The sequence below is a fragment of the Coregonus clupeaformis genome, chromosome 8 (assembly GCF_020615455.1).
Source record: "Coregonus clupeaformis isolate EN_2021a chromosome 8, ASM2061545v1, whole genome shotgun sequence".
Classification (NCBI taxonomy): domain Eukaryota; kingdom Metazoa; phylum Chordata; class Actinopteri; order Salmoniformes; family Salmonidae; genus Coregonus; species Coregonus clupeaformis.
In genome coordinates, this window is record NC_059199.1 from 51,151,089 (window position 1) to 51,212,036 (window position 60,948).

The following is a 60,948-nucleotide window of genomic DNA, read 5'->3' on the forward strand; positions in this document are numbered from 1 at the left end:
GTGTTGTATTGGATTTGCCCCAAACAGAACGCTTTGTATTCAGGACAAAAAGTTAATTGCTTTGCCACATTTCTTGCAGTATTACTTTAATGCCTTGTTGTACAGGCTTTCTTATTTTCCTCTGTCAATTAGGTTAGTATTGTGGAGTAACTACAATGTTGTTGATCCATCCTCAGTTTTCTGACTCAAGACATTTCAGCTTTTCATTTTTAATTCATTTAAACATTTTGAAAAAAAAAATCCACTTGGACATTATGGGATATTGTGTGTAGGCCATCTCAATTTAATCTATTTCAAATTCAGGGTGTAATACAACAAAATGTTGAAAAAGTCAAGGGGTTCGAATACTTTCTGAAAGCACTGTAACAGGAGCCAGTTTGTGTTTCAGTTGGTTAAGATTTTTTTTTTTACAATGGATTGGATTTTTGAAGCATTTTTGCAGACCTCAAAGTGCTTTACATAATACTGGGGAAACTCACCTCATCCACCACCAATGTGTAGCACCCACCTGAATGAGTCTAAATAACCCTACTTTTTAATATACAGTGAACTACTGCAATGTGGTCTGACCACCAGTCTGGTATAGCTGGTCACCTTGTGAGTATGAAAATAGATTCATGTTAACAAAAGCCTTATAATCCCTTTGTGACAGTGACACCGTTCTGTTTGAACAAAGCCCAGTCGTTGATAATCTCACTCAATGTCATTATTCAACACTGTTCCAATTAACCTAGTGACAGAAGAGACAGAAGAGACCACATACATGAATGGAGAACAGTATCCTTCACTGTGACCTAAGGCTGCATCCAAAATGACACTAAGTAGTGCACTATACAGTGAATAGGTTGCCCTTTTGGACACAACACTAGTTATCATGGATACATGGAGCTGAATCTGTTTCAATTCCCACATGTCATATGAAAAACCCCCAGGATAAATACAGACATGCATTATCCTAACATCAGTGGTTTGACATTTGAGAGTCATTATTTCTAACATGGATAGAGCCTACACTTTCTAGCATCGTTTTGAACTTGGAACGCAGTACGGATAATAAGGAAGGGTCAGCCGCTCACCGATAAATCAGCCAGTGGAGGCTGGTGGGAGGAGCTATAGGAGGACAGGCTCATTGTAATGTCTGGAATGGAATTAATGGAACGTATCAAACACATCAAACATATGGAAACCACACGCTTGACTCCGTTCCATCCATTCCATTTTAGCCATTACAATGAGCCTGTCCTCCTATAGCTCCTCCCACCAGCCTCCACTGATGTCAGCTCATACCGCAGTTACACCTCCAACACCACCAAAACATCTGCTGTGAGGATGTCGGCCAACGCTGGTTAACGCTGGTTAACGCTGGTTAACGCTCAGTCTGATTGAATCCAGGCTTAAGTCTTTTTTGACAGAACAATGTTGTTTCTCTCATTTAATATGTGCTGACACACTGTAGCCTCACGTATTCAGAATTCACTCTGCTTTGCCAAACAATTACATGTATCACTGTGGGATATGTAAAAATGTCCACACACAATCAGACTATCCTTTACTCTTACTGTCTGTTCATCTATCTGCAGCAGGCTGACTTGTTGATTACACATTTTATGCACCACATAATTGCTCATCATTCAAATCCACTGACACTTTCAGTATGGTACAAAAACCAGAATATGATCCGGGCCAAGAAACACATTATCCTGTTTTATATGTTTTATGATTCATTGTTGTTGGAAAGTCTCTGTCTCTGAAAGGAGAGAGAGAGGGAGAGGAAAAAATAGGAAAAGGGGTGAAAGAGAGAGAGAGAGAGGGAGAGAGGTAGAGGGAGAAAGAAAGAGAGCGAAAGAGAGATAGCGAAAGAGAGATAGAATGAGAGGGAAAGAGAGAAAACATTATTTTGTATAATTTACATCTAATGTTTTTTCCAAAAGGTTTTCTGACACGGGACTTGATGACGGTTGGTTGTGATTCTGTAATCTCAGAGTCCCACACTGCCCTGTGTTACGTTATCAGATGGAGATAGTGACATGTTGAGTGATACCTGCTGGGGATCAAGCTGATTCTATTATCTTCATGGTGGTGACATAGAGCCTCACCACGGTCACCTGCCATGTCATGCTGTGGCATATAATAATAATAATAATAATAATAATAATAATAATAATAATAATAATAATAATAATAATAATAATATGCCATTTAGCAGACGCTTTTATCCAAAGCGACTTACAGTCATGTGTGCATACATTTTTACGTATGGGTGGTTATATCATGCCATCATATCTCTACAGCTTTTTCTATAATAAGCATAGCTCTGTCTGTTCCTCTCTGCCTCTCCACCCTGCTAACCTCCCCTTTATCTTCCGTCTCCGCCCTGTCTCTTCCTCTATCTGCATCTTTACTCCCTCTACCTCCCTCTACCTCCCTCTTACCTCTCACATCTCTCCATCTACCGCTCACATCTCTCCTTCTACCTCCCACCTCTCCCCTTCTACCTCCCACCTCTCCCCTTCTACCTCCCACCTCTCCCCTTCTACCTCCCCCTTTTCTCTTCCTTCTTTACTCCCACAGCTCCCATGGCTCTCCTCACATTCTTTCTCTACAGCAGCACACTGTAGATTCAACCCTCTGATTCAATAGCCCTCCCGCCTCTCCCTCTCACTCCTTCTCGCTCAAGTATTCTCTTTCTCTCAGTCTCCATCTCCCATTGTCTCTCCCACAGGATACACGCTTCTTCTGATTTAATAGCCCTTTCCCCTTCCTCCCCCTCCCTCCCTCTCTCTTTTTCCCTCTCTCTCTCTCTCTCCTCACTACCTCTCGTCTTCCCTCTGTTAATTAGATAAGCAGTCCCAGTTGTGAGGATGATTAATATCCATCTAAAGTGTCTTGGTGACCACAGATACCATGGCAGCACAGATAATGTAATTAATATTAGCAGCAGCGTAAATCCATCCACCATAACTTTGTCTCCAGACCCGCCACTGCTGATTGATTAATCCTGATCAATAAATCTAATATTTGTTATTTATAAATTGAACGTTTTAATAATATAAGGACGTCAGAGGACAAAAATCAGTTAACCACTTAACTGAGGAACTCAATTTAACCTTGCGCAATACCCTAGATGCAGTTGCACCCCTAAAAACGAAAAACATTTGTCATAAGAAACTAGCTCCCTGGTATACAGTAAATACCCGATTTTTGAAGCAAGATTCCAGGAAATTGGAACGGAAATGGCGCCACACCAAACTGGAAGTCTTCCGACTAGCTTGGAAAGACAGTACCGTGCAGTACCGAAGAGCCCTCACTGCTGCTCGATCATCCTACTTTTCCAACTTAATCGAGGAAAATAAGAACAATCCAAAATTTCTTTTTGATACTGTTGCAAAGCTAACTAAAAAGCAGCATTCCCAAGAGAGGATGGCTTTCACTTCAGCAGTAATAAATTCATGAACTTCTTTGAGGAAAAGATCATGACCATTAGAAAGCAAATTACGGACTCCTCTTTGAATCTGCGTATTCCTCCAGGGCTTAGCTGTCCTGGATCTGCACAGATCTGCGAGGGCCTGGGATCGGGAGAGACACTTAAGTGTTTTAGTACTATATCTCTTGACACAATGATGAAAATAATCATGGCCTCTAAACCTTCAAGCTGCATACTGGATCCTATTCCTACTAAACTGCTGAAGGAGCTGCTTCCTGTGCTTGGCCCTCCTATGTTGAACATAATAAACAGCTCTCTATCCACCGGATGTGTACCAAACTCACTAAAAGTGGCAGTGATAAAGCCTCTCTTGAAAAAGCCAAACCTTGACCCGGAAAATATAAAAAACTATCGGCCTATATCGAATCTTCCATTCCTCTCAAAAATTTTAGAAAAGCTGTTGCGCAGCAACTCACTGCCTTTCTGAAGACAAACAATGTATACGAAATGCTTCAGTCTGGTTTTAGACCCCATCATAGCACTGAGACTGCACTTGTGAAGGTGGTAAATGACCTTTTAATGGCGTCAGACCGAGGCTCTGCATCTGTCCTCGTGCTACTAGACCTTAGTGCTGCCTTTGACACCATCGATCACCACATTCTTTTGGAGAGACTGGAAACCCAAATTGGTCTACACGGACAAGTTCTGGCCTGGTTTAGATCTTACCTGTCGGAAAGATATCAGTTTGTCTCTGTGAATGGTCTGTCCTCCGACAAATCAACTGTACATTTCGGTGTTCCTCAAGGTTCCGTTTTAGGACCACTATTGTTTTCACTATATATTTTACCTCTTGGGGATGTTATTCGAAAACATAATGTTAACTTTCACTGCTATGCGGATGACACACAGCTGTACATTTCAATGAAACATGGTGAAGCCCCAAAATTGCCCTCGCTAGAAGCCTGTGTTTCAGACATAAGGAAGTGGATGGCTGAAAACTTTCTACTTTTAAACTCGGACAAAACAGAGATGCTTGTTCTAGGTCCCAAGAAACAAAGAGATCTTCTGTTAAATCTGACAATTCATCTTGATGGTTGTAAAGTCGTCTCAAATAAAACTGTGAAGGACCTCGGCGTTACTCTTGACCCTGATCTCTCTTTTGACGAACATATCAAGACTGTTTCAAGGACAGCTTTTTTCCATCTACGTAACATTGCAAAAATCAGAAATTTTCTGTCCAAAAATGATGCAGAAAAATTAATCCATGCATTTGTTACTTCTAGGTTAGACTACTGCAATGCTCTACTTTCCGGCTACCGGATAAAGCACTAAATAAACTTCAGTTAGTGCTAAATACGGCTGCTAGAATCCTGACTAGAACCAAGAAATTTGATCATATTACTCCAGTGCTAGCTTCCCTACACTGGCTTCCTGTTAAGGCAAGGGCTGATTTCAAGGTTTTACTGTTAACCTATAAAGCGTTACATGGGCTTGCTCCTACCTATCTTTCCGAGTTGGTCCTGCCGTACATACCAATACGTACGCTACGGTCACAAGACGCAGAGCCTCCTAATTGTCCCTAGAATTTCTAAGCAAACAGCGGGAGGCAGGGCTTTCTCCTATAGATCTCCATTTTTATGGAACAGTCTGCCTACCCATGTGAGAGACGCAGACTCGGTCTCAACCTTTAAGTCTTTACTGAAGACTTATCTCTTCAGTAGGTCATATGATTGAGTGTAGTCTGGCCCAGGAGTGTGAAGGTGAACGGAAAGGCTCTGGAGCAACGAACAGCCCTTGCTGTCTCTGCCGGGCCGGTTCCCTCTCTCCACTGGGGTTCTCTGCCTCTAACCCTGTTACAGGGGCTGAGTCACTGGCTTGCTGGTGCTCTTTCATGCCGTCCCTAGGAGGGGTGCGTCACTTGAGTGGGTTGAGTTACTGACGTGATCTTCCTGTCTGGGTTGGCGCCCCCCTTGGTTTGTGCTGTGGTGGAGACCTCTGTGGGCTATACTCGGCCTTGTCTCAGGATTGTAAGTTGGTGGTTGAGGATATCCCTCTAGTGGTGCGGGGGCTGTGCTTTGGCAGAGTGGGTGGGGTTATATCCTTCCTGTTTGGCCCTGTCCGGGGGTTTCTTCGGATGGGGCCACAGTGTCTCCGGACCGCTCCTGTCTCAGCCTCCAGTATTTATGCTGCAGTAGTTTATGTGTCGGGGGGCTGGGGTTAGTTGGTTATACCTGGAGTACTTCTCCTGTCTTATCCAGTGTCCTGTGTGAATTTAAGTATGCTCTCTCTAATTCTCTCGTTCTCTCTTCTCTCTGAGAACCTGAGCCCTAGGACCATACGTCAGGACTACCGGGCATGCTGACACCTTGCTGTCCCCAGTCCGCCTGGCCTTGCTGCTATTCCAGTTTCAACTGTTCTGCCTGCGGTTACGAAACCCCTACCTGTCCCAGACCTGCTGTTTTCAACTCTTAATGATCGGCTATGAAAAGCCAACTGAGAGACCTGAGCCCTAGGACCATACGTCGGGACTACCGGCCGTGGTGACTCCTTGCTGTCCCCAGTCCGCCTGGCCTTGCTGCTATTCCAGTTTCAACTGTTCTGCCTGCGGTTATGGAACCCCTACCTGTCCCAGACCTGCTGTTTTCAACTCTTAATGATCGGCTATGAAAAGCCAACTGAGATTTATTCCTGATTATTATTTGACCATGCTTGTCACTTATGAACATTTTTGAACATCTTGGTATGGTTCTGTTATAATCTCCACCCGGCACAGCCAGAAGAGGACTGGCCACCCCTCATAGCCTGGTTCCTCTCTAGGTTTCTTCCTAGGTTTTGGCCTTTCTAGGGAGTTTTTCCTAGCCACCGTGCTTCTACACCTGCATTACTAGCTGTTTGGGGTTTTAGGCTGGGTTTCTGTACAGCACTTCGAGATATTAGCTGATGTACGAAGGGCTATATAAAATAAAATTGATTGATTGATTGATTGATCTGACGACAGGCACAATGTGACGTGGCAATAGGTCAAATGTCAAAAAGAGGAGTAGATTCAGGTGTCATTAGAACACATCCAATGGGTTAGATCTCTGTAAAATGTCCACATTTTGACTGGGTGTCACGTTCGTTGAGTAAAGGATTGGACCAAGGTGCAGCGTGGTATGCATACATGTTTAATTAAGAAGTAAACACACAACAAAAGCAACGTAACGTGAAGTTCTAATGGGCTACACATAAACAAGCCAAACCAGAAACAAGATCCCACAACATAGGTAGGCAACATGGCTGCCTAAGTATGATCCCCAATCAGAGACAACGATCGACAGCTGCCTCTGATTGGGAACCACACCCGGCCAACATAGAACTAGATAAACTAGAATCTACACATAGATATTCACACCCTGACCAAACCAACTAGAGATCTCTATGTCAGGGCATGACACTGGGTCAATCCTGAAGTACTCATTGTAAAGTATGCACATCTTCATTGTATCTTTGTCTCTACATATATTCAAGACTCATGCTCTTTCAATACTATTTGTATTATGGTTTATGTATTAGAAATGTACACATCCCACTATGTGATTGATGGTGACTGTGTGACCTATTAGATAATCCATAGACTCTGTATGGCAGTGACATTATATCTATGCTTTGCGAATGACAGACACTTCTCGTGTTATTTATCTGTAAAATTAAAATGAGCAATGTTCCATTAACAACATGTTTAAATCAGAGGAGTCCATTGTGGCTGTGATAAAGGCACTTGAGTTGTCAAGCACTCATTGAGCTGTGTGGACACTGTGAACTGTGTGTTGGCAGTGTCAGTGCATCTCTCTCTTCACAGCCAACACCTTTCTGCTAAACAAGCCAACCTTTGTGATGGAAATCAGCTGGCTCCTCTATGTCTCTGCAGGGTCAGCCACCTACAGGCAACCCCCCTCTCTCTAACTCTTTCTCTCACACACTATACCCTGCCCCCTCTCTCTCCATTTCAATTTAAGGGCTTTATTAGCATGGGAAAAGTATGTTAACATTGCCAAAGCAAGTGAAGTAGATAGTAAACAAAAGTGAAATAAACAATAAATATTAACAGTAAACATTACACTCACAGAAGTTCCAAAATAATAAAGACATTTGTCTATGTACCGTGTTGTAGCGATGTGAAAATAGTTAAAGTCCAAAAGGGAAAATAAATAAACATAAATATGGGTTGTATTTACAATGGTGTTTGTTCTTCACTGGTTGCCCTTTTCTTGTGGCAACAGGTCACAAATCTTGCTGTTGTGATTTCACACTGTGGTATTTCACCCAATAGATATGGGAGTTTATCAAAATTGGATTTGTTTTCTAATTCTTTGTGGGTCTGTGTAATCTGAGGGAAATATTTATTTATTTTTATTTCTATTTTATTTAACCTTTATTTAACCAGGTAAGCCAGTTGAGAACAAGTTCTCATTTACAACTGCCACCTGGCCAAGATAAAGCAAAGTAGTGCGATAAAAACAACAACACAGAGTTACATATGGAATAAACAAAAACAAAACGTACAGTCAATAACACAATAGAAAATCTATATACAGTGTGTGCAAATGTAGTAAGTTATGGAGGTAAGGCAATAAATAGGCCATAGTGCAAAATAATTAAAATTTAATATTAACACTGGAGTGATAGATGTGCAGAAGATGATGTGCAAATAGAGATACTGGGGTGCAGATGAGCAAAATAAATAACAATGTAAATAACAATATGGGGATGAGGTAGTTGGGTGGGCTAATTACAGATGGGCTGTGTACAGGTGCAGTGGTCGGTAAGCTGCTCTGACAACTGATGCTTAAAGTTAGTGAGGGAGATAAGAGTCTCCAGCTTCAGAGATTTTTGCAGTTCGTTCCAGTCATTTGCAGCAGAGAACTGGAAGGAATGGCGGCCAAAGGAGGTGTTGGCTTTGGGGATGACCAGTGAGATATACCTGCTGGAACGCATACTACGGGTGGGTGTTGCTATGGTGACCAATGATCTAAGATAAGGTGGGGATTTGCCTAGAAGTGATTTATAGATGACCTGGAGCTAGTGGGTTTGGCAACGAATATGTAGTGAGGGCCAGCCAACGAGAGAGTACAGGTCACAATGGTGGGTAGTATATGGGGCTTTGGTGACAAAACGGATGGCACTGTGATAGACTACATCCAATTTGCTGAGTAGAGTGTTGGAAGCTATTTTGTAAATGACATCGCCGAAGTCAAGGATCGGTAGGATAGTCAGTTTTACGAGGGCATGTTTAGCAGCATGAGTGAAGGAGGCTTTGTTGCGAAATAGGAAGCCGATTCTAGATTTAACTTTGGATTGGAGATGCTTAATGTGAGTCTGGAAGGAGAGTTTACGGTCTAACCAGACACCTAGGTATTTGTAGTTTCCACATATTCTAAGTCAGACCCGCCGAGAGTAGTGATTCTAGTCGGGCGGGCGGGTGCAAGCAGAGTTCGATTGAAGAGCATACATTTAGTTTTACTAGCGTTTAAGAGCAGTTGGAGGCCATGGAAGGTTGTATAATAATATAATAATAATATGCCATTTAGCAGACGCTTTTATCCAAAGCGACTTACAGTCGTGCGTGTATACATTTTTGCGTATGGGTGGTCCCGGGGATCGAACCCACTACCTTGGCGTTACAAGCGCCGTGCTCTACCAGCTGAGCTACAGTATGGCATTGAAGCTCGTTTGGAGGTTTGTTAACACAGTATCCAGTGAAGGGCCAGATGTCTACAAATATGTGTCTCTAATCAAATCAAATCAAATCAAATTGTATTGGCCACATGCGCCGAATACAACAGGTGCAGACATTACAGTGAAATGCTTACTTACAGCCCTTAACCAACAGTGCATTTATTTTTTAATAAAAAAGTAAAATAAAACAACAAAGTGTTGAGAAAAAAAGAGCAGAAGTAAAATAAAATAACAGTAGGGAGGCTATATATACAGGGGGGTACCGGTGCAGAGTCAATGTGCGGGGGCACCGGCTAGTTGAGGTAGTTGAAGTAATATGTACATGTGGGTAGAGTTAAAGTGACTATGCATAAATAATTAACAGAGTAGCAGCAGCGTAAAAATATGTGGTGGGGGGCAGTGCAAATAGTCCGGGTAGCCATGATTAGCTGTTCAGGAGTCTTATGGCCTGGGGCTGGAAGCTGTTGAGAAGTCTTTTGGACCTAGACTTGGCACTCCGGTACCGCTTGCCGTGCGGTAGCAGAGAGAACAGTCTATGACTAGGGTGGCTGGAGTCTTTGATAATTTTGAGGGCCTTCCTCTGACACCGCCTGGTATAGAGGTCCTGGGTGGCAGAAAGCTTGTCCCCAGTGATGTACTGGGCCGTACACGCTACCCTCTGTAGTGCTTTGCGGTCGGAGGCCGAGCAGTTGCCATACCAGGCGGTGATGCAACCAGTCAGGATGCTCTCGATGGTGCAGCTGTAGAGTTTTTTGAGGATCTGAGGACCCATGACAAATCTTTTCAGTCTCCTGAGGGGGAATAGGCTTTGTCGTGCCCTCTTCATGACTGTCTTGGTGTGTTTGGACCATGATAGTTCGTTGGTGATGTGGACACCAAGGAACTTGAAGCTCTCAACATATTCCACTACAGCCCCGTCGATGAGAATGGGGGCGTGCTCAGTCCTCTTTTTTTTTCCTGTAGTCCACAATCATCTCCTTTGTCTTGGTCACGTTGAGGGAGAGGTTGTTATCCTGGCACCACACGGCCAGGTCTCTGACCTCCTCCCTATAGGCTGTCTCATCGTTGTCGGTGATCAGGCCTACCACTGTTGTGTCGTCTGCAAACTTAATGATGGTGTTGGAGTCGTGCCTGGCCATGCAGTCATGGGTGAACAGGGAGTACAGGAGGGGACTGAGCACGCACCCCTGAGGGGCCCCCGTGTTGAGGATCAGTGTGGCAGATGTGTTGTTACCTACCCTTACCACCTGGTGGCGGCCCGTCAGGAAGTCCAGGATCCAGTTGCAGAGGGAGGTGTTTAGTTCCAGGATCCTTAGCTTAGTGATGAGCTTTGAGGGCACTATGGTGTTGAATGCTGAGCTGTAGTCAATGAATAGCATTCTCACGTAGATGTTCCTCTTGTCCAGGTGGGAAAGGGCAGTGTGGAGTGCAATAGAGATTGCATCATCTGTGGATCTGTTGGGGCGGTATGCAAATTGGAGTGGGTCTAGGGTTTCTGGGATAATGGTGTTGATGTGAGCCATGACCAGCCTTTCAAAGCACTTCATGGCTACAGACGTCAGTGCTACGGGTCGGTAGTCATTTAGGCAGGTTATCTTAGTGTCCTTGGGCACGGGGACTATGGTGGTCTGCTTGAAACATGTTGGTATTACAGACTCAGTCAGGGACATGTTGAAAATGTCAGTGAAGACACTTGCCATTTGGTCAGCACATGCTCGGAGTACACGTCCTGGTAATCCGTCTGGCCCTGCGGCCTTGTGAATGTTGACCTGCTTAAAAGTCTTACTCACATCGGCTACGGAGAGCGTGATCACATAGTCATCCGGAACAGCTGGTGCTCTCATGCATGCTTCAGTGTTGCTTGCCTCGAAGCGAGCATAGAAGTGGTTTAGCTCGTCTGGAAGTCTTGTGTCACTGGGCAGCTCGCGGCTGTGCTTCCCTTTGTAGTCTGTAATAGTTTTCGAGCCCTGCCACATCCGACAAGCGTCAGAGCCGGTGTAGTACGATTCAATCTTAGTCCTGTATTGACTCTTTGCCTGTTTGATGGTTCGTCTGAGGGCATAGCGGGATTTCTTATAAGCGTCCGGGTTAGAGTCCCACTCCTTGAAAGCGGCAGCTCCACCCTTTAGCTCAGTGCGGATGTTGCCTGTAATCCATGGCTTCTGGTTGGGGTATGTACGTACGGTCACTGTGGGGACGACATCAACGATGCACTTATTGATGATGCCAGTGACTGATGTGGTGTACTCCTCAATGCTATCTGAAGAATCCCGGAACATGTTCCAGTCTGTGCTAGCAAAACAGTCCTGTAGCTTAGCATCTGCGTCATCTGACCACTTTTTTATTAACCGAGTCACTGGTGCTTCCTGCTTTAGTTTTTGCTTATAAGCAGGAATCAGGAGGATAGAGTTATGGTCAGATTTGCCAAATGGAGGGCGAGGGAGAGCTTTGTATGCGTCTCTGTGTGTGGAGTAAAGGTGGTCTAGAGTTTTTTTCCTCTGGTTGCACATTTAACATGCTGGTAGAAAGTAGGTCGAACAGATTTAAGTTTCCCTGCATTAAAGTCCCCGGCCACTAGGAGCGCTGCCTCTGGATGAGCGTTTTCCTGTTCACTTATGGCCTTATACATCTCATTCAGTGCAATCTTAATGCCAGCATTGGTTTGTGGTGGTAAATAGACAGCTATGAAAAATATAGATGAAAACTCTCTTGGTAAATAGTGTGGTCTACAGCTTATCATAATATACTCTACCTCAGGCGAGCAAAACCTCGAGACTTCCTTAGTATTTGATTTTGTGCACCAGCTGTTGTTTACAAATATACACAGACCGCCACCCCTTGTCTTACCAGAGTCAGCCGTTCTATCCTGCCGATGTAGCGTATAGCCCGCTAGCATGTTGTCCATGTCGTCGTTCAGCCATGACTCGGTGAAACATAAGATATTACAGTTTTTAATGTCCCGCTGGTAGGATAACAGTAATCTTAGGTCATCCAATCTATTCTCAAATGATTGAAGATTGGCTAATAGGATTGATGGGAGCGGCAGTTTACTCGCTCGCCATCGGATCCTTACAAGGCACCCCGACCTACGTCTACGTTATCTCTGTTTCTTTCTCATGCGAATGACGGGGATTTGGGCCTTGTCGGGTGTCTGTAGGATATCCTTTGTGTCTGACTTGTTGAAGAAAAAATATTTGTCCAATACGAGGTGAGTAATCGCTGTCCTGATATCCAGAAACTATTTTTGGTTATAAGAGACGATGGCAGAAACATTATATACAGAATAAATGACAAATAATGCGGAAAAACACACATAATAGTACAATTGGTTAGAGGGCTGTAAAACGGCAGCCATCTTCTCCGGCGCCATTCAGGTATAATGAATGGTCATACATTTGGTTAGGAAGTGCAGCTCAGTTTCCACCTCATTTTGTGGGCAGTGTGCACATAGCCTGTCTTCTCTTGAGAGCCAGGTCTGCCTACGGCCGGCGGCCTTTCTCAATAGCAAGGCTATGCTCACTGAGTCTGTACATAGTCAAAGCTTTCCTTCATTTTGGGTCTGTCACAGTGGTCAGGTATTCTGCCACTGTGTACTCTCTGTTTAGGGCCAAATTGCGTTCTAGTTTGCTCAGTTTTTCTGTTAATTCTTTATGTGTCCTGAACCATTGTCAAATAGCCTATATCTGTGTAGAAAAGAAGAAAGCACACACTTCTGAGAGAAGCCTGTAGTGCCTATAAGTGATGGGGGACCTTGTCTGTGTGATTTTAGAGAAGGGGTTATGGGGTTATGGGGTTATGGGGTTCAAAATGAAAAAAAAGAAGAAGAAAAAAGACTAAATGGTTATGGATCAAGGTCACTACAAATGAGATTCTGTATCTAAGAGAAAAACATTTGTACTTTCTCATCATGCAACACATGAAATTAGAATAAAGATGAGACCGCTTGTGAGATAGCTTAGCTATTCTAATGATTCAATTTCCAATTATTCATTTTTAGAAAAGTTTAGAAAAGTGACTTTCAGAATCCAAACTATTGTCAATGTGAAGGTTCTGGACATAAAAAAAAAAAAAAAAACATGTTCCACTGATGAGTAAGACGCAAATCAACTTTATTTTTATTATTAATTTGTTGCTTTGGCGTAGGACAGGTCTTAAAGAATTATGTAGAAACCTTCTACTTCAGTGCGTCATCAGACTCTCTTACTTCATTCGCTTCACTTGGACATTCCGATTACAACAGGAACAATAAGCAGAGGAGGGTCATAGGGGAACGTTTGAAAGTAATATTAACCATATGCAAAATACCACAACGGATGTTAGTCATCACACAGCTCCGAGGAAGCACCTGTCAAGTAAATGTACTTGCTTAATTGATATAAAGCGAATGAGATACCTGCCTTCTATCCCTTGCTATATAACCTAGTGCAGTACTACAGCGTGGTCACAAAGACACAACAGGACCAAAGTGAAGGCACTAAAGAGCGGCAGAGCTCGCCGACTAGAGCAGAGATAGAACTGAGGCGAGGTCGCAACCAAGGAGGGAACATATAATTTTTTGCGCACGCTTGAGGCACTTATTTGGAGAGGAGAAGATACCAATTTCCACAGGTGTCAACATCGAGTCATAGAGAGTGGTTAAAAAACATTTAAACTCAGTTTACAAGTGCTCGAACAGCCTATTTCTACTTTTGAAAATCGAAACAAACGAAGAAAGAAGACTTTTACGGCTGAAGAATTACACGCAACAGATAGCTGCATCATGAAATTACTTCTACCGCTTGTAATAGCTTTTCTTGCTATCGCCCAAGTTTTTTGTGAAGAAATTGGTCCAGAAGAAGATCTTGATTATTGGATGAACGATCAAATTACGGTAGGCATGATTTAATGATTTAATGTAAAACAATAAAAATATTTTTGGCCTAATTTGTTGGTTAGAATCGCCTATTAAACGAATTCAAAAAATGTGACATGGAAAAATGTATGATTGCTTAACTATGGGGAAAATAATGTTTAATTTGATGGCACAGCCTTGTGTTTTGTATCACCAAAATTATTGAATGGAATTTCAACCAATTTCTATCAAATAAAATAAATCTAAAATATTTGTGTGCTTTTATAAAATAATTCACCTGTTTGGAGAGTTTGGTCATGCGTAATTACGCATGTATAGAGACAAAACATCAATCATTCTACCCGCAATACAAATTCTATGTCGGGTGAAATATTTGTTATGATTCAATGGGCATAAAGTATGAGCTCTGAGCTAAGTGTGCTTCCATCATTACCTTAGTCCCAGACTGAAGCTCTATTCACATGTAGCGCACGTTCTCCCTTTGACATTGCGGGTTGGGCGCCTGCCAAGTCTCCGGGCGTGGCTCTTGGGGTTTATTTCTCATAATCTGCAGTCGATTTGGGAACATTCAGCAGGTTACGCAGAGCGTTTTAACAAGGCGGGTGGGCTATACAATAAGGAAGGAACCAACGGACCTGGGATGTCTTGGATAATTGATGGGTACTTTAATGCGCGTGGTGCATTAGCCATTAGCAGCCGTTGGGCCACTGCTTAGACTAATGCTGACCTGTAGGCTACCCCGTCAGATAAAAATAGGATCGGATATGAAAGTTCACACGGGGTGTCTTTACTGTTTTATATTGATTGCTCTGCGAGATTAGATCTAGTGCCATAAAAGTGTACAATATTTTACGCAGAGGTACAGGTTGGTAGGCTATAAGGGAGTCAGTCTCCCCCTCCCTCATCCTATTCCCTACTCTGGTGTCTAATGTTCCGTTAATTAGATTTTCTCCTTCGTGCAGGACGAGTGGCTGTCATCTGACCCATTCGGAGAGATACTGCGGAGAATGACACGGAAACCGCGGCCGCATCAGTTCTTTGGCCTGATGGGGAAACGCTCCTCCGGTAAGACTGTGCTTCCTCGCGCATCGCCCTGTCCTCACCCTTCACGCTCTATAAGGCACTTTCCCGTTTATTGAAATTAAATGGAATGACATTATTTATATGCATTATTAATGCGCTTATTAATTACATACTGTATATCAATCTCTTTACGCACGTTTTTAGCTTATTCATAAATTCATAAATTAGATAATTATAGGCCTACATTGATTGAAGTCCCCCCCTTATTCCAACAGCAAATCCACAGATAACCCGAAAAAGTAAGTGAAAAACATATAATTAATTCATTAATTCATATTTTTCATTTATCTTGGAGAACATTTCCCAGAAAATGTTCCAATTGTCCATGCATTCTGAAAAATTAAGCCATGATTTAGTTATAATTCGTTTTTCTGACATTGTGTTACAAAGGTGAAAGGACCGTGTGGACAGTGTGTAGGCAGGCAGGTGTAGCCAATCAGACCATTTCGCAATGTTGGGGAAAATCTATTATGAGATCAACCCAGGTGATGATGGCGTTATTTGCACATTGGGTCAGGTGGACCATGTGACAAGTGATGAAGCTTGATGACGTTAACTCCATGAGTAGGAGGGATTAGGGATGCCACAGGTCCTTCACCTGTACTTCACCAGTACTCCTATGTGGGTGAGAGGAGTCATGCTAACCAGAGGGGTGACAGGGTGTGATAGGTGGGGTGAGAAGAGGGGTGAGAGGGGGTGAGGGAGAAGACAGGCTGGTGTCACATATCAAGTGCCATAGGCCAACAGGTCCTCATTACCATGCATGGGAGGGAGAACACACACCAAATGTTGCCCAGCAGTAAAAAACAACAAAATGCGGGGTTGAATAATGATATTTATTTTTGGATAATGGTAAATAAAAGTAGAGCGAGAAAGAGAGAGATAGAGAGAGACCTGTCAAATGTTTTCATTAAATCACAACCCACACAGCTAACAGGTCGGTTGACAGGATTTTAGGATGCAGTAGGTGGTAGTCTTAATTCTGCCTTGAAGACCCCTCTATTCCCTCGCTAGGATACCTAGTCTTAATTCTGCCTTGAAGACCCCTCTATTCCCTCGCTAGGATACCTAGTCTTAATTCTGCCTTGAAGACCCCTCTATTCCCTCGCTAGGATACCTAGTCTTAATTCTGCCTTGAAGACCCCTCTATTCCCTCGCTAGGATACCTAGTCTTAATTCTGCCTTGAAGACCCCTCTATTCCCTCGCTAGGATACCTAGTCTTAATTCTGCCTTGAAGACCCCTCTATTCCCTCGCTAGGATACCTGTACTTAATTCTGCCATGAAGACCCCTCGCTGTCTCCCCTCTGTTCAGTCATTGAGGCATTTCCTAAATGAATCCCCCACACAGCGGAGGCATCAAGTGCATCATAAATACATGTATCTGGTGTAGACCAACATTTTGCCAGAGCCTTGATGCAGGCATGACTGTACATCACTCATTAGCGGCAAGGAGAGAGAGAGAAAGTGAGTGAGGGTGGGAGATAGAAGGAGAGAGAAAGAGAGATGTGGAGAGAGAGTGAAGGAGAGAGATGGAGAGAGAGAGGGAGGGAGAGAAAGGGGGAGAGAGAGGAAGAGAGCGAGTGCTTCGATCAATGCCCCAAGGACATTTAGGCGTTAAATTAGATTGGTTACGCTGATGATGGAAAGATGGACCCGAGCATCTCACCCTTCCATTTACACAAACTGTATAATATAATATATACATTATATAGTATATATATATAATATGATATATACATTATAATATATATAGTATGTAACACACAGTGGAGGGGCCAAGCACTTATGATGTCCAGGGGGAAAACTGAGAAGAAATATTGCAAGTGACTCGTAACTAGACCACCAATGGAAGATACACATGATGCCATCGCCCCTTTATGATCATCATGATTCCCATATCTCTGATGGGAATATTGAATCATTTAAGTCAATTGATCACATTTGAGTTTACTCCACTTAATTTGAATGAGTATGTTGGATGTATGGACAGAAAGGGTATCTCAGGGATCTCACGAGGAGTTTTATAACCCCAACACTCCCCCGTCTCCCCCACATCCTCCCCCGTATCCCCATTCCCTCCACCCTTATATTATATTCCATTAGTGTGATTGACAGAGGCTGACAGAGATGACAGTCAGTCTGGGACACAAATGTCCCCTCGGGACGTGCATCCTATCCCCACCCTCTTAGGAAAAACAATCTCCAACCACAACCCTTCCTTCCAAAACCTGTGGGTGGGCACCGCTATATCCCTCAGTCACTAGGGTAAGGGGACGGAGTCCGTCCGTCAATTTGCATGAGACTAGAGATCAGTAGGAGGGGTGTAGATATTCTTCACACTCTCTCACCATCGAGGTTATACACTAGGCATTGCATCACTGACAACAATTATGGGTCACACATTATTTGGATAGTCCCATATAGATGATCTACACATGGTCATACTATCAACAAACTATCTGTTGATAAGCAACAGCTTGCTAAGGTTATGGTTAGGGTTAGGTTTAGAATAAGGTTAAGGGTTAAGGTTAGGGCTAGGGTTAAGTTTTGGGTTAGGGTGTAAATAATATAGGCAGTTACTGGAAGAACTCACACCTTTTTGTTCTGCACACCAGTCACTGCATCACTCGCTGTCTGTAATTGCAGTGTCAATGGTATTAGCTGTTACGGGAAGAAACACACCTTTTTCTCCTCTCTTCTCTTCTCTTTCAGGACATAAAATTAACTCATTTGTTGGACTGATGGGTAAGAGGAGCCAAGAGAAACCAGGTAAGGGCCTCATATTTACACTACTGATCGAACCAAGCTGTTCTTAGCTGGCCTGGTTACAAATCCACAATAATTGCTGGAACCGTGCTAACAATGACAATATGAAAATAAACTGTGCTGTGTTATTTACAAACTTTCTCTTTAACTATAGATTCATATGAGTGGAACGCACTACAGAACTACGACAAGCGCCGCTAACCGGTTGGTCTGTCCTCAGTCCTCTGCTATTGGTCCGCTTCTCATCCAGTCATTCCTACAGAAGAGTGGAAGGGGTGTCTGATGCCAAGTTTTGTTTTCTCCAAAATATGTATAGTTAGTCAAACTTATTGTAAGTTACCATAATATAATGTCTGTTTTCACATCGTGTTTTCGTAGCTGTACTGTACCTGACTGTGCCAGTTTCATTTGTCCAGGAAGAAGGGAGCACAAAGGAGGGCAGGATGTGATCTGAATAGGGTTACAAAATTCTGGTCGTTTTCCCCAAAATTCCCAGTTGTTCCATAAATCCTGGTTGTAAGATTAAATCAGAAGGGAAATCGTAAACCAGACATTTTCAGAATCCTCCGATCAGGATTTATGGGAAAACCTGGGACATTTGGGAAAGTTTGCGAAATTTTGCCACCCTCGGTGTGATCTGGTACTCCTACCGTACCTTACAGAAACATTATGTTATTTAATGTATGTCACAGTATTAGTACCATCAGCATATCATATGTTCCAGAGAATACTGTTGTCGTGGACCATCAAAGCAAAGCTCTACCCCAGGGTATGTAAAAAATTGCACTGCCAAGCCCACTGTCTAGTGCCTCGTAACTGTTTTAATCACAACTGATTGTGCTGTAAATAAATGACACACTCTGGTACACTACAGACCTGGTGCTTTATCAGGGCACGCTTTCATTTAAATTGACTGTAAATCAAACTGTCATGTTTATAAAACCAAGATGTATGGTATGATATGACAGAATACTTGTGTGTGATTGTGGCTTGATATATTAAAACTATTTTCTTTATTGGTGGAACTTGAATTTCTTATTTTCACCGATAGGAATATGCTGTGAAACCAAAGGAAGGGAATTGTGTAATGGGTGTAGATATTGTGGAGTGGTGCACCCTCTGAGGGACAAAGAAAGTAGCACACAGAGTTGTAAAATTGGGCAACCCCTCCCTCTCACCATAAGTGGATATGATCCATACTAGGATACCCATACTACTTAGAATGCATTCCCAACATATTGCTTTCTACTTAAATGGTATGCTAGTGCGGATATTGTAATGCAAACTCATGAAGATCATGACCACACAAAAAAAAAAAATAATAACACGTCAGATAGATATTGTCAAGGGTATGGAGCACTTTTTATATCAGCAGCAGTTAGGATGAAATACAGTAGACAGAGACATAGCATTATGTACATCACTTTAGACATCTAATGCTATAGTTTCACACATTTCCATCAGTCTAGACTCTATATGGATCGTAGTTGAGAAAACAAAGTGCAATCAATGCACCATGGTTAGCGTCCAACCTGTCATGTGTCTTTTGGGTTCAGTAGTTTCCTTATGTAATGTCACCCATTATACCAGCCTGTCTCAAGTATGTTTCATCTTCAATTCAATCATGTTGTTCCCAGCATGATATTCTGTATTGTATTGTTATCTTTATTGACTGTTGCTGGGTGTTATCGTCCACCATCAGCACCGACCTTTACCCTAAATGCCCTAAACTCTCTAATGGCCCCTTACACTAAGTCTGAATTTGTCCTGCTAGGTGACCTAAATTGGGACATGCTTAAACCACCTGACCAAGTCCTAAAGCAATGGTACCCCCTAAATCTTTCTCAGATTATTACCAATCCCACAAGGTATGACTCCAAACATCATGAAAAGGCTACTCTCCTTGATGTTATCCTCACAAATAATCCTGATAGGTATCAATCAATCAATCAATTTTATTTTATATAGCCCTTCTTACATCAGCTAATATCTCGAAGTGCTGTACAGAAACCCAGCCTAAAACCCCAAACAGCTAGTAATGCAGGTGTAGAAGTATCAGTCTGGTGTTTTCTGTAATGACCTTAGTGATCACTGTTTTACAGCCTGTGTTCGTAATGGCTGCTCAGTGAAACGACCTGTCCTGATTTGTCATAGACGCTTGCTAAAAAACTTTAATGAGCAAGCCTTCCTTCATGACCTGGCCTCTGTACATTGGTTTAGAATCAGCTTGACTCCCTCTGTCGAAGACGATTGGACCTTCTTTTCTGATATTTTCAGTGGTATTGTTAACAAACACGCCCCCATAAAGGAAATTAGAATTAAAAACAGGTCCAGCCCCTGGTTCGACCGTGATCTGGCAGATTTACTCCACCTCAAGAATTCCATTGGCGAAAAGGCTCGGCACCCGCATACTCAGGCTGACTGGCTCTCGTTCAGGCAAATGAGAAATAAGTGCACTCAGGCTATCCGGAAGTCTAAAGTTAGTTACTTTAAGGAGCAGTTCTCTCTCTGTGGGTCTAACCCCAAGAAGTTCTGGAAAACGGTGAAAGACCTGGAGAATAAACCCTCCTCCTCACAGTTGCCCATGTCCCTTAATGTTGATGATGTGGTTGTTACTGACAAGGAGCACATGGCTGAGCTCTTTAATCACCACTTCATTAAGTCAGGATTCCTATTTGACTCAGCCATGCCTCCTTGCCCGTCCAACATTTCCTCATCTCCCACCCTTTCTAATGCGACTAGCCCCGAAGCTCCTGCCTCTTTTTCCCCCGCTACAAAGTTTCTCCCTGCAGGCGGTCACTGAGTCCGAGGTGCTAAAGGAGCTTCTGAAACCTGACCCAAAAAAAACATCTGAGTCAGATGGTTTAGACCCTTTCTTCTTTAAGATTGCTGCCCCTATCATCGCCAAGCCTATCTCTGACCTTTTTAACCTGCCTCTCCTCTCTGGGGAGGTTCCCATTGCTTGGAAGGCAGCCACGGTGCGTCCTTTATTTAAAGGGTGAGATCAAGCTGATCCTAACTGTTTTAGGCCAATTTCTATTTTGCCCTGTTTATCAAAAGTGTTGGAAAAACTTGTCAATAATCAACTGACTGGATTTGTTGATGTCTATAGTATTCTCTCTGGTATGCAAACTGGTTTCTGCTCAGGTTATGGATGTGTCACTACAACCTTAAAGGTCCTAAATGATGTCACCATTGCCCTTGATTCTAAGCAATGTTGTGCTGCTATTTTTATTGACTTCGCCAAAGCTTTTGATATGGTAGACCATTCCATTCTTGTGGGCCGGCTAAAGAGTATTGGTGTCTCTGAGGGGTCTTCGGCCTGGTTTGCTAACTACCTCTCTCAAAGAGTGCAGTGTATAAAAACAGAACATCTGCTGTCTCAGTCACTGCCTGTCACCAAGGGAGTACCCCAAGGCTCGATCCTAGGCCCCACTCTCTTCTCAATTTACATCAACAACATAGCTCAGGCAGTAGGAAACTCTCTCAGCCATTTATATGCAGATGATACAGTCTTATACTCAGCTGGCCCCTCCCCGGATTTTGTGTTAAAAGCTTTCTTAGTGTCCAACAAGCTTTCTCTGCCCTTAACCTTGTTCTGAACACCTCCAAAACAAAGGTCATGTGGTTCAGTAAGAAGAATGGCCCACCCCTCTCCCCACCGGTGTGCTTACTACCTCTGAGGGTTTAGAGCTTGAGGTAGTCACCTCATACAAGTACTTGGGAGTATGGCTAGACGGTACACTGTCCTTCTCTCAGCACATATCCAAGCTGCAGGCTAAGGTTAAATCTAGACTTGGTTTCCTCTATCGTAATCGCTCCTCTTTCACCCCAGCTGCCAAACTAACCCTGATTCAGATTACCATCCTACTCATGCTAGATTACGGAGACGTAATTTATAGATCGGCAGGTAAGGGTGCTCTCGAGCGGCTATATGTTCTTTAACATTCAGCCATCAGATTTGCCACCAATGCTCCTCATAGGACACACCATTGCACTCTATACTCCTCTGTAAACTGTAAATCTCTGTATACCCATCGCAAGACCCACTGGTTAATGCTTATTTATAAAACCCTCTTAGGCCTCACTCCCCCCTATCTGAGATACCTACTGCATCCCTCATCCTCCACATACAACACCCGTTCTGCCAGTCACATTCTGTTAAATGTCCCCAAAGCACAAACATCCCTGGGTCGCTCCTCTTTTCAGTTCGCTGCAGCTACCGACTGGAACGAGCTGCAAAAAATACTCAAATTGGACAGTTTTATCTCCATCTCTTCATTCAAAGACTCAATCATGGACACTCTTACTGACAGTTGTGGCTGCTTCGCATGATGTATTGTTGTCTCTACCTTCTTGCCCTTTGTGCTGTTGTCTGTGCCCAATAATGTTTGTACCATGTTGTGTTGCTACCATGTTGTTATGTTGTGTTGCTTCCATGCTGTGTTGTCATGTGTTGCTGCCATGCTATGTTGTTGTCTTAGGTCTCTCTTTATGTAGTGTTGTGGTGTCTCTCTTGTGATGTGTGTTTTGTCCTATATTTAATTTTGTATAAGAATTGTTCTTAACTGTCACACCCTGGCTCTGGGACTCTATATGTTGAGCCAGGGTGTGTTCATTCTATGTGTTTAATTCTAGGTTGGTAATTCTGTTGTGTTTATTTCTATGTTGGCTAGAGTGACTCCCAATCAGAGGCAACGAGTGTCAGCTGTCGTTGGTTGTCTCTGATTGGGAGCCATATTTATACTGTCTATTTTCCCTTTGTGTTTGTGGGTTCTTGTTCTGTGTTCGGTCATTGTTACCGTGGACTTCACGAGTCGTTTCTTGTTTTGTTGATTGTGTTCTATTATCACTAAAGATATTAAAGTTAAACATGTTCGTTCATCACGCTGCGCCTTGGTCTATTCCTTACGACGATCGTGACAGAAGAACCCACCATGCAACGACCAAGCAGCGTGTCCAGGGGCAGCTCTTGGGCTGGACATGGGAGGAAGCGTCGGGAGAAGAGACGGTGGAGGCGCGCCGTAGAGAGGAGCAGCGGCGCCAAACGGGTCAACGTCGGACAGGCGAGAGGCAACCCCAGAAAATGTTTAGGGGGGAGCACACGGCATGGACGACGGGGCTGACGGAGGTAGAAAAGGGGCGGATTCAGAAGGCCACCAGGTTACGGATACACCGCCCTGTACGTCCTGTGCGGACGCCTCACACAGAGTGTGTGAGGGTAGGCATTCAGCCAGGACGGGTTGTGGCCGCTCTTCACTCCAGGTCTCCTATCCGTCTCCACAGCCCGGTTCGGCCTGTCCCTGCTCCACGCACCAAGCCTACGGTGTGCGTCGCCAGCCCGGTCCGGCCTGTCCCTGCTCCACGCACCAAGCCTACGGTGTGCGTCGCCAGCCCAGCCCGGCCTGTCCCTGCTCTACGCACCAAGCCTACGGTGTGCGTCGCCAGCCCAGCCCGGCCTGTCCCTGCTCTACGCACCAAGCCTACGGTGTGCGTCGCCAGCCCAGTCCGGCCTGTCCCTGCTCTACGCACCAAGCCTACGGTGTGCGTCGCCAGCCCAGTCCGGCCTGTCCCTGCTCCACGCACCAAGCCTACGGTGTGCGTCGCCAGCCCGGCCCGGCCTGTCCCTGCTCCACGCACCAAGCCTACGGTGTGCGTCACCAGCCCGGCCCGGCCTGTTCCTGCCACTCGCACCAAGTCTACGGTGCGCGTCGCCAGCCCGGCCCGGCCTGTTCCTGCCACTCGCACCAAGTCTACGGTGCGCGTCGCCAGCCCGGCCCGGCCTGTTCCTGCCACTCGCACCAAGTCTACGGTGCGTGTCGCCAGCCCGGCCCGGCCTGTTCCTGCCACTCGCACCAAGTCTACGGTGCGCGTCGCCAGCCCGGCCCGGCCTGTTCCTGCTACTCGCACTAAGCCAGGGGTGCGAGACGTCAGCCTGGTAAGGCCTGTTCCTGCTACTCGCACTAAGCCAGGGGTGCGAGACGTCAGCCTGGTAAGGCCCGTCCCTCCTCCACGCACCAAGCCAGGGGTGCGAGTCGTCAGCCTGGTAAGGCCCGTTCCTCCTCCACGCACTAAGCCAGGGGTGCGAGTCGTCAGCCTGGTAAGGCCCGTTCCTCCTCCACGCACCAAGCCAGGGGTGCGCGTCGTCAGCCTGGTAAGGCCCGTTCCTCCTCCACGCACCAAGCCAGGGGTGCGCGTCGTCAGTCCAGCACAACCCGTGCCTGGGTCACCGGTGCCTGGTAAGGTACCGGTCAACTGCGCCACTATGGAGCTGAAGCTAACCGCTCCTGCTAAGTCCAGTTCAGCTCCAGCCGGCGGGGCCAGACTGGACCAGGGGCGCTATGGGGGGTTTATTGGAGGGTGGTGGTCAAGGCCGGAGCCGGAACCGCCGCCGAGGAGGTATGCCCGCCCAGCCCTCCCCTGTTTTGTTCAAGTTGAGTTAGGGGGGGGTACTGTCACACCCTGGCTCTGGGACTCTATATGTTGAGCCAGGGTGTGTTCATTCTATGTGTTTAATTCTAGGTTGGTAATTCTGTTGTGTTTATTTCTATGTTGGCTAGAGTGACTCCCAATCAGAGGCAACGAGTGTCAGCTGTCGTTGGTTGTCTCTGATTGGGAGCCATATTTATACTGTCTATTTTCCCTTTGTGTTTGTGGGTTCTTGTTCTGTGTTCGGTCATTGTTACCGTGGACTTCACGAGTCGTTTCTTGTTTTGTTGATTGTGTTCTATTATCACTAAAGATATTAAAGTTAAACATGTTCGTTCATCACGCTGCGCCTTGGTCTATTCCTTACGACGATCGTGACATTAACTGACTTGCCTAGTTAAATAAAGGTTAAATTACATTGAAATTAAATTAAAAATCTCAACGACACACTCACGCAAGCACCCACACATAAATACAAAAACAAATACACACATCCATGACCAATTGATTACAGCATTACCCCAAAAATGGAGGAGGCATGTGGGAGCAGGAGGAGGTAGGGAACTACTCTGTATGCCCAATATAAAGGATCAAAACTGGCGGAGGAATAAAAATAGCATAAATAGGAAAGTATACCAGTTTCATTTGAGGACCAGGATGTTGACAGCTGTGCCATACAGATTGCAAAATAGTTGGGAAGAGATTTTTGATGTACTGATTCGATTCCATGGTACACCGGTGTGTGAGTTGATATATAAAACGACGCAAGATTCAAGACCATGCTTTTCAGCTAAAATTATTATATAGAATTCTTGCCACCAACAACATTTTTAATATTTGGGGCATACAATCATCGAAGCTCTGCATATTTTGTTGTGAGGATACAGAATCAATAGACCATTTATTTTGGTATTGCCCTAAGGTAGCCTGTTTCTGGTCTCAGGTTCAGGAATGGCTGAAAATGCATAACATTGATCTACAATTGACCCTAGAAATAGTACTGTTGGGAGATCTGGAGAGACCGGGTCAGTCAATTACTAATATACTAATACTCTTAGTAAAATTATTTATCTTCAACTCGCAATCTGTGGATTCTATTCGATTAGATAGATTTAAATTGTATGTTAAACATCACAGCATAGTTGAAAGATATATCTGGGGCGGCAGGTAGCTTAGTGGTTAAGAGCGTTGTGCCAGTAACCAAAAAGTCGCTGGTTCTAGTCCCCGAGCCGACTAGGTGAGAAATCTGTTGATGTGCCCTTGAACAAGGCACTTAACCCTAATTGCTCCTGAGTGTCGCTCTGGATAAGAGCGTCTGCTAAATGAAACAAATAAAAAAAACATATGGTGCGTAGAAATCCGAAGAGGGTGGCCAGCAGAGATAGGTGGGATGGGCTGAGGGTTGGGATGTGGGAGTGGAGTTGCTGGGCAGGGGATAGAATGATGGTCAAAGATACCATTTTAAAGAAATAAAGTCAAAATAAAACATAACAAACAGTAAGTTTGAATGACACAGTGTTGTTACAGCTAATGCCTGTTTGCCTGAGGCTGATGCCTTGATGTCTTTTGTTTGTTGCATTGTTGTTTCCTGTTTTCCTTTTGTCTTTTTTCTCTGTTCATTTTTTTGGTTGTTGGTGCATTGGGGACGGGGTGTCTTGGCGGTGGGGAATGGAATTATTTTGTTTTTCTCGGGGGGCAGCTCAGCTCATGGGGAACTGTGGGGGGGATCTTGGAGGACTGGTGGCCTGGCGGTTGGGAGCTTGGCCCGGTAGCTGATGGATCGCTGGTTCGGGTCCCCGTTTTTGACCTTGTGGGAGATCTGTCGACGTGCCCTTGAGCAGGGCGTTGACCCTGGTTGCTTCTGTGTGTCACTCTGGATGGGAGTCTGTTAGATGACTAATGTGATGTAGATGTTGAGCGGCTTCACTGTAAGTAGATTGTATGTTTTAAATATTCAATCAAAAAATATATAGATATATATAAAAAATACAAATACACACATGCACCATGCACCCACACTTTATTTAAGCGTTTGTGAGAATTATGGATTATAGTCCATTATCATAGTATGATAAATTAAAACAACAACGGGGGGTGGAGTAAAAAGTAAGACATGTTCAAATGAATGTTCTGATGAAGGCCGAATAGTCAAGCTTTTAATAGTTGCTTCAATAAAATAATACGTTTTTAATGGTGAGCGAATGTTGAGCCTTATCCTTTTCAGTAAGAAATGTTCAAAGAAAGAGAACTTTGGGGACTGATCAAGGCATCAAAGCATCAAAAAGTTTCATCATAACTCTGTTCTGACATTTAAAATGTTTAAAAGACACATGAGTTGAATTAGGGTACTTCTCTTTATCAGGTTGGGAAGAGAACAGGAGAATGTCTATCTACACCTATAGCTATCCTGTCTATTGTCTCCTGTGACATAATCAAGTCGTTGTCTTGCACCACGGAATTGAACCTATTACAGCCTGCTTCCTGTCTGGGTAAGAGGCAAAAATACTATTGCGGTACCGGTTATATCTAACTTCTGGGTAAGACGCTGTATTAAAAAAACACATCTTTATAGTACCTGTTATACTGTATGCATCTAACTTCACAATAATGTAAATGATAGGAAAAAGCAGATTCTGCAGCACACATTAGGAACAGTTAAAAATCATGTTAAGGTTTAGCGAATGTCTGAAGCTGTTAAAATATGTATGTAATTTACATATGATAATATGCATTATGTAATCACCATGTATCGGTATGGTACTCTAATCTATGAAAGCATTATAGTAGTGCTACTGAATCCCAGTTAGAGGCCTTCAGCATCTTTCCAGTCTTCCAACATTATCAACTATTCCTAGTGAAACAGCAGTTTCCCAAATCAGTACTGACCCTGTAACTGTAATTAACACTGGTCCCAAGTACTAGAGCTTGATGATTCCTGCATAGAGCTGGCATAATTATCGCATAATCGTGTAACCGACAATTATGGTCAATAACCATGAACAAAAAAATTGTCTTATAGTCTTAATACATTCATTTTAGGAAAACGGGGATTCAACTTTATATTCAAGTTTCAGGAGAATGGGGGATTCAACTTTATATTCAAGTAGACATAGTTTACCCAATAGCAGTTTTATATTTTTACATGAAGTGGGTAAAGCTGGTAATCATTTTACGAGCGGAACGGCACAGTTGGGAGGAGAAGCTTAATTTCCAAAAGTTCCAAGTGGTCAATTCAATTCGTTTTTGAGACAGGGATGTCACCAAAGCTGTGTTCTATTAATTAGGTATGTCCTAGCTAATTAGGTATGTCGTAGCTAAAGATGCATTATGAAGCACTACAAGGTCAAAAAATGTTTAACAAAAATGACAATTATGACAATAACCGTGGCCATTTGCATGACAAGTAAGCCTAATCGTTACCCAAAATTCCATAATCGTCACAACTATAGCAACAGACAGTTTCCAGATAGGTATGTTGTGAAGGGGAGGTGTAGTAATGGTGACAGAAGTGACAGACAGCTGACACGGTCTACATTTCAATATCCATACTAGCATACTACTTAGAATGCATGCATGCTCAATAGACTGCTTCATTCTAAGTGCTACGCTAGTGAGGATATTGGAAAAGAGCCACTGTTGTTGCTGTATCACTGGTCCTTGTCAGGCTTGTAGATGGAGAGGGTTCTGGCTGAGGGGTCTGTAGCATTGATCCAGCGGGGCATCCAGTAGTGGCTGAGCCACTTGGCCTGGCCCGGGTACTGCTTCTCAAACACCTGGCGGTAGAAGTACGCCTCTTTGGTTCTGGGAGGGAGGAACGGGAACGTTTTAGGAGCCTTCTCCAGCTGGAAGTCGTTCACCTTGGAGGAGAGAAAGAAGGAGTCAGAATGTGTGTGTGCGTATATGTGATGTGCCAGCGTGCCAGCGTGCCTGCTGTGTGTATGTGCGTGCCTGCTGTGTGTATGTGCGTGCCTGCTGTGTGTCTGACTGTGTGAATGTGTACCTCAGACTCCATCTGGTCCTGCAGGCTGTTGTACCAGGACTTCTTGACAGACGTCATTCCGTCACTGAAGGCCTCTTTACGTCTCCATAGGATCTCGTCTGGGATCAGGTTCAGACCTTTAAACGAGTCTCTGAGGAGGTGCTTCTCCACTCCATCCTGGTTACACACACATCCCTCAGTGAAACTGAACTGTTTGGAATTATAGCACTGGAATCCTTTACATGTTTAGAGACTGATTTTTGCCGCAAGGACTCTGATTTGGATACACAACACTTACAACAATCACTCAATCCACATATTTTCCACTTTTGCAATAATACATTACTTCCGATTTCATACTCCACTATCTCATCAGAGCCAAATGTAGGGGATAGGTAGATTGGGATAGTGAGGATATAGTGATAGGGCTGAGAAGACTGACCTTAGGTTGCCTCATCTCCTCAGGTAGGGAGAGGTAGTACGCTGTGAACCTGTGGTCCAGGAAAGGCACTCTCAGCTCCAGACTGTAGAGAGAAGAGGAAAGTCAGTTAGATGCCATCTTTAAATCCTAGATCTTCTGTATTGAACCTATAGCTTCTCAAAAGAAAGAAAGAAAGAAAGAAAGAAAGAAAGAAAGAAAGAAAGAAAGAAAGAAAGAAAGAAAGAAAGAAAGAAAGAAAGAAAGAAAGAAAGAAAGAAAGAAAGAAAGAAAGAAAGAAAGAAAGAAAGAAAGAAAGAAAGAAAGAAGAGCAGATAGTGGTCTGAAAAGTTTGAGGAATGGATGTAAAAATGAAATGAATGTATTGAAAGATAGGTTGATGCCCCTACCCGTGTGCAGCGGTGGTGCGGTCTGCTCTTAGCACGTCAAACAGGTACAGCTCCTTCATCAGACGAACACTGTCCTCTGCTGCCGCCTTGGGAGTGGGAGCCTGGAACAGGAAACACAAAAACTCAGTCATATTCCCAGACATAACAACTGGTTGCAGGGTTGGGTTCAATTCCATTTTCAATTAAGTCAAACCAGGAATGTCCTATAGATTTTCACTTCCTGAATTGACTACTGCATTCACCACAACCCTGTCTGGTACATGAACATTGGTGAGTGGGAGAGAATGACATCTCTGATGTGGAACAGACTAACAGTACCTTGTGGAAGTAGATGTATCCTTGTGTCAGCTCATCAGCGCCTTCCCCAGAGAAGATCACCACACTGTCAGTCTTCTCACGGATGTACTTTGACACTAGGTACATGCCTGTAGAATGAGAAAAGATGATTGGAAACAGAATTGAGTTGAAGTACTCCCTTGCCAAATATACATTTCTTATAAAAGGTTATTGCGCCATCTAGAGGCAAATAAAACCATCTGTATTTGGCTGAAAAAAGTAAATGAAAGTAAACCGATCATCACATGAACTTTGGTCTTTACTTCAAGTTCGTACTTTTGGGACTATTCCATTGTACCAGGCGAACTGAATCACGTATTTCATCCACATATTTGGCCCAGGTCTGGCTGATAGCTTCTCTCTATTGACAGGCTTTTACAGGCCACACTCACTAATCTCCCAGGATTCCACTGGGATTCAAACCAGCCAATCAGGAGGAAAAGGAATGCAGCCTGGCCAGACTCCCTTTGTCCAGGTCAGTGGGCACATTGAGAAGGTACAAAAAAGCTGTCTAGTGTCTAGGTATTTCACAAATGCGTCATCCTCATAGCCTATTAATTCAGCTTCAATGGGTTACCACTTCTGCTTGATGTTTGGAGGTCTAGGCCGATCTAAGATGGGACAGTGTACTCTCTCACCGACAGAGGCGCGTATGGTGGTGATGTCATAGGTCTCTAGGTGAAAGATGACCTCCTCCACGGCTTTGAGACCCTCCTCAGGAGTGAAGTTCACCTCGTGGTGCTCACTGCCGATGTAGGACGCCACCTGGAACAACACAAGACATTCACCAAGACATTCCTTCACGTTGTATCTATTTATTGCCTTCAACTTATTGAGAACACATACTCTTTTACAATTACAGGGAACAATGACTTCACAGGCTGCTTAACAAAGGAGTCTTTAGCATTATATTTGTATTATTCTATTCTATTATGTTGTGTTTTTATTCTTTTAAATGCTCATTTGTAATGCCCTGTGAGCTGTAATGTATTGGGTAAAATAAAGTTGGATTATTACTGATTATGAAGTTATATTGTTACAAAACCGATTGACTAGCCTGCTAATATTGTTGCACTAGCTAAGTATAGGAGTCTTAGGCCTAGTTAACTGGTCTGTAACCTGATTTAAGATGTGCAACTACGTGAGAAATCAGCGTATGAGGACCGTGCTGTATGTACATGTGCCCAGGAGACAGCAAATTTACCCGGATCCAGGGCCAGCTCCGTCCTGACTCCTATGGGTCGGCTAGCCCAAGCAGAGTACTGTTTGTTGTTGAAAAGGGTGACCAAAATACATATTTACAAAAATAAACGTCAAAAGACCGCTCCAAAAATAAAAACGTTAACTAAAACAAAAAAACTAAGACTGGCAGGCTGAAAGGCTCTATGGCCACCTCTCTCTGAAGGATTCACGCTCAACCTGATTGCCTGCACCTGTGGGCTTCATCAAGGCTTGACAGAGCACCTGGACCCGGTTGCTGCTACGCCCTGGGGGATGGAGTGTGGAAGTGGTAGTGTCTAATCATGCTCCTAAGACCTAACCTACCCAGCCCGTTCCATAACAATATCATCATCATTATTATAATGCAGAGTCTCTCTATGGAGGATGGAGAGAGCCTCACTCACCTTGCGAGCAGCCAGGATGTCTGGGCTATCTTCAGCCCCGATAGCGAAGGTCTGGATGGGGTATTTCAACTTCTCTTCTTTGGCCAGTTTGACCAGCGTAGCTGCCACCAGACTGGAGTCCAGACCACCTGGCAGAAATATATAATAACAGTCATATACATCATTTACTAGCTTATCACACGTTTAATTTGACCTATGGTGTAATGATAATATGAATGTATTTTCATTGATGTATTTGCGCAGACAAGCATAAGTGAAAACAACAAGTAACAGACCTCAAGCATTACTTACTCAAGCCACAAGCTTTCATGTGTGACACTACACAAAGAAGCAAAGATACTCTGTAATAATCATTATTTGTACCTGAGAGAAGACATCCAATCCTCCTGTGGGCCATGAGGCGTTTCCGGACAGCGTTCTCAAACAAAGACCGGATGTTGCTCTTCACTGTCTCTGGGACAAAACCTACCGGGGACAGCAAGATATCTTACTGTCATAACACAGGGACCAGTCAACTGAATGGTTAAAGACCAGCAAATCAACTCTAACATACTACACATCCAACTCCTATTGTCAGTGACTATAATGATTTCAGTTGGACAACAGGCTTCATTCATGGCAATACCCTCAATACCAAAAACGTGCATCCTGAAACAATAATCAGTGAGCCATTCCTGCCCCTCATCTTAGGTGTCAAACAACATTTGTCACCTTTCACAGATAGCTAGCTACAGGTAGTGGCACTGTTACATAATGACCTTGACTCACATTATAGCCACATCAATCAAGATGGTGAAGTTATGGAAATATTATGGATAGGTGTGTGTACCTGAGGATAGCCTCTCTACCGTGTCATAGGCAGCGTGGTTGGGCTCCTGGGTGCAGCAGTGGAAGTGGTCCATCTGAACAGACTCTACCTTCCCTGTGGGCTTCAGGTCAAACACCTCAAAGTGTCCTGGGAGGAACGGAGTGATCTTAGGAGGTGAGGACATTGAGTGGGTGATATCAGTCAGACCTGGGAACAAACACAAAAAACATCTGTTTAAGAACGAACATGGTAACACTTTACATGAAGTTGTTGTTATCATACCTGTGTAGTAACACTGTCAGTACATACTAGTAACAACATCTTAACATTTTCTTAAATTGTACTTGAGTAGATGATTTTTTTTCTTCACTCTGTGACTTTAAAGTTCATCCTATCCTATCCTGAATAGGGATTGTTCTTTAATCCACTTGTGTAGCAACCAAAACCGCTCAACCCCAAAGGAGATATTAAGTAAGTAGTCCCCTCTCACCTTTAGCCTCAGAGCACACAGCCAGAAAGCCGTCGTCGGTCAGTAGTTTGAACATGGGCCGCACGCCATACGTATCCCTCCCCAGGAACACCTTCCTATTGGCTGTGTCCAGGAGGATGAAGGCGAACACTCCATCCAATAGGGATGCCATCTTCTGAATGCCGAAGCGCTCGTATAGGTGAAGAAGGATCTCACCGTCTACTTTGGTCTGGTAGTCAGTAAACTCAAACTGATTCTTCAGCTAAAGAGGGAGGAAGATGGAGAAAAGTATTAGGATTATTATGAGATACAAGACATTACAAGTGGTCATACATGCTCATGACATACACTCACCAACATTTTTATTTTGACAGTGAAGCAAAAATGTTTAATTTGGCTCTATCAGTGGTGGGAAAAGAACCCAATTGTCATACTTAAGTAAAGGTAAAGATACCTTAATAGAAAATGACTCAAGTAAAAGTGAAAGTCACCCAGTAAAATACTACTTGAGTAAAAGTCTAAAACTATTTGGTTTTAAATATACTTAAGTATCAATAGTAAATGCAATTGCAAATATATACAGAACTTAAGTATCAAGAGTAAAATAATAAATCATTTCAAATTCCTCATATTAAGCATACTAGAGGGCACAATTGTCTTGTTTTTTAAATTTACGGATAGCCAGGGGAACACTCCAACACTCAGACATAATTTACAAAGAAAGAATTTGTGTTTAGTGAGTCCGCCAGATCAGAGGCAGTAGGGATGACCAGGGATGTTCTCTTAATAAGTGCGCGAATTTGACAATTTTCCTGTCCTACTAAGCCTTCAAAATGTAACAAGTACTTTTGGGTGTCAGGGAAAATGTATGGAGTAAAAAGTACATTATTTTCTTTAGGAATGTAATGGAGTAAAAGTAAAAGTTGTCAAAAATATAAATAGTAAAGTACAGATACCCCAAAAAAAACTACTTAGGAAGTACTTTCAAGTATTTTCACATTAGTACTTTATACCACTGTGATCTATACTCCAGCATTTTGGATTTGAGATCAAATGTTTTATATGAGGCGAGAGTACAGAATGTCTCCTTTTATTTGAGGGTATTTTCATACATACAGTGCCTTCGGAAAGTATTCAGACCCCTTGACTTTTTCCACATTTTGTTAAGTTACAGCCTTATTCTAAAATGGATTAAATACAAACAAGTCCTCAGCAATCTACACACAATACCCCATAATGACAAAGCGAAAACAGGTTTGTATACATTTTTGCAAATTTATTAAAAATAAAAAACAAATACTTTATTTACATAAGTATTCAGACCCTTTGCTATGAGACTCAAAATTGAGCTCAGGTGCATCCTGTTTCCATTGATCATCCTTGAGATGTTTCTACAACTTGATTGGAGTCCACCTGTGGTAAATTCAATTCATTGGGCATGATTTGGAAAGGCACACACCTGTCTTTATAAGGTTCCACAGTTGACAGTGCATGTCAGAGCAAAAACCAAGCCATGAGGTCAAAGGAATTGTCCGTAGAGCTCCGAGACAGGATTGTGTCGAGGCACAGATCTGGGGAAGGGTACCAAAACATTTCTGCAGCATTGAAGGTCCCCAAGAACACAGTGGCCTCCATCATTCTTAAATGGAAGAAGTTTGGAACCACCAAGACTCTTCCTAGAGCTGGCCGCCCAGCCAAACTGAGCAATCGGGGGAGAAGGGCCTTTGTCAGGGAGGTGACCAAGAACCTGATGGTCACTCTGACAGAGTTTCAGAGTTCCTCTGTGGAAATGGGAGAACCTTCCAGAAGGACAACCATCTCAGCAGCACTCCACCAATCAGGCCTTTATGGTAGAGTGGCCAGACAAAAGCCACTCCTCAGTAAAAGGCACATGACAGCCCGCTTGGAGTTTACCAAAAGATACCTAAAGACTCTCAGACCATGAGAAACAAGATTATCTGGTCTGATGAAACCAAGATTGAACTCTTTGGCCTGAATGCCAAGCGTCACATCTGGAGGAAACCTGGCACCATCCCTACGGTGAAGCATGGTGGTGGCAGCATCATGCTGTGGGGATGGTTTTCAGCGGCAGGGACTGGAAGACTAGTCAGGATCGAGGCAAAGATACAGAGAGATCCTTGATGAAAACCTGCTCCAGAGTGCTCAGGAACTCAGACTGGGGTACGACCCTAAGCACACAGCCAAGACAACGCAGGAGTGGCTTCGGGACAAGTCTCTGAATGTCCTTGAGTGGCCCAGCCAGAGCCCGGACTTGAACCCAATCGAACATCTCTGGAGAGACCTGAAAATAGCTACGCAGCAACGCTCTCCATCCAACCTGACAGAACTTGAGGATTTGCAGAGAGGAATGGGAGAAACTCCCCAAATACAGGTGTGCCAAGCTTGTAGCGTCATACCCAAGAAGACTCAAGGCTGTAATCGCTGCAAAAGGTGCTTCAACAAAGTACTGAGTAAAGGGTCTGAATACTTATGTAAATGTGATATTTCAGTTTTAAAATGTGTATACATTTGTACAAATGTCTAAAAACCTGTTTTTGCCTTGTCATTATGGGGTATTGTGTGCAGATTGATGAGGGAAAAAAACGATTTAATCAATTTAAGAATAAGGCTGTAACGTAACAAAATGTGGAAAAAGTCAAGGGGTCTGAAGACTTCCCCAAGGCACTGTATATCTATTTTACCGTTTGGAAATGAATGCACTGTATGTATCTAGTCGCCCCATTTGAAGGTGCCATGTATTTGGACAAATTCACTTATAGTGTATTACATTTAGTCAAAAGTTTAGTATCTGTTCCCATATTCATGGCACGCAATGACTACATCAAGCTTGTGACTCTACAAACTTGTTGGATGCATTTGCTGTTTGTTTTGGTTGTGTTTCGGATTATGTTGTGCCCAATATAAATGAAATAGTAAATAATGTACAGTGTCATTTTGGAGTCACTTTTATTGCAAATAAAAATATAATATGTTTCTGAATACTTCTACATTTATGTGGATGCTACCATGATTACAGATAATCATGAATGTCCCCTGTAGCTCAGTTGGTAGAGCATGGCGCTTGCAACGCCAGGGTTGTGGGTTAGTTTCCCACGGGGGGCCAGTATGAAAATGTATGCACTCACTAACTGTAAGTCGCTCTGGATAAGAGCGTCTGCTAAATGACTAAAATGTAAATGTAATGAATCGTGAATAATGATGAGTGAGAAAGTTACAGATGCACCAAGATCATGCCCCCAAAACATGCCACCCTCTCACCATTACAAATAACAGGGGAGGTTAGCATTTTTAGGGGGTATGATATTTATGCCTCTGTTACTTTCTCACTCATTATCTAAATGGTAAAACAGATATGTATGAAAATACCCTCAAATAAAAAGTGACATTCTGTATGTCACCTCATATAAAACATTTGATCTCAAATCCAAAATGCTGGAGTATAGAGATAAATGAAAAGATTTTGCTTCACTGTCCAAATAAATACATGCTTATCACTGAATCACAATGGATTGTAAGTAGTGTATGCACAATCACATCCAACAATTATGCAGGGCACAAAAGATGTGAGATAATAACTTAATGCCATTTTTATCAATATGATCTTTGAAGATATTAATGACTTTCTTCCCTCCCTGTTTTCCCAAACTCACATGAACAAAAGTTTGCTTAACTTCTTTGGCCACGTATGTCCCTTTGGCATAGAGATAGTACCTTTTTAAGAAAGGAGGAGTTACCTGGCCTAAAGCCATAGTATATCCCTGCTTCGTGACTAGCAAGTAGAAACTGAATACGTTCCACACCAAAACTTGGCCAGATACTAGAGTTCCCTGAGGCCTGGTCCCATTTCCTTACCTACAGTAGCCTGGGGTCCAGAAGTTTGGATTTCAGGCTATACCTTACTATATGTCTATGGGCCGTAACTACTGTGTGGTTTGTAGATCTCCTACCATAGCCTGGGATTTGTGACATGAAACAACAGTGACACAATGTGGATTCCAGGCATACCTTATATGTCTATGGGCCATAACTACTGTGGTGTTTGTAGATCTATTGAGCCTGGGATTTGTGAAACAGTGAAACAATGTGGAGGGCTAGACCTACAGTGTGGTGGTTGTAGATCTCTCCGTTGTAGACAAGCCAGAGGTAGGGGAACTTCTTGACGCGGATGGGCTGCATGCCATACAGCTGGTCTACGATAGCCAGTCGATGGAAGCCGAAGCAACAGTTAGTGAAGCCGTTGATGTTCTCAAAGCGAAAGGCATCGGGGCCCCGGTGGGCGATCTTCATAGCGCTGGTGCACTGAGCCGACAGGCACTCATCACTGCCAAACAAAGCCCATATACCACACATCCTGGGGCTGGAGAGGTGAGAGAGCAGGGCAGGGGAGAGAAAGGAGATAGAGAGCGAGATAGGGGGAAGAGAAAAAGAGGGAGAGGGGGGAGAGAGAGGGGGTAATAAATACATGCAACAAGAGGCAGAGTGGATGGTCTAGAGACTAGTGCCCCTTCAGTAACTGTTCTTTACAACCTTTCAACTGAGAAGGAAGAAAAACTTGAAGGGTTATACAACGGACTATTGGACATATTGTACCTTTGCTAATCAGATAGGAAACTATAAGATTCCACACTATCATACTTTTTACAAAACTATTGATGTCAACGTATTAATCTGTGTATTAGAAGTAGTATTACTAGTAGTATTAGAGTTTGGAAAGCTGTTGTAAAATCTCACTTACTGCTAAATTTTATTAAATCCACGACCCAATACCAAATATAGGGTCATATATCATTTAGCAGTAAGTGAGATTTTACAACATAGCATTCCAAACTCTAATACAACAGCATTGGCAAATTGACAGCTGCTTGAGTGCTGAATCAAAATGTAGGAAAGCTGATGACAGAATTGAACAACCCCCACGCTATAATGCATCATTGACATCATTACATGCTGACCACACTGCTCACGTCGCAAAATAAATGTACACATACATGTTATTCAATCATTGCACCCACACTGCTCACGCGCGTCAAGCTTCACAAATGCATTACCACCACCAACTGGACTGGAGTGTGTACCTCAGTTCATCTTTCAATGAGGAGATGGGAGCTGCAGGACTTGCAGCGCATCAAGAGTCACAAATAGAACCAAGTTCTATTTTAGCAACCAACTTTAAGGTGCATTACCACCACCAACTGGACTGGAGTGTGTACCTCAGTTCATCTTTCAATCACCCACTTGGGTATATGCTCCTAAAAACCAATGAGGAGATGGGAGAGGTGGGACTTGCAGCACGTCAAGCGTCACAAATAGAACCCACTGAGGTACACACTCCAGTCCAGTTGGTGGTGGTAATGCACCTTAAAGTTGGTTGCTAAAATAGAACTTGGTTCTATTGGTTTTTAAGAGCATATACCCACGTGGGTGATTGAAAGATGAACTGCGGTACACACTCCCGTCCAGTTGGTGGTGGTAATGCACTTTAAAGTTGGTTGCCAACTGCCATCTAGAGTCCAAAGAAGAAGAAGCACGAAGGAGGAGATATTACTAGAAACGAACTTTCCCCTTTTATCTGTGGATTAATTGTCGGAGGAGCATGTGCATTTCAGGTTTATATCCCAGGACAAATTAGCTAGCAACAGTAAACTAGCTAGCTAAATTGCCATAAATGTTTAATGCTTTTCGACCTGTCCCCAAATTAATATAGTTGGTTCAGAGTTCGTTTTGATATTTCAACCTGCGTGTCCCTGATCGCGTCTGGTGTGGGTGGACAAAATCAACATGCGCGTGCCCAGTCCAGTCAGAATGTCATTAATGTATTCGAGACTGCAACACACAATTGTATCAATAAGATCATTACCCACAACAAAATAAAAACGCTGAAACCGTTTAGGCAAGTTAGACACCAAAAACATAAAGCGAGTCCCCATCACATTTATTCAACCAAATACTGTGTAGCTCTCTGCTCCACACACGGTAACATTAACGTAAACGTATGTGCCCATGTGGCTTTATCATTCCGCACAAACTACCCGGTAATAGAAAGGACGAGTAACGGTTCTCTCAATGATAAATGAAAAGACACATTCGATTGAAATGTAGCTAAAACGCATGCAGATAGTTTACTGAAAGACATACCTTTATTTCGTGGATACAAAAGGATGACCCAATATTATTATTCTCAGCGGCTGAAATGATGCATCGAGAGAACTTGCTACAGCCAGGGATGCAGACACAGACAAGTGTCAAAGACAGTGCAGTGTAGTGATGACGATGTACTTCAGGAGCGTGACTTGCAACATCATTTACATCATTTAACATCATGTACGGTTGCATCACTTTATGGTTACATTTGAGATTATCAAATTTTACAGATTCTAGTTAGTTTGCAAGCCAAAATAACATGTGACTATAAACATATGTTCATATATAAACATAGATACACTACATGACCAAAAGTATGTGGACACCTGCTCGTGCAACATCTCATTCCAAAATCATGGGCATTAATATGGAGTTCGCCTTATTCTAGCAAGGACATGCAGTTCCAATTTATACTGTAAAATATATAAATGCAACAATTTCAAAGACTTTACTGATTTACAGTTCATAAGAGGAAATCAGTCAATTGAAATAAATAAATTAGGCCCTAATCTATGGATTTCACATGACTGGGCAGGGGTGCAGCCATGGGTGGGCCTCAGAGGGCATAGGACCACCCACTTGGCAGCCAGGCCCCCCAAAACGTGCACAAAATGAGAGAATCAAGCTTTTTGTGCATATGGAACATTTCTGGGAATTTTGATTTCAGCTCATGAAACATGGGACAAAAACATGTATTGTTCCCATGTTTCATGAGCTGAAATAAAAAATCCCAGAAATGTTCCATACGCACACACACAAAGCTTAATTCTCTAAATATGTGCACATTTGTTTGGGGGGCCTGGCTGCCAAGTGGGTGGTCCTATGCCCTCTGAGGCCCACCCATGACTGCACCCCTGCCCAGATCTTTGTTCAGTGTAGATAGGTTTTGGAAAAGTCACTGTGTACAATTTAACACTGAATATCTGTTCAGTTTCTCACCCGTCATAGCCAATTTTATATTGACATGCTCTTCTACAGTCTAAAAACACAAAGTACCTTAAAGAACATGAAACTGCAACCCTAATCGGCTTGAAAGAAACCAGACTATTTTGGTTAAAGCTGGCATTTATTTAAGTCTCAGTTTCAGAAATACCAGTACATCGGAGGAATATTTGGAGTGCTTGTTGTTCCAATGAAAGGCCGACATTTAGACAGGACAGATCAGAGGATATAATAGAACTGCCAACATTTGGAGAAAGAACATTTTGTGCATTAATTCATGGGTAGATTAGGCATATTATCCCCCCAAAACATCCCCGTAAAAGCACACTCAGTCCTCAAAGCGCATGCTTAAAACATGGACTGAGAATAAGCTTTGCCGTTAATGAGAGTGTATAGCTATACTATAATGAGAATAGAAATCTGCCCATATAAAAAGGATTTGCAATAACCTCAACTGTCAAAGTTTACCATTACAGTATAATGGTGGTAAAACATACTCGTATCTGCTGACCTGTAACCATTTAAAACATGTACACAAAAATATAAAACATTTACATAAAAAAACAATATTAAGGTTTTTCTTGTTCGGTAGTCTCATTGACCGCCTAGAAGTTTCTACCCACAGTGCGCAACATGATAAATATAAAGATTAACTATAGCTTAGATTGCAAAGGGAATATATAAAGGGTATTGGAATGGAGAAGTGTGTGGCTAAATCTAAAAACCTCAGTGTTATGGTTGTTCAACAGTGCTTTGAATCATGCCATTCTCCCAATACTATGAAAAAGTGGAGCATTCACACGTATGCATATTGTGAGAAAATTCTGGTGCATCACCTTGGCACTGACGCAGATTATTCTAGAATTGGTTGTGACACATCAAGTTAAATATTTAATAAAACCGATTCAACCTATAAAGCCGTATAATATCTCGTCAGCAGGATGTATCATATTAGTAACAGCATAGAAAACTAAAATGCAACCATCTCAAAATTCTCTCAAATACGATTATGACCTCCCAACACTTTGGAAATGCATATAAAATACAGGGTCAGTATGGACTGTGTAAAAGCAACAGCAGCCCTTGTCAATACTGTAATATATACTAAAGTATGGCTTTATTGATATATCTCTCACACTCATAACTTAAACCAGGGATGGGCATCTTTGATGGGGGTGGTGGCCACAAAATCTGAACTCATCACGAGGGGCCACAGTAGCTTGCGGGTCTGCATACCACATCCATAACCACATGCAGCGACCTTGCGAGGAAAACATTTTAGCGGCCCTCGACAGCAGAGAGAAAATGTTTGTTAATTTCCAGCAATTCTACACATTTTGCCATGGGCGGAGAGAAATATTTGCAGTTAATATGATATGAGTGACTAACAAAATCAATGCCCCCCCAGACTGTAATTCGAGTATGATTACTCCAAGTTTAGATAGCTGGCTAGACTAACTTACCAACCAATCTAAAAAATGTTAGCTGACATGGGCTAATTGAGTGACTGTCAGTGACTGACAAGAGAAAAACAGCTGATTCACAACCAAATTACACCTTGTAGTGTCTACTATAATTCTCAACAGTAAGTTGAGACCCTGACTGAGTTGGGTGGGGGATTGATCCGCCAGTTGCCCACCCTGGACTTAAACTGTCTTGACTGTCCACTAAAGCACCTCTAAAAATACCATCCACCTGTAAATCTTATTCAATAACTTTCATACTGTATTGCACTTTAGTCATCGTAAGTGTCACTGATAGTGACAGTCCATATGAGAGACCCAGAGCCATGCAGGGTGTTAGCCCTCCAGTCTAGGCAGGGGTGCTGTGCTCACACAGGCCTGTAGCAGGAATCTGGCTGCCACATGCGCAAGTCCACTAGGATCTGGTTGAGCTTCTGCATCCACAGGTTCCTCTCGTCCTTGGTGTCGGCACACAGCCAGTTCCTGCAGGTACACGTAAAGAGTCATGCCATGCGTTTCAGTATACTGGACTGGAGACCCAAGTCCAATTCAGTTTCCTTCTTCCTGAAGTGTGCACTCGTTCACTACTCCCTGAAGGATTTGAAGGCATTGGATTGGTTTAAGAAATATGTTAACACTAGACACTGCCTACACCAATCCAATGGTTTTAAAACCTTTGAGGGGGGAGTAAATAAGTGCTCACTTCAGGGAGAAGAGTGCAAAAAATAGAAAACTTGGGCTCCAGTGCATTAAATGTAATAAAATCAGCAATCATACTTCATGACTGCAAACAATTGCTCCACACAAGGTATTTGCCTACAAAACACAGCGTACTATGGCAACTTCGACCAGTGACTTACTTGGTGACACACATTGTGTTTTTACACTGGCTGACGAGCGTCTCTCTGTCATTCTCTCGCTGAGGCCGGACAGTGATCAGCTCAAAGGTGTTGGGCCGGGCACAGAACTCCCTGTTGGCTGGCTCCACCTTACGACTGGTGCAGTTGGCCAAGTTGATGCGACCCATTGGGTTCTAGAAAGACGTGGATCCGTCCAGAGAAATTGATTAACAATTAAAATACATAAAAAGCTACTCTAATCGGAGGAAACATGAATTGGCATACTGGTACATTAAAACTATCAAGAATTAACACAAAGACTGAAGTCTCATTTCCACTGGAGTCCTATGGTATTGCAAAATGAGGCTCACAGGGCTTATTATTCAAGACTAAAGGTTCCAATAATAGTGATCGAAGGCAGGTTGGCTTCCACGTCCTCTCTTACCTTGCGTTTCTCATCATCAGGGTAGGTCCAGTAGGAGATACAGTATCCTGACAGGACACACCATCTCCTGTGCCACGCTCCGAACCCACTCACATCCTCAAACATCGTCTGAAAAACAGAAGGATGTTGATTAGGCTATTGAACCCGCTTGTGTAATAAACCTTGACTGAGACATGAAGACGTGAATGCCTAGGCTTTGTCTCTACTTCTGCTTGCTCTTTGTGGTCTAAGCAGGGTTCCTGTAAACAATTGCTGTGTAAAAAGGGATTTATAAATACATTGATAGGCTTTAGCTCAGCGCAGGGGACACAGTTCAAAGACAGTGTGTACTCACCAAGAAGCCTCTCTCCTCCACCAAGGAGCCCACCTCACACTGCATCTTCAGGTAGATGTGTCCCTCCAAGGGGCACAGGAAAGGCACCTACAGATTACACAGGACATGTTGTAACACAGGCCTCAGCTGAAAGACTACCAACACCTCCACAAAACGCTTCCATCGGGTGACAGGACAGATTGTGTTAATCAGGCTTTAGACTGAAACGCAAGACTTGTCTTCTCGTAGGGAAGATTACATTGGATGGATGGTGAGATACATTAACTGTGCAACATACAAAAGATATCCAGGACAACTTATTTTCCTTACGACAATACCAACCAACTTGTAGATTGAGGTTAGAAATGTTAGTTGGTGCCACAACAGAACCACATTATCTTATCACAAACCACCACACACAAATCCCAAAATATTAAAAGTGGTTGTGGATCAATTAGCAACCTTGCTGTGAAACATGTCTCTGAGAAGCTCTCTCTCAATGCCTTCATATTTGATCTAAAAGAGAGAAACAAGGAGTGTGAGTGAATACGTGTCAGAGGCTGGTAGGTAGCACGCAGACCGTGCAGGTGGGAGAACAAAGAACACTGTCAGATTGGGAGGCCTGTCTCCCTGCTCTGGCCAACTATCAGTTCTAAACTCTACAAATGTTACCCCCTCCCCTATGATTACCCTGGACATTAGCTGGCATTGTGTGCAGAGATACAGCCAAAGTGGAAATAGAGGGTGAATTCAGGATATAATGGAAGTTAATGCATTGTACAACAGTGAAAGCAAAATGGAGTTAGAACATTTCAATAAAGTTTTTTTTTTTTTATGTAACAAAAGTCTTCAGATTTTACCTTCTCCAATGAGAACTTGTTTTTCCCAATAGAGGCTAGCATTAGCTTGTGAGACCCGACCAGGACAAAGTTACTGGTGCGGACTGCATTTGGGCCCCCAGGACTGGCCACCACTGCAAAGAGCATTAGGAGGATGTTTTAGCAATTTGTTTGTAATTTAAGCAGACATCATCATCATCATCCAGAGACTTGCAACATTAATAAGTCAGTTCAACTTAAGTAGGTGAGACAGAACCACACATCACAATAACTGCAAGTAAAACCTTCATAAAAATATCCACTAGCAGCAGAGTTATTTAAACAAGCACCGCAAGACATCAGGGTCCAAATTCATCAACCGAAGAAGTATCCTTACCTGGAGTCAGACTGCTCTTCTACAGGGGCAAATAGAGAGAGCGAGAGAAGTTAGAAAGAGGAGGCATGTTTAGAATCATTTTCAAGATCGCTGACTGTGCATACAACATATATATTTTTAATTTTTTTGTGACAGCATAACCTACACAGTAACAGAATATTACTATAATGCATTCACTGATGCAATTCTACATTTTCCATGAGGCAATCATTCCTACCAATCCCCCTGAACAGATACGGTAAGTGTTCAAACATTCTGCATATGACCACAAGGCAGTACTATCTGTATTAGAGGTTGGTAAGATTGAAAGCTTACAGTAATGGCGAGGAACCTCTTGGGAGTGATGGCCTAGAAAGAGAAACAGTGATTCAGTTTCAGTAGAGGTTACGTCGGGACACAGACAAGTGAATGAATGGTTAACTCAAATCACTGACTAAGCCAACTATGCCATTGTGAGCTGTGAACAAAGCCTTCCATCCTACAACAAGGGACCTTTCACCATGTGTTGGAATGAAAAGAAGTGGAGCCTGAAAGCCTAATGTGTGTGATGGCAGCAGTAGGCCCAGGGCCTGGTAGGCCTAGTGTTAGCTGTGTTCTACTACCGAGTAGTAACATTACAGTACACCCACACCAAAAGGTGAGTAGGGTTTTAAAATCAGTCCATACCGACAAGCACAACTCAAGGGCCTCATGAACATGCCTCCGGAGCATCTGAACACACACCATCTCATCTTAGAGACGGGACGTTGTTTGAAAATAGCTCTAAATGCAATGCTCTAAATGCATATTCTGATGCACAGCAATCGCAGTGTATTCAAGCAGAAACTAGCTGCCAAGATACAAGACTATGCTCAGTTCCAACATTCAATAAACTGATTTGTAGTTTGTTTTGGCACATTTGAGAAAATCTAACTACCTTTGACTTGCTGGGCTTCTTCCTCTTGTCAGGGTTCAACTCACGCTTCTGCACCTGAAGAAATAAACATGGTTAGAGTAATATCTCAGCTCAAAGAAGTCAGTCCTCCTCAAACAATAACATCTGCATTTGCCAAAAGCAGCAAGAACTCACCAGGCAGTAAACCTCAATATCAATTGCAAAGTCGTTAGAGACATCAGGCCTAAAATGGAAGACAGACAGAGAAAGGCATTAGAACATGTATGGGGAATGACATGCATGCATGACAGTGGTTCTATTCTACAGAATTTCAGAGAGAGAATCTGTAATTAACTGACATGGTGAACTTGGTAGAGAAGGTGATTGCGTCTCCACTGATAGCGCTACGTGTGCTGGCCAGGGGAGTAGCAACTGTATTCTCAGCTCCAGCACGGATCATGATGAAGAAGTAATGGCTGGACGACTCTGGAATAAACACAGATATAAAGTGGAAAACGTAATGACTTCAGTCTAACACACTATACATGTAGCTCAGTTGGTAGAGCATGGCGCTTGCAACGCCAGGGTTGTGGGTTCGTTTCCCACGGGGGGCCAGTATGAAAATGTATGCACTCACTAACTGTAAGTCGCTCTGGATAAGACCGTCTGCTAAATGACTAAAATGTAAACGTATATTACAATTGGATTGAGAAATGTACATTTGTATCTTGTTTTTGACAGTACAATGTGGGAAACAGGAGTTCAATAGAACTTTGTCCCCGAAAGGCAATTTGGTCGCAGGCACATTACACACTACAAAACATTAGTAAAAAAAAAGAAGAGATAATCAAGTAACAATTGTTGGGTCTCTACCTGGATTGTTAGCAGTGGAGCAGACAAAGTCAGCTTTGAGGGGCAGTCGTAGCTCCAGGAGGGAGATGGATCCCTTGGAGGCTGTAACCCCCATGTCCCCACCCTGCCTCCTCCTCTGACCACTAGGACCCTCTCCCTTCAGACGGTCTAGCTCCACCTTCAGAGCCCCCCGCTTCTCCGCTGGAGGGAGACAAGAAAAATACATGTAGAGAAAAGACTGAAGAAAACAATGCAATGTTTATGCGAAATGCATGTCAATAATCTCAAGATATCACAGCCGGTCCCCAAGGGGTATGGCGCAAATTGGGATTGGCGGTCAGTGTGTGCACCCATGTTGTCGAGGTGGAAGAGAAACTTACTGGCTATAAGCAGCAGCCTCTCAGCCTCTGCCTCCACCTGCGAGCCTTTCCCATGCTCCTCATCCGTACAGCAGTTCAGAGCTTGGCTGGCCTGGCTGATCACGGTCTGCTGCAGGTTCATCTCATTGGTCAGAACCTACAAGGAATCAGAAAGAAGACATCACTGGTCACATGGAATGAGGAAATCAACATCAGTGGTCAGAAGAACCTACATGGAATGAGGGGGAAAGAGGTAATATCTTTTGCACTCAGAGCACTTACACTTGATTCTATGAAGTCTGGTTTTTGTAGAGTCTGAGATATTATACCCTCTACTACTACTAGATCCCTTACTATTCCTAACAGTATGACAGGGTCACCTCTGAAGTAAGTTGTTCTTCTTCTGGCATTGTGTTACCGAGCCAGCTTCTATCCAGAGCGACTGTCAGTCTGCACAGTATGGGGCCATTCGTTCGCTGTCAGCGCGGTGTGTTATAGGGACCATTGTCCGTTTTTACATGTGGAATCAGTTTGCAAATTACAGCCGGCACTCTGTTCAGAGGTGCTAAGTACTCTCGGCCGACAGACGCTCAACAATCCTACCGGTCTGTCCGTGCCTTTACCTTCATCTTCTGTTTGATGCTGGTGTGTCCTTGGCTCCTGGGTTCCTCTGCTGCTCTACGAGACATATCCTCCTTCCTCACGATGACCTGCTTCACACGAGGCCTCTCCGTACTATCCTTGATCCTGGTCGACCTGTACGCATCAATACTAGAAGAGAAAGGAAAACATGTTATTGCGGGAGTAGCGAAATGCTTGTATGGAAAGAGTGAACATGGAGGGATGCTTTGCTTCCGTAAAAAAAATGAGTATCAAAATGGTGTTAATTGGATACAAGGGTCTGGATGAACTAAGAAAATAGTTAGAGGTTGTATCTAGTGATGGGGGTGGGGGAAATCGATAGTTACATATGGCAATATTATTTTTGGACGATATTACATCAATATTTCAGTCCAAGTATCGATTTGAAGAGAGAAATATTAAAACAAATTTGCTACTGTAGGTAGCGCTAGTAGGCTGTACCTGCGGCAAAACGCCTGTATTTTATCCTATAGCTTGTTCTCCAGCTTCTTTTTAAATAGTGAGCCAACATGTTCAATGCTTTTATTTCAGACTGATGAAAACGAGTTCTCATGCTCTCTTGTCTCTCCGCAGCAGACATAGTGAGCAGTATGTTTGGAACATCAAATCGCAATACATATAGAATCGTGAGTATCGCAATACTATCGATTCATATTAGCACCTAAGTATCGTGAACTAGTTGCATCTTGAACTCAGTGAAACTAAATGTCAAATAGAAAAGTTGTTGGTGTATCAGTTGAAGGGGTGAAGCTCAGCCAGTTACATTACAGATACCATGAATTCAGTAAGGCACCAGTTTGGGTATGTGGCTTTACCTGGTTAGTGGCTGATAGCCAGCATGCCAGCATAGTGGAGTCTGCCAATAGCACAGTCAGTGTAGTCAGCTCAGTTATCCCCATTGAGACCGTGTCTGTGCGTCGATCTAGGTTGAGCAAAACTAAACATGGCAGTGTTTGCCTTAGCAATCTCAATGGAATAAAGACCTCCTCCAGTCCTGTCATTATTGAAAGAGATTGTGATATCTCACATCTCAAAATATGGCTACTTAATGTTAGATCCCTCACTTCCAAGGCAGTTATGGTCAATGAACTAATCACTGATCATAATCTTGATGTGATTGGCCTGACTGAAACATGGCTTAAGCCTGATGAATTTACTGTGTTAAATGAGGCCTCTCCTCCTAGTTACACTAGTGACCACATCCCCTGTGCATACCGCAAAGGCGGAGGTGTTGCTAACATTTACGATAGCAAATTTCAATTTCCCCCCCAAAAAAAAATTACTGCATTTTCGTCTTCTGAGCTTCTAGTCATGAAATCTATGCAGCCTACTCAATCACTTTTTATAGCTACTGTTTACAGGCCTCCTGGGCCGTATTCAGAGTTCCTCACTGAGTTCCCGGAATTCCTATTGGACCTTGTAGTCATGGCAGATATTCTAATTTTGGGTGACTTTAATATTCACATGGAAAAGTCCACAGACCACTCCAAAAAGCTTACGTAGCCATCATCGACTCAGTAGGTTTTGTCCAACATGTCTCCGGACCTACTCATTGCCACAGTCATACCCGGGATCTAGTTTTGTCCCATGGAATAAATAGTGGCTCAAAATGTTTTTCCTCATAATCCTGGACTATCGGACCACCATCTTATTACATTTACATTTTATCAAATTATCTGTCAGACGCTCAACCAAGGACATCAAAGGCTAGTGTATAAATATCTCGATATAAATATTTCTAGATGCCCTTCCGTGTGAATCGACCTCACAACCCTGGCCGTTGCAAAATCAGTTATCGACTGAGCTAAATTTAAGCCTTGCATCCCAATACCCTGGAGACGCAGTGGCACCCCTAAAAACAAAAAACATTTGGCACAAGAAACTAGCTCCCTGGTATACAGAAAATACCCGAGCCCTGAAGCAAGCTTCCAGACAATTGGAACGGAAATGGCTTTCCACCAAACTGGAAGTCTTCCTACTAGCTTGGAAATACAGTACAGTGCAATATCGAAGAGCCCTCACTGCTGCTCGATCATCCTATTTTTCCCAACCTAATTGAGAAGAATAAGAACAATCAAACATGTATATTTGATACTGTCGCAAAGCTAACTAAAAAGCAGCATTCCCCAAGAGAGGATGCCTTTCACTTCAGCAGTGATGAATTCATGAACTTCTTCGACGAAAAGATCATGATCATTAGAAAGCAAATTACAGACTCCTCTTTGAATCTGCGTATTTCTCCAAAGCTCAGTTGTCCTGAGTCTGCACAAAACTGCCAGGACCTAGGATCAATGGAGACACTCAAGTTTTTTAATCCTATATCGACACATTCATGAAAATAGTCATTGCCTCAACCTTCAAGCTGCATACTGGACCCTATTCCAACTAAACTACTGAAAGAGCTGCTTCCTGTGCTTGGCCCTCCTATGTTGAACATAATAAATGGCTTCCACTGGATGTGTAACACTCACTAAAAGTGGCAGTAATAAAGCCTCTCTTGAAAAGCCAAAACTTGACCCAGAAATGTAAAACACTATCGGCCTATATCAAGTCTCCCATTCCTCCAATTTTTTGAAAAAGCTGTTGTGCAGCAACTCACTGCCTTCCTGAAGACAAATAATGTTTACGAAACACTTTAGTCTGGTTTTAGACCCCATCATAGCACTGAGACTGCACTCGTGAAGGTGGTAAATTACCTTTTAAATGGCGTCAGACCAAGGCTCTGCATCTGTCCTCGTGCTCCTAGACCTTACGCTTTGAACACACCGACTGAGTCATTGCGCAAAATAGTATGCAGCATCATCTAGATGTGGGCAACAAAAGTTCAACATTCACCTTCTGCTACCGTTTCTGTCAACTGTACGCATACAGTTTGCCGCATACATTTAATAAATCCAACGTATGCACCACACACACACAACGCACTGCAACTGCCCCTGCAACGCAATGCTGCAAGGCAAACACAGCTTTCCATTGGAAATTAATGTACTTCTGGTGTACCAAAACGCAATGACGCAGTCGGTGTGTTCGAAGCGTAAGTGCTGCTTTTGACACCATCAATCAACACATTCTTTTGGAGAGATTGGAAACCTTAATTTTCTACATGGACAAGTTCTTGCCTAGTTTAGATCTTATCTGTCGAAAAGATTCAGTTAGTCTCTGTGGATGGTTTGTCCTCTGACAAATCAACTGTAAGTTTCGGTGTTCCTCAAGGTTCCGTTTTTGGACCACTATTGTTTTCACTATACATTTTACCTCTTGGTGATGTCATTTGGAAACAATGTTAACTTTCATTGGTATGCGGACGACACGCAGCTGTACATTGATGAAACATGTTGAAGCCCCAGCATTGCCTACCCTGGAAGCCTGTGTTTCAGACATAAGGAAGTGGATGGCGGAAAATGCGTTACTTTTAAACTCGGACAAAACAGAGATGCTAGTTTTAGGTCACAAGAAACAGAGATCTTTTGTTGGATCTGACAATTAATCTTGATGAGTCTCCCAAAAAAAAAAACTGAAGGACCTTGGTCGTTACTCTGGAGCCTGATCCCTCTTTTGACGAACATATCAAGAACATTTAAAGGACAGCTTTTTCCATCTTCATAACATTGCAAAAATCAGAAACTTAACTCAAAAAGCTAATCCATGCTTTTGTCACTTCTAGATTAGACTACCGCAATGCTCTACTCTCCGGCTAAAGCACTAAATAAACTTCAGTTAGTGCTAAACACGGCTGCTAGAATCTTGACTAGAACCCCAGAAAATTATCATATTACTCCAGTGCTAGGTTTTACTGCTAACCTACAAAGCATTACATGGGCTTGCTCCTACCCATCTCTCCGATTTGGTCCTGCCGTACATACCTACACGTACGCTACGGTCACAAGACACAGGCCTCATTGTCCCTAGAATTTCTAAGCAAACAGCTGGAGGCAGGGCTTCCTCCTATAGAGCTCCATTTTTATGGAATGGTCTGCCTATCCATGTGAGAGAGACTCGGTCTCGACCTTTAAGTCTTTACTGAAGACTCATCTCTTCAGTAGGTCCTATGATTGAGTGTAGTCTGGCCCAGGGGTGCGAAGGTGAACGGACTGGAGCGGCGAACCGCCCTTGCTGTCTCTGCCTGGCCGGTTCCCATCTCTCCATTGGGATTATCTGCCTCTGACCCTATTAAGGGTGCTGAGTCACACGCTTACTGGTGCTTTCCATGCAGTCTCCAGGAGGGGTGCGTCACTTGAGTGGGTTGAGTCACTTACGTGATCTTCCTGTTCGGTTTGTCGCCACCTCGGGCTCGTGTAGTGGAGGAGATCATCGTGGGCTATACTCAGCCTTGTCTCAGGGTAGTAGGTTGGTGGTCTGTTGATATCCCTCTGGTGGTGTGGGGGCTGTGCTTTGGCAAAGTGGGTGGGGTTATATCCTGCCTGGTTGGCCCTGTCCGGACAGGGCCACAGCGTCTCCCGACCCCCTGTCTCAGCCTCCAGTATCTATGCTGCAATAGTCTATGTGCCGGGGGGCTAGGGTCAGTCTGTTATATCTGGTGTTATTCTCCTGTCTTATCCGGTGTGAATTTAAGTATGCTCCCTCTAATTCTTTATTTCCCCCTCCCGGAGGACCTGAGCCCTAGGACCATGCCTCAGGACTACCTGGCCTGATGACTCCTTGCTGTCCCCAGTCCACCTGGTCATGCTGCTGCTCCAGTTTCAACTCTCCTGCCTGCGGCTATGGAACCCTGACCTGTTCACCGGACGTGCTACCTTGTCCCAGACCTACTGTTTTCAACTCTCTCTCTCTACTGCACCTGCTATTTCAACCTCTAAATGTCCGGCTATGAAAAGCCAAGTGACATTTACTCCTGATGTACTGACCTGTTGCAACCCCTACAACCACTGTGATTATTATTTGACCCTGCTGGTCATCTATGAACTTTTGAACATCTTGGAGAAAAATCTGGCCTTAATGGCCATGTACTGTTATAATCTCCACCCAGCACATGGTCATGCTCTACAACATTCGCAGAGTACGACCCTGCCTTACACAGGAAGCGGCACAGGTCCTAATCCAGGGACTTGTCATCTCCCGTCTGGATTACTGCAACTCGCTGTTGGCTGGGCTCCCTGCCTGTGCCATTAAACCCCTACAACTCATCCAGAACGCCGCAGCCCTTCTGGTGTTCAACCTTCCCAAGTTCTCTCACGCCACCCCGCTCCTCCGCACACTCCACTGGCTTCCAGTTGAAGCTCGCATCTGCTACAAGACCATGGTGCTTGCCTACGGAGCTGTGAGGGGAACGGCACCTCCGTACCTTCAGGCTCTGATCAGTCCCTACACCCAAACGAGGGCATTGCGTTCATCTACCTCTGGCCTGCTGGCCCCCCTACCTCTGCGGAAGCACAGTTCCCGCTCAGCCCAGTCAAAACGGTTCGCTGCTCTGGCACCCCAATGGTGGAACAAGCTCCCTCACGACGCCAGGACAGCGGAGTCACTCACCACCTTCTGGAGACACTTGAAACCCCCCCTCTTTAAGGAATACCTGGGATAGTATAAAGTAATCCTTCTACCCACCCTTACCTAACGCCCCCCCCAAAAATAGATATATAAAAAATATTGTAAAGTGGTTGTCCCACTGGCTATCATAAGGTGAATGCACCAATTTGTAAGTCGCTCTGGATAAGAGCGTCTGCTAAATGACGAAAATGTAAATGTAAGCACAGCCAGAAGGGGACTGGCGACCCCTCAGAGCCTGGTTCCTCTAGGTTTCTGCCTTTCTAGGGAGTTTTTCCTAGCCACCGTGCTTCTACATCTGCATTGCTTGCTGTTTGGGGTTTTAGGCTGGGTTTCTGTATAGCACTTTGTGACATCTGCTGATGTAAAAAGGGCTTTATAAATCAATTTGATTGATTGGTTACCTGTAGGGCAGGTTGTGGCCATCATGTTCGTCTGTCTCTTCTAGGCTGTCTGATGACCCGGCCCGGAGCATGTGAGCCCTCTGGAACTTACTGGGTCTGGAAACACTGTCAGGAGTCTGGCTCTTAGCGTTGAACGAACTGGCTGGGGTTGACGTCTGGGTAGGGATATACATGAAAAAGTAATTAGGTTGGCCCAAAAAAAATACAATTGGCCATAACATTATATCTAGTCAATGGGCGCAAATAATATATGACAAGCTTGCATTAAAACGCAGTTGTACATCCAAGACATTAAATGGCTGAAATATTTTTGTATGCTTGTAGTTTTTTTCCAGCTTTGCGCTGTAACTGACCATCATCTTCCTCACTGGGCTCTTGACCACAGCAGCCACAGTCTCAGAGAAGGGGGCCAGGATGGACATAGAGGAAATGTTCAATGTCTCTTCCTCCTCACCACTCTGCACCTCGCTCTGGTCATGGACCCCGTCAAAGATCCCGTTGATCACATCAGAGTTGATGGACTGGTCCACATTCACCTCTATCTCATGACTCTCTTCGTCTGCAGTGAGAATCGTGAGTGGAATATTATTTAGTGACGCCATCAGTATAAACGTAGATTTTAAGGATGACTGCTCTAATTAATTTTTTTGTTGACTGAAACATTAGGACATTAAAACGCTGTAACTTGCATCTGATTCAAGCGTCCGAAGACTTATTTTTATGATCAGTGTACTCATAGAAATCCAAGTTGGTATGATCAAGTAGTATACTATGTACAGTACCTGATTCCTCCACTGAGAATTCTACTCGCTTCACAGGGCTAGAGGTTGGGGTGGTGGCAGCAGGTACATTGGGTTTCTTGGGTGCTGCATTCAGGCTATCCAGAGGGGAAGCTGTTGGCTCAGCATCAGGCTGGGAGACAACAGGCCGTCTCTCCCCAGGCTGCTCAATCAGATCCTGAGAAAAATTACTACAGGCTCATTTAACATTTCCTTCCTAACTGCTTTGCAGTCGTCCATCATACAACAGTCTGCACATATGAAGTTTGGTCCAACCGTGGTCAAAATAAATATACTTCACCACCAACCTTGGCCTCTGTGTTTCTCTTGGCGTCTGCCTCTTCATCCTTGTTCTTCCAAATGTTGTTCCCTTTCTGGAAGCGGTTACGAATATGAGCCAGTTCCGACTCACGCTCCTGCGATAAAGAACAAGAAAATTACGATTTTTCATCAATTTGTCAACATTCTGGTCACAAAAAAAATGTCATAATACATGTGTGTAATACTTTTATTTTCAAAAGAGCTATTTATAACAAAAATAAATGCCAAAGTGCTGTACAAAGGCAAAACTAAGACTGTACGTACCAGTTTCTGTTTCTGCGCGAGGTCAGCGGTGGTGGTGTTGGCAACCTGGGCAGCTCTCAGCGTCTCCTGCACCAGCCTGGTGTTGGGGGTCCCAGACTGGCTCACCACAGGGGTACGACCAGCAAGGCCTGCCCCAGACGGGTTCACTACGGTCGGGGTACGAGCGGCAGCTCCATGGCTGGTATCAGCGGAACTCAGGCCGGAGCGCTCCTGGCACCTCTCCCCAAAACGCTCCATGAACGACTTGACACCTGTTGGAAACAGACAAATATTTAGAAACTCTTGGGAGAACAATGGAAGAGGACTTACACATGTTTGAAACACAGCAATGGACAAATGAGCAGAGACTGCGTATTAAAACATCTGCTATTCCAGAACAATCTAATAAGATGTAAATTTTAGCGTAGGAAATACAAAGCTAAATTGAATGCTCATTCTCGCTCACCTGGAGTTCCAGTTGCTCCTGTGACGCCTCTCTGCTGCAGGGGAGTGGCCGGGGAAGTCTCATTGGTGAACCTCTCCCTGGTCTGCAGGACAGAGGGCCCAGTGTTAGAGGGCTTGGTGGGGAGCTCGGGATTCTTGGGGCTAGCATTGACCTCCAGGGCTCGGGACAGGGCCTGGTTCTTCAGAGGGCTCTGAGGCACAGGTGAGGCTGAGGAGGGAGCACCTTTCTGGGGGCTGGGGGTGAAGGCTGAGGCTCTCCCCTGGTAACTCCTCTGGAGACTGGATACAGGAGAGGGGAGACCTCTGCCTGTCTGTCGAGCTGGTCTGGCTTCAGGTACTTCAGTCTTCTGTGGGCTGGGGGGAACCGCTTTGGTGGAGTTGAAAGGCTGCTGAAGAAATGCAAGAGAGAAATTATTAACCAAACTATTCAGAAAATCGCAAAAAGTATTGTGCATGTGCGATGACACAACTATTTAAAATAAGTTGTTACTGCACATCGCTTTCTTGCAAAGCATCACCACTTCGTATCTTAATCTTCTCTATAGAATCAGTCTCTCCCATGCATGGACATATTACTCACACAACAGTTATGTACATCATGATTAATAACTAAGCCAACTGTCACATTATGACTCACCTGGTTGGAGTCCAGAACAGGCTTGCTGTTTGATGTCTGACTCATTTGTGTCCGGTCTGCAGCAGCAGAGATGGGTTTGGCTCCAGCACCAGCCTCTCTCCTCCAAGCAGGGGTGACGGTACTGAAACTACCAGGCTTCCCTTGTGCATTGTCTCTGCTGCGAGGGGCCACATGGCCGAGGTCGTCCTCCCAGGACCCAATGCTGGCAGCGAGGTTGGCCAGTCGACCCTTCCGGCCCATGGGGGCTTCTGAGGACGCAGCAGCAGGGACGGGTGCGGGGATCGGGGCCGCAGCCTGCCTTAGTTGGGTCTGGCTCTTTACTGGGGACAGAGCTGCTGGGATGTCTGGAACCTCAGAGGTACCTTAAAGGGAAAAACATACACATTCATTTTTGTCAGCCAAAAGCAAATATGTTTTTAATATGATTGTTGTAGTCCCATTCCAAACTCATATTAGAAGTTGTGTAAACGTTTTGGTTTTCGGGTGATCTATAAAGGTTAAGCAGGTGCTACATGTACAAATGAAATTGACCTTCAGCGTCCCAGTACTGCCTCTGTTCAGCCAGTCTGGCCAGGCGAGACTTCATGGCAGCAGGGGTAGAGGAGGTGGGAGCCTCCCTCTGCTCTTCTCTGTTCCTCTGAAGAACCGGGCTAGCAGGGACCACCTCCACATTCCTGGTCCTCTGTGGCTGTGGAGCAGCACTCACAGCTACCTTCTCTGGTTCTGGGGCAGGGCGTGCTACCTCCCTGGACTTGACCTGCTCTGGGACAAGCTGTGCTGCCACCATGGGCTCTGGTTCAGGAACGGGAGCGCGGACAGCCACCCTCTCCAGAGAAGAGCGGATGCTGGCTGGGCCTGTTGGGGGCTTCCGGTCAGTCTGGGGGTCTGTCAGAGTGTGAGGAGTCATCGAAGGCTCCCTGTTCTCCTCACCAATAATGGTGGGCTGACCAAGTTCACCTGAACGACTCCGCTTTGAGGGAGAGGGCTTGGTGGACGGGTGGGGGGCTAGGGGGGTCAAGTGAGAAAGACCATGAGTTAAGTTTACACACTGGGAGATTTCCAATCCGCAAAATGAATTTAAATATTTGCCTTGAGTATCATATTAAAGCTCACAAATATACATACGATCTGAAACATCACCATTTTGTCTATATTTGAATACAGCATAGGGAAAGCTGCAGCCCTAGACCCATTCCTCTGATTTGATTTGAACAGATCATTCTCAGTGAGCCGTTACAAAGGTCAAGCTTCCTGTATGGAAAGCTATGCATGTGCAGGAAGTTCAACCACCTCCTAAAGGCTAATGGAGCCACCTACAGTTTAAATTAAAATAATTCCCATCAATGCAATACTTACTATCGCAGCCAGAGGGAACACTGGGGTAGCAAATAAAATGAATTTGAGAAATGATGATGTATCACATTGAGAATAAATGTGTAAGATCATACCTTTTTCGATGACAGCCTCTGTGACCAGGCTGTTGCGGGTCTCAGCCAGAGGCTCCCTAGCTCGCTTGGCCATCTGTCTGTTAGCAGCAGTGGGCCTCTCTGCCATCTTCTTCTGCAGGTTCTCCCTGCGAGCACGGGTCCTCTCCAGGAGTTTCTGAACAGGCAAAAATACACTATTACAAAATACAACACATTTCCATTTAAAAGCACTGTCTGCACCAATTCTTGTTTTTCTCTTATAATTTAAATTAATCTAATAAGAACATAACTCAGGAGTAGCCTGACTTACCATCTGTACAGCACTGACTAGCACAGATAAAAGTGACATACTGAGGGACATTCCACACCACTGTAAACTTAAGTTAGTGACATTTCAGTACATTTTCCTTTTCTGCTTTATTGCACCCATAGTGAACAGTGGATGGCGGGGGTCTATGGTTTTAGAATAGTGAAAATGTTTTAGTCCATGTCACAGGGTCAAGAAAAACTACTTGTTCTGGGGGAGATAAAAGGCTGCAGTTGTCTCTAAACTCCTTCTCCCTGGCCTCTTCTCCCATCTGTTCTCATATGTACACCAAAACCCTAGCTGGCCTCCCAGTCAAAGGCAAACAGTCCTGAGGCATGATTTATTGACCTGGGCAAGAGCCCTGGCTGATACAGTGCAAGACTCAACACATTCCTGACTGTTTCAGTTGCCTGAGAATCTCTCATCCAGCCAGGCTGTGTGGAAAACTTGTTACAAAGTGTGTGTCATTCCTTAAGAATGAGCCACTCCTGACTGTTGCAGCTACTGGATTTGAAATCTCCCGGGCATTTCTATTGGTTGGAATGGAAATTTGAGGGATTTTGTATACTGCTGCCTGCCACTGTTTTTTCTATATCCGAATTGTCATGAAACACACTTAGTTCCAAACTGGAGTGATTTAAAAATAATAATAATAAATTATCCACTCACTCCTGGCACATTTGATCAAATTGATAAAGTTGACAAGAGTGCATCAGAAAGGGAAATTGACAGACAACTGCTGTATGGAAATGAAGGAGGAAAACACTTATTCCTGTATTCATACTATTCTCTTCGTCATACTGTAGTTTTGACTAACGAATCCATTATTCGTTTGATTCTCAGATTCCTCTCTCCCTGCTCGCACGTTAGGGGAGGGGCTGAGTTTTTTTGACAAGATGACAATCTGACTGCCTTATGCAGGCATGCAATTTTAGAACAGTATTATGAAGATGAAAGGTAGCTAGCTAACTTCAGCTATAAAATGATATACGGTATGGAAGGTGTCGGGGTTTAGATGTCGCTTCTATAATATTTCACTTGGCTATCTAACGTTAGCTAGCAACGTTTCCAACAACTTTCAGTTGACGTTAGGATTATACATTTGAATAAAGCCAAAGTTAGCAACCTAGCAACACTAGTTAGTTAAGATATTTAAATTCACATTTGTTGAAGAACAAGTTGAGGTAGTTACTAGTTACCTAGCTATGGGATACAACGTCTGGATTCTGTATTAGTTTGACTCCAACCAATACACAGACTTCCGCTGTTGTGTCCCAAAGTTACTACCAGCTAGCTAGCAACCGTAACCAGCTAACTTAAACACTAGCTAATAAGTTAATGTGACCAAATATGGGCTTTACAGTGACTATCAAACACGTTTACCATCTTCATGCACTGCAACAAGAAACAATGTTTTGTTGGCTAACGCGTTACCTTAGCTGGCCATGGCAGCTACCTTAGCTAGCTGTTACCCGTAACTTGCTAGCTTAGAAACAAACTGTGCACTCACCTCGGTAAACGGATCCATTGCGATAAGAGTTTATCTTTGTTAAAATCTATTGACTTAGCAATATTGAATAATCGTCGTTTATCTATCCTAATTCACCAAACGCGGACAGCTTCTCAGCCGTCGTTTCTCCAGACGCCTCGATTCGTTCCTCCTTTTCTTTAACAAACAGATCAGTTCAACATTTGAATTTCAGTGCTGTGTTCAATGCGCAGACTCCGACGGTTGGAATCACGCGACAGCCAATAATAAACACGATGGGCGTAGACAGACGCAGTCTAGCCAATCAGATTCAAGTTTCTTTCTTTCTCTCTCTCTCGCTGTCTCTCAATTCAATTCAATTCAATTCAATTCAATTCAATAACAACTCAAGGGCTTTATTGGCATGGGAAACGTATGTTAACATTGCCAAAGCAAGTGAAGTAGATAGTAAACAAAGGTGAAATAAACAATAAATATTAACAGGAAACATTACACTCAGAAGTTCCAAAAGAATAAAGTCATTTCAAATGTCATATTATGTATATATACAGTGTTGTAACAATGTGCAAATAGTTAAAGTACAAATGGGAAAATAAATAAACATAAATATGGGTTGCAAATAGTTAAAGTACAAAAGGGATTGTATTTACAATGGTGTTTGTTCTTCACTGGTTGCCCTTTTCTTGTGGCAACAGGTCACAAATCTTGCTGCTGTGATGGCACACTGTGGTATTTCACCCAGTAGATAAGGGAGTTTATCAAAATTGGGTTTTGAATTCTTTGTGGATCTCTGTAATCTGAGGGAAATATGTGTCTCTAATATGGTAATACATTTGGCAGGAGGTTAGGAAGTGCATCTCAGTTTCCACCTCATTTTGTGGGCAGTGTGCACATAGCCTGTCTTCTCTTGAGAGCCAGGTCTGCCTATGGTGGCCTTTCTCAATAGCAATGCTCACTGAGTCTGTACATAGTCAAAGCTTTCCTTAAGTTTGGGTCAGTCACAGTGGTCAGGTATTCTGCCACTGTGTACTCTCTGTTTAGGGCCAAATAACATTCTAGTTTGCTCAGTTTTTTGGTTAATTCTTTCCAATGTGTCAAATCAAATCAAATCAAATCGTATTAGCCACATGCGCCGAATACAACAGGTGCAGACATTACAGTGAAATGCTTACTTACAGCCCTTAACCAACAGTGCATTTATTTTTAATAAAAAAGTAAAATAAAACAACAACAAAAAAGTGTTGAGAAAAAAAGAGCAGAAGTAAAATAAAATAACAGTAGGGAGGCTATATATACAGGGGGGTACCGGTGCAGAGTCAATGTGCGGGGGCACCGGCTAGTTGAGGTAGTTGAAGTAATTATCTTTTTGTTTTCTCATGATTTGGTTGGGTCTAATTGTGTTGTTGTCCTGGGGCTCTGTGGGGTCTGTTTGTGTTTGTGAACAGAGCCCCAGGACCAGCTTACTCTTCTCCAAGTTCATCTCTCTGTAGGTGATGGCTTTGTTATGGAAGGTTTGGACATTGCTTCCTTTTAAGTGGTTATAGAATTTAACGGCTCTTTTCTGGATTTTGATAATTAGCGGGTATAGGCCTAATTCTGCTCTGCATGCATTATTTTGTGTTTTTCGTTGTACACAGAGGACATTTTTGCAGAATTCTGCATGCAGAGTCTCAATTTGGTGTTTGTCCCTTTTTGTGAATTCTTGATTGGTGAGCGGACCCCAGACCTCACAACCATAAAGGGAAATGGGTTCTATAACTGATTCAAGTATTTTTAGCCAGATCGTAATTGGTATGTCCAATTTTATGTTCCTTTTGATGGCATAGAAGACCCTTCTTGCCTTGTCTCTCAGATCGTTCACAGCTTTGTGGAAGTTACCTGTGGCGCTGATGCTTAGGCCGAGGTACAGTATGTATTGTTTTTTGTGTGCTCTAGGGCAACGGTGTCTAGATGGAATTTGTATTTGTGGTCCTGGCAACTGGACCTTTTTTGGAACACCATTATTTTTGTCTTACAGAGATTTACTGTCAGGGCCCAGGTCTGAAAGGATCTGTGCAGAAGAGCTAGGTGCTGCTGTATGCCCTCCTTGGTTGGTGACAGAAGCACCAGATCATAAGCAAACAGTAGACATTTGACTTCAGATTCTAGTAGGGTGAGGCCGGGTGCTGCAAACTGTTCTAGTGCCCTCGCCAATTCGTTGATATAAATGTTGAAGAGGGTGGGGCTTAAACTGCATCACTGTCTCACCCCACGGCCCTTTGGAAAGAAATGTGTGTGTTTTTTGCCAATTTTAACCGCACACTTGTTGTTTGTGTACATGGATTTTATTATGTTTTTCCCCCAACCCCACTTTCCATCAATTTGTATAGCCGACCCTCATACCAAATTGAGTCAAAAGCTTTTTTGAAATCAACAAAGCATGAGAAGACTTTGCCTTTGTTTTTGTTTGTTTGTTTGTCAATTAGGGTGTGCAGGGTGAATACGTGGTCTGTCGTACGGTAATTTGGTAAAAACACAATTTGACATTTGCTCACTACATTGTTTTCACTGAGGAAATGAACTAGTCTGCTGTTAATGATAATGCAGAGGATTTTCCCAAGGTTGCTGTTAACGCATATCACACGGTAGTTATTGGGGTCAAATTTGTCTCCACTTTTGTGGATTGGGGTGATCAGTTCTTGGTTCCAAATATTGGGGAAGAAGCCAGAGCTAAGGATGATGTTAAAGAGTTTAAGTATAGTCAATTGTTATTTGATCATTTCATTGAGGATACCATCAACACCACAGGCCTTTTTGGGTTGGAGGGTTTGTATTTTGTCCTGTAGTTCATTCAATGTAATTGGAGAATCCAGTGGGTTCTGGTAGTCTTTAATAGTTGATTCTAAGATTTGCATTTGATCATGTCTATTTTTTTGCTGTTTGTTCTTTGTTAAAGGGCCAATGAGATTG

General features: G+C 43.6%; 3 protein-coding genes across 6 annotated transcripts; 1 reads left to right on the top strand and 2 right to left on the bottom strand.

Moving 5' to 3' along the window:
• Nucleotides 1-13,365: 13,365 nt before the first annotated feature.
• On the top strand, nucleotides 13,366-18,861 carry LOC121571910 (protachykinin). The gene is made up of 5 exons (XM_041883700.2): nucleotides 13,366-14,012; nucleotides 14,957-15,059; nucleotides 15,293-15,316; nucleotides 17,792-17,848; nucleotides 18,000-18,861. The coding sequence occupies exons 1-5, from the start codon at nucleotides 13,902-13,904 to the stop codon at nucleotides 18,044-18,046; spliced, it is 342 nt and encodes a 113-aa protein (XP_041739634.1). The 5' UTR covers nucleotides 13,366-13,901; the 3' UTR covers nucleotides 18,047-18,861.
• Nucleotides 18,862-26,277: 7,416 nt separating this feature from the next.
• Nucleotides 26,278-38,582, bottom strand: LOC121571911 (asparagine synthetase [glutamine-hydrolyzing]-like). The gene is made up of 12 exons (XM_041883701.2): nucleotides 38,476-38,582; nucleotides 36,442-36,697; nucleotides 32,341-32,581; nucleotides 31,872-32,057; nucleotides 31,406-31,507; nucleotides 31,043-31,170; nucleotides 30,056-30,182; nucleotides 29,400-29,506; nucleotides 29,082-29,182; nucleotides 28,696-28,777; nucleotides 28,275-28,430; nucleotides 26,278-28,131 (listed from the first exon to the last, which is right to left on the bottom strand). The coding sequence occupies exons 2-12, from the start codon at nucleotides 36,688-36,690 to the stop codon at nucleotides 27,922-27,924; spliced, it is 1,689 nt and encodes a 562-aa protein (XP_041739635.1). The 5' UTR covers nucleotides 36,691-36,697; nucleotides 38,476-38,582; the 3' UTR covers nucleotides 26,278-27,921.
• A 946-nt stretch (nucleotides 38,583-39,528) lies between these two features.
• On the bottom strand, nucleotides 39,529-58,220 carry LOC121572553 (anillin-like). 4 transcript variants are annotated; one of them, XM_045222051.1, is made up of 24 exons: nucleotides 58,021-58,219; nucleotides 56,225-56,378; nucleotides 55,308-55,781; nucleotides 54,777-55,138; nucleotides 54,141-54,525; nucleotides 53,696-53,946; nucleotides 53,419-53,526; nucleotides 53,114-53,288; nucleotides 52,685-52,890; nucleotides 52,332-52,486; nucleotides 46,407-46,554; nucleotides 45,805-45,940; nucleotides 45,446-45,625; nucleotides 44,932-45,058; nucleotides 44,768-44,816; nucleotides 44,615-44,668; nucleotides 44,014-44,046; nucleotides 43,699-43,717; nucleotides 43,344-43,456; nucleotides 42,946-42,999; nucleotides 42,505-42,591; nucleotides 42,171-42,278; nucleotides 41,747-41,919; nucleotides 39,529-41,369 (listed from the first exon to the last, which is right to left on the bottom strand). In XM_045222051.1, exons 1-24 carry the CDS (start codon nucleotides 58,036-58,038, stop codon nucleotides 41,255-41,257), a joined length of 3,684 nt encoding a protein of 1,227 aa, XP_045077986.1. In that variant the 5' UTR covers nucleotides 58,039-58,219; the 3' UTR covers nucleotides 39,529-41,254. The 4 variants fall into 4 exon arrangements, with proteins under 4 accessions (XP_045077986.1, XP_045077985.1, XP_045077987.1 ...); XM_045222050.1 differs by having other exon boundaries at nucleotides 54,141-54,528; XM_045222052.1 differs by lacking the exon at nucleotides 42,946-42,999 and having other exon boundaries at nucleotides 54,141-54,528; nucleotides 58,021-58,218.
• Between the last annotated feature and the right edge of the window lie 2,728 nt (nucleotides 58,221-60,948).

Excerpts from the sequence above, each read along its gene's own strand:
- LOC121571910 (XM_041883700.2), top strand. The coding sequence starts at position 13,902 with ATGAAATTACTTCTACCGCTTGTAATAGCTTTTCTTGCTATCGCCCAA. Across the intron at positions 14,013-14,956 it reads GGATGAACGATCAAATTACG|GACGAGTGGCTGTCATCTGA; the intron begins GTAGGCATGATT and ends TCCTTCGTGCAG. Across the intron at positions 15,317-17,791 it reads TCCACAGATAACCCGAAAAA|GACATAAAATTAACTCATTT; the intron begins GTAAGTGAAAAA and ends CTTCTCTTTCAG.
- LOC121571911 (XM_041883701.2), bottom strand. The coding sequence starts at position 36,690 with ATGTGTGGTATATGGGCTTTGTTTGGCAGTGATGAGTGCCTGTCGGCT. Across the intron at positions 30,183-31,042 it reads ACATCCTGGCTGCTCGCAAG|GTGGCGTCCTACATCGGCAG; the intron begins GTGAGTGAGGCT and ends GTGTTGTTCCAG. Across the intron at positions 29,183-29,399 it reads GATACATCTACTTCCACAAG|GCTCCCACTCCCAAGGCGGC; the intron begins GTACTGTTAGTC and ends TTCCTGTTCCAG.
- LOC121572553 (XM_045222050.1), bottom strand. Across the intron at positions 55,139-55,307 it reads GCAGTACTGGGACGCTGAAG|GTACCTCTGAGGTTCCAGAC; the intron begins GTCAATTTCATT and ends TTTCCCTTTAAG. Across the intron at positions 42,592-42,945 it reads GAGACATGTTTCACAGCAAG|GTGCCTTTCCTGTGCCCCTT; the intron begins GTTGCTAATTGA and ends TGTAATCTGTAG.